This window comes from Castor canadensis, chromosome 9 (genome assembly GCF_047511655.1).
Source record: "Castor canadensis chromosome 9, mCasCan1.hap1v2, whole genome shotgun sequence".
In the NCBI taxonomy this organism is placed as follows: Eukaryota; Metazoa; Chordata; class Mammalia; order Rodentia; family Castoridae; genus Castor; species Castor canadensis.
This window is the reverse complement of record NC_133394.1, coordinates 125,257,163-125,329,251: the sequence shown is the minus strand read 5'-3', so window position 1 is coordinate 125,329,251 and position 72,089 is coordinate 125,257,163. Positions and strand designations below refer to the sequence as shown.

The 72,089-nt window shown below is 34.6% G+C and overlaps 1 long non-coding RNA gene across 1 annotated transcript; it reads right to left on the bottom strand.

Moving 5' to 3' along the window:
* Positions 1-27,365: 27,365 nt before the first annotated feature.
* Positions 27,366-67,713, bottom strand: LOC141410777 (uncharacterized). Its single transcript, XR_012435561.1, has 3 exons — positions 67,545-67,713; positions 64,766-64,918; positions 27,366-27,439 (listed from the first exon to the last, which is right to left on the bottom strand). It is a non-coding gene; the product is annotated as an uncharacterized lncRNA (long non-coding RNA).
* Positions 67,714-72,089: the final 4,376 nt, after the last annotated feature.

The window sequence follows — 72,089 nt, the reverse complement described above, 5'->3', positions numbered from 1 at the left end:
CTGCAATAAATCTTTAACTTTTAATCTTCTGAAAAATGTACAAAGCCAGGGTAGGAAGGATACCATGTTAAAATTTCTGAGATTTGATATGGAGACTTAACGATTGAAAGTGATAAGTGAGATTACATCAAATGTCTAGATGAAGACAAGACTTTTGCATTATCCTTTATTTTGATTAATCTTAACTATCACCAACTAAATTCACTGATAACTCCTTCTATCCTATTCAGAATCATGTTCAGAAATGTAGACAAAGAGAGGAAATCATGATATAATAGCACCTACCATAAAATAATTTTTAAAACATATGTTATTCAATTACTTTCTTTTAGAAAACTATTCTATGAAGACATTTTCCTATAGTCAATCTCTACCATTTAATAAAGGTATAAGATCTATTACTGTATTGAACTTATATCTATCTTAATTATACCCAACTATTTATATTTGGTGGATTTTAAAAATAATTAGATAGGTTCCTCATCAGTGCTGAAAGACAGCATTTTCTTTTAAATACAAAAGAGAAATTTATAATTTTTTTAGTTAAGTTCAAGTATCACATAACTTAAAAATTCACAAAAAACAACTGCTATCTAATATGCTGAGAAATTTTGCACATTTCCCCCCTCTGCATACCTCTAAAAGTATTCAGAATTAATTTATCCAATGAGTCTTCTAGCTAAATCAACTCTATATCATTTGCACTTGATGAGGACTGAAAAAATTTCTGTATTCTTTCTTCAAGATGGTTTCTTTTCTTTAACTTTCAATTATTTCTTTTCAGCAAAAAAGACACACTTTCTCTTATTTTCCTAAAGGCTAATTCTTTCCCCTGTTTTACATAGTCAAGCGTCTCTTGTAATTGCATTGGCAGAGAGTTAATTTTTTTTCTTGGTTAACTTAGTAAAGAGTATGATGGGAAAGCTTACAAATAATCAACTTAAAGTGCATCTTATTATGTTATACCTACAATAGAATCTCATCCAAGAATTTTGGAAATCCTAATATTATAGAGAAGTGAGGTAAAAATGTACATATTTCCACCACCTAGGGAAAAAAAAACTCATCAACACTTGGAATGTTTGCTTCCAGTATAAGTTCAATTTGATTTCTGACTGCAATTGTGTGTATGATTTGCTTAGTTCCCTAAACATGTGGTTGCTCACCAGATGGAGAAACTCCACTAATTACGTACGATTCCTCCAGCATTGAATCTACCAGTTGGTAACCTTATCACAGCTCCTCTGAGCTTCATTCCACTGTTACAATGTGCAGCTTCATATTTCCTCACTGCATTGCTTTCTTTTGCTCATTTTAAACACCCACAGCATCTCTTACTTAATTAAAGAGAGGAAAGTAGAAACAACCAAGTGGACTCATTCTATCTTTTAGTTATTAGTTTTGATACATTTGAAGAGTAAAAGTACATTCAGTAAATTAAGAAGCTTAAGTGATGGTGCACGGTATAGGATAAATTCACTTGTACAAAAATACTACTTAAACACTTACTTGCCCACTCTGTTTTCAGCTCCAAGTCTGGGCAGCATGGCTTTCCTGCAGTCACAAACTGCAGAAGAATAGAAGCAGGACTGAGAGAAGAAGTTGGAGGAAACCTTTTAAGTTCCACTCTTGCTTCCATGGCACACTGAGTTGTTACATGGGTTGCTTTTACACTACAGAAAGCTCCAGTGATGACCTAAGGACAGTTTCAAGAGGTGAGGATTTGATGAAGACAAGAGTAAGCAGAGTAATAGCCTTGGGTACATATTCCTCTGTTTTCCTTCTCCAAACCCTCAAGAAGAGGCATCTTCAGAATATTCTTCCTAAGAATTTCAAGGAAAAGTACTGGCTAGAAATTTGTCTGCTGGAATGATTAAAGTGATCAACAGAGTTTCTGTAGAGCCCAACACTTTCCACTCAGGGCTTATGCATTCTTCCTCTTTCTTAATATTTCCAGGAGGGGGACAGAATTTTAACTGGTTTTCAGCTTTTGTTCAACTCACATTATCAGCAAGGAAGGTGAAACACACAAGGAAACATAGGCCAAAATGCCTATAAACATGAAGAACATAAATATTTTGAATGAAAGACGATACATGTGGATTGTAATTGATAGAAAAGTGATAAAAGAAGAACCAAGAGGAAATATTTTATTTGAGAAACATAATAAAGAAAAACTTAATTGGATTAAAAATAAGAGTGAGATAGTCTTAGAATGAATTAGTGTGATAGAAGACATTGAGAAACTCTCAGAAAAGTAGTAGAAAAGGACAGAGATATAGAAAAGTGTTTTTATTTTTAAAACTAAGAGATATGTGGAAAACATAATTTCCTTCTTCTTTAAGGCTGAAAAATACACATTGTGTATAAACACCACATTTTCTTGATCCATTTATCATTTTGGGGGCATATAAGCTAATTCTATGACTTAGCCCTGAGAATAGTGCTGCTATAAAGATAGAGGTCTGAAGGTATCTATCTTTATATTGACTTACATTCCTTTGGATGTATATTGAAGAGTAGTATAGCAGGGTCATAAAGTAAGTCTATTTTCAGGTTTTTCTTGTATTTTGTTTTTTGATTTGGGCACTGGGGTTTGTTAGGCAGGCACTCTACCATTGAACCACTCTGCAAGCTCTTTTTAGTTTTTCAATGAACCTCCACAGTGATTTTCATAGTAGCTGCACTAATTTACATTCCCACCATTGGCATGTTTCTTTTTCCTGCATCCTTGCCAACATTTGTTCTTTGTCTTCTTGATGCTAACCATTCTGACTGGGGTGACATGGAATCTTGTTTTGATTTGTATTTACTTTATGGGTAAGGATATTGAAAAGTCTCCACTTCAGGGTAACTATGACTAAAGTTACACTGAAGCTTTTTCTAATTGTCACTATACAAAAAGTGTAAGTTAAAATTACCTGTTACTTCCACATAGCTACATCTAGTTGTCAGTTATCAGTCATCATCTTATATGGCCTGTTAGTACTAATATACACTGTTTTACATTTCATATTAATTTCATTTCTATTCCTAAAAACTCATTTTCCTCTTGATATCTAAGAAACCATAGTTTTCCAGTTTTATCTATATCTCTCCCTTTCAGTCTCCTTTACAGATCACACTGCATTTTGATGATTTCTTAATGCTGTTGCATGCCATGTCTAGTGTGCAGATACGTTCTCAGTCTCTACTCACTTCCTCAATGTGCTCATCAACATCATAGTTTTAAATATCATATGTGTATAGATATATGAATATGATATATCAATGGTTCCCAAACCTTTATCAACAATCTGTCTTCAGACTCAAATTGCTAATGACTTTCTTGACAATTCCACTTGGATAGATGTTTAATGAACATTCCAAACCAAATATACCTGAAGCTTAATTTTGGTCTACCTCCACAAAGGTGGTTAAAAGATAAGTCCCAAACATGTAAGAATGGTTGTCAATAAGAAGGAGGAAAGGGAAAATGAGAATACTGGACAAACCAACAAATAAATCAGAGAGGTTACAGGGTCTTGCATGAACCAATAATGATTGTGTTCATATTTACCCAAACACTCTGCAACTGAGAACAACAAAACTATCATAAATGGAAGAAAGACAGGGCCTTTGGCTCATATTAGAAAAAAGGTAATAGAAAGGAAACTAGATAAAAAGGACAATAACTAGAGTGTTAGGAGAGTCCAGTTAAGAATTAAAAAGATGATAACTAGAGAGTTACTTTAAAGAAAAACACTTATTTATAAACTTTTGGACATAGAGGGGAATAATCCAGTAAGAAAGGAAAGTATTAGATATTTATAGTATTAGAAAATATTAGATAGGGACAGAATACATTTAGAAAAACTTCTTCCAGAAATTCAGAAATTCTGTGATGAATAGTTTGGGGCTAAGAAAATAAAACTCCATCTCATAAGTAAAGTGACATTGCGCTAAAGGAGCAACTTCGAGGTTTTTCTCTGATCTTGTCCCAACCAAAGCCTACAGTGACTTCCTGTGTTTCTCTGATTTACTAAGGCTCATTTACATGATACCACCTTTACCTACCATTTCCTGCTCTTTCTGACTGGCATGCTCTACCCATAACCTTTGTCTTACTGGCTCTTTCCATCTTCATGAACCAATCACAGGTTATCTCTTCAAAGAGCTCTACCTGTCTTGTTCTTTCTAATGGTGTCTTCTTTCTAATCCTTTCCCTTCCCCATGTCATTTGCTTTCACATCACTTTATCCTATGTTCTTCTGAGTAATGATCACATTTTGATCTTAGCTTGAAAATATACTTGTTTATTTTCTGTTTCCCACAGTTAATGTTTGCCCTATCATAGCGGAGTTCTTGTGTTTTATCATTCATTACTATATCCTTAGTGTCTGGAACAGGGCTTTGTAAATAGTAGAAATTCATAAACATTTACTGTTGCTAAATGAAAAATGTAAGCATTATACATTTTTGGCAATTTTTAAGGGTCCTGTTGAATGTGGATACACTTAGGAAAAGAAACAAGTTGAATATGGGGTATGGACATGTGGACCTGCTAATAGGTGGGCATATTGTTTTATGCAGATACAACTAAGGACCCTTAGCATGTTGACATTGGTGACAACAACAGCACTTGTTTTGATTCTCTCATCAATATAATAGAGATATTGTGAGGAACAAAAGAGAAGAATGCATTTAAAACACATAATATAAGCCCCCAAACTCAGTAAAATTTAGTTTTATTGCTACAATGATAGCCAGACTTTGCTTAATAGACTGGAGAATTCAAAGACCTGATTTAAATATTATGCAGTGTTTACATGTATCAAAACATTATATGTTACCCCACTCATAGGTATAAGTTTTCTGTTTTTGTGTATCAATGAAAAATATTTTAATTAAAAAGCAAAGTGTTCACTGATAGATAAAAATTAATTCATCTATTGAGTTTCTTTTCATTTCTATTATCTTGTGAATTTTTGCTTAGTGATAATCACTGTCTATAATTCCAAACAACCAGCCAAATATTGTACATAGTGCTCTTCCTAGAGCTTCAAAAATTATATTTAACCTCATATTTAATGAAGGGCACCAGCAAGTCACATTTAAGTTAGTACACAGTGAGATTGCTTTTGTAAAGTTCTCCTTCTTCTCTTCAATCTTATACACTCCACTAGCTATATTCTGACTTTAAATTCTGTTCTCCATAATCTCATGACTAAAAATAAGATTTGTTCATTCTCGCTCATTTCATATATCCCTTTCCTTTAGAGTTTGCTCTTCTCTAGTTTCTATTCTTATATTTTCCTTAGTTTCTTAGTCTATGAAATTGTCATACCCATAATCACTGCCTTTGTGATGAGAACATTGTTAACAGATGGTAAATTTTCAAAATCTGAATCATTTAAAGTCGAAGACAATGAAAATGGTAACCAAAATTGGATTTGTGGAAAATCATGAAGGGGACAAAAGAAACTGGAGTACATTTTATCCATATATGTAAATGTCACATTGAGCCCCCCATGCAACTATTATATGCTAATAAAAATGTTTAAAAAAGACTAGAAAAGAAATGTCATTTTTACCCTTATGAAATAAATTAAACTTTTGTATAACAAACAAGGTTACTAACTACAAGGAGCATTAAGTAAAACATGTAAAAAGGCATAGGAATTCATTTGTCACTCTTAGTTAATGTCTTGTGAACATTTGTTATTTAAGTAATTCATATAATGAAACTTCTGATTATAAAATATTTCTAATAAGCATTTCATCATTTATCCCCGTAGAATTTAAGCAAATTAGCTCAAGTCATTCAGCTCTGCTTCAGGAAAGTGTGAGTAGGAGCTGAAGACCAAGTGTGATACTGAAATAAGAAAGTTAAGCAGAAAACCACTGAGGGAAGGAATGAGACAACATGGTGTGTAAGCACCATCGCTCTGGTCACTGTCAGTGACAAGGTAAAGGACTAAAACCAAAATACTCCAGAGTTTGTAAGAACATTTAATTTTTGAGAAATACACCATTTTTGCTTTTGTGCAACTTTTGAGAATTTACCTTTGAATATTATTCTGTAGTAGCTACTTACAGGTATATTTTTAAAACTAGTTGTAAGATGTACTTGAAATTAGAGGAATTTTCTCATCACCAGCATTACTGTTATGAACAATTAGAATGTCTGTAATGGCGGGCAGTAACTGGAGGCTGGAATTAAGAATGTGGAGACATAAGTGCACTGGCATGCACTTATTCTGTAGTACTGGACTCGTTTTAACATTTTATTTTGAGATTTCAGAATTATACTAGAGTATAGAGAGATCTTATTTGTCTTTCTCTCACATTCCTTTAACATCAACATCTTACATGATATTCATTTATCAAAACTAAAAGACAATAAGTATAACACTACTGAATAAAATTAGAGATCTTCAGATTTCACCAGTTTCTGCCTAGAATCCTACAGTGCCTTTAGTTGTCATGACTCCCTAACTCCCTAATCTCCTCCAATCAATGAGAACTTTCAAATCTTTCTTTCTTTCTTTCTTTCTTTCTTTCTTTCTTTCTTTCTTTCTTTCTTTCTTTCTCTCTTTTCTTTCTTTCTTTCTTTCTTCCTTCCTTCCTTTCTCTCTCTCCAGAAATCAAGATCTGGGCACTGGGGTGCTCATTGGTCCTGGAGTATCACTACTTCTAAGTTCTCAGTGACAGAGCCAGCCAATATGTGAATGCATAGAAACCCAAGCAGATAGATAGAATTACTAAATAAATCATTTCTGCTTAAGCTTTCTTGGCAAAATCTTCCTAATTCTCTCCATTCTGTTACCAATCTTAGCAGTTCTTAGTCTTATCAGCTCAGCTTTGGGATATTTTGCTTAATTTAAGGTAGAAAATATGAAGAGCAAGTATTACCATCCACAGGAGGCTATATGGGGATTATTCTCAAGCATAGGGAACAGCACACAGAACAGGGTTCCCAGATTGGCTCTGAGGACTCGAGGAGTAAAGCATATATAGACAAAAAAGGTGGGCTCATGCAGATACACAGCCAGCTGTTGCACACAATTCCAGTATTTCTGCACTTCCCTTGTCAGTTGTTTGCTCTCAACATCAGGCTTTCCACTTGAAAGGGCAATCTGCTCAAACACATTGGATCCTCCAGTGATTGGCTTAGAAAGGATGGTGGAGATGCTCATTACTTCTCACTACTTGAACTTCATGTGTCAGTGAAATTCAGGAATGTATCACATGCAGGGATTGCAAAAACAGGATGGGGAAGAGTCAGCAGCTTCTGAACCCTTTTTGAAAGTAGATTGTTTTAGACAGAAAACCTTGGTGAAGAAGTCTATCTAATCTGTCTTAGTTCCACCCATTACTAGTCATTCACCCCTTTCTGTAACATTTACTAGCTCACAGCTATTTTCAGTACTCATCTCTGATTTCAGACACTACAGTGATATCCTTAAGGTCTTGCCACTCCAATACCCATAGAATAGCAGCAGCAGAAACATCTGGGAGCCTGATCGAAAAACACATAAGTTAGAACTTGAATTTTAGTAAAATTCTTAAAGTGACTAGAATGTTCATTAGAATATGTAAGATATGTCTTTTAAGAAGAGTGACTTGCTCATTTAGTCTCCATATGTTAAAATTTCCCACAGAATAGACCCATTCAGAGCTATGTTTGAATGATATGCAATGACCAATACCATTCAAATTTCTATAAATGTTTCATTTCTGTTTAAAGTAAATGTCAAACTCTAAAATAAGGGCCAACACTCTATCTAATTAAGAATGTTGATGGGGCAACACAACCAAATGCAAATGTAATTTTCTAAAAACACTAAGTAGTATAAGTAAACAACATAGGAGTCACACATTTTCAAGCTAGGCTTTATGACTGACCCTATCATGAGTGACACGTGAGCTCTGTGATTGGCCTATGTGGTACTCAATAGCCCAGCAGACCTAAAGTGTTTGCAGTGTAGACTGACATGTTCCCTCATTAGAATAACATGGGATCATAATAATTTTTAAATTAATAATTATAGTCAAAGTGTTTACTGAAATACATTGGGAATTTGTTAAGCCTTACATACATTCTTTTATTTAATTTAACTTATATAGCCATATACTATTGTCCTTATTTTATAAACAGATTGACAGAAGTTCAGTATCTTGTTTAAAAGTCTCCAGTTTAGCTCAGATTGCTTGTTTTCAAAGACTTAATTCTTAACTGCTACATCATGCAAGTTAGTGAAGAGGACACACTAAGCATCTATAACTCTCCATGATTATCCCAAAGAAAGAACATGAAGTCTGACATGTAACAAGCTTCCTTCTCATTCCTAGTGCTGATATTTGCCAGCAATGTGAGAAAATAATTGGGATAATTTAACTAGTCTATCTCAAGTTCTGCACCTAGAGCTAATAATTACAGCTACTTGTAGAAATTTTTTTAGAAAATAATTACCTAAGATGTAATAGATGCTGAATTAGGGAAAACTATTCCTGTTATTTTTCTTCCTATTCTAATTAATATAATATCAGGTCACTGTATGTCAAAGACAAAGTGAAGGGCTTTAATGTAAAAAGATATTGAAGAGTTCTAATATTATGAAAGATGAAAACAAAATCTACTCAGATAGAATACTTTCATGGGGAGCTCTGGGGAATTTCTCATTTTATCTGCAATAACATAAGAAAGCAAAAGATGCACTAATAAGCTGCCCTTTATAACCCAAAAGCATTTCAGCAAGCAACACAGCCTTTCAGCTCAATCCCCACCCCGTGTTAGCACTATGATTCACAGTGCCCAATTTTACAGAAGGGCACCCATTTCATAAAAAAGTAATATGGTCCACATTTCCATCGATCAGGTACCTTGACAAAAGTAAATAACTAACTCTTTGATGACTTAATATATTTCCTCTTTTTCCTTCTAAAATGTAAGTTTGAAAAGGCCAGGGATATGTCCTGCTGACTTAGAGGACAATTTAATTGGTGGCTGTTTTGAACCTTGGCTTGTTTAATATATTATACATTAAAAAACTTCTGAATTCAAAGGATGTGTTATGTAGGACTCAGCAAGTGTGCAAGATTGTTTGGTTGTTTGTATAGCTGCCCTTCGGAGATGCTGTTCAGTTATTTATAATGTATTAAAAGAAAAAAGAGCATAAATTAGATAACTTGGTAAAGTTAATTGCCAGCCAAACAGGCAAGCTCAGTTGAAAAGTGATATTTTGTTATAGAATATGAATAGAATGTATATGAATAGAATATGTATCCTTACAAAAAATGGACTAGACCTCAAATGAGAAAGTAGAGGTAAAAGAATAAAAAACCAGGTGGTACCAAACCACACAGCAAGGAAAAACAAAATGATTTCATGTGATCTTTTTTTACTGAGAAATGCAGAATAGTTTTTAACAGGGTTGGGTTTACTCTGAAGTTATACTATCTGAGCTCAGTGCCCAGTCCCTCTACTTATTAGCTGTATAGCCTGTCATAAAAAAATCAGTTCCACCATCTATAAAATTATAAAAGTATAATATATATTACTACCTACATTAATATGTTTAGCTGTTTAAATGACACTTCTTCAATGAAGCCTTCCCAATTCCCTTGATGAAAATAGTGTCTGAACATTACTTTCTACTGTGCCAAAGTTTTCTTATCATCTAGCACTCACCATTCACTGAGAGTATACTCAATGAGCAATATCTGTTTTTGTTATCTCCTCTCCCTTAAGATGAAAGCCAAAAAAGGGAAGGGTTTTTTCCCTACTGCATCCCCAGAACCTTAAAAGGATCTAGAACGTAGTAAGCACTCAGTAAGTGATGGCCATTTGTTAATAAAGATAAATGGATTCATTTGTAAAATATAGGCAAAGCACTTTACCTTCTATTGAAAAATGTCATTCAGCTTAAAAACTGAACTCATCGGTTCAGTTTTGGAATTGATGAAGAATGGGAACAAAGATATGCATTTTTAGCCAACTTACTTCTGTCATGTACTGCCTTCCCTTCTACTTACATGCATGTCATTTTCACGTTAGCAGTAGACACTAACTGGTTTAAACAAACTAGCAAAGGCACCTCCACAGGTTATTCATTGAGATATAAGCAAGCAGAAACTCTGATGGTTCACTCAAGAATAAAGATCAAAGGCTGAAAATTCAAAACAGTATCCCTTCAAATCCCATTAATAGCTTTCACTTACAAGGTACCCACTAGGTTCACTGCACTATTTTGAACTTTTTACATTATTACTTTATTTTCATTCTCCCATGGGCACTATAAGGTATAAAGTTATTTTATGCCTTTTATGGATGAATAAACTGTTGCACTAAGGATGATATATCTCCCAAGGTCACCCATTAGTGACAGATCTGGCATGCAAACCTAGTCAGCAGGACTCTCGGTCCTGTGTTCTTATGTACCCTGCCAGTCGGAACCCTGGATGCTCACGATGCTAGTGCATCTCCAGTTTCAGGAAAGGCAGGTACAAAGGCAGCTCCAGGGATCTCATGCTATTTCTGGGGTCTTAGCATCCATGTGACTCAAGTTAATAACTATCAGATCAAATCCCCAGGAAAAAAGAAATAATTGACTTAGTTGTCTGCTTCAAGATGTATTAGCCGTGGCCCGTGATTCAGAGACATGGAAGATAGACATGGCATTTGAGGGTTAATTCTTAAGGCATGGAGTTGTCCTGAGAGAAAAGATGAATGTTATACATGAAACAGTCGTTCCAATAATTATTCAATATGTGAGGCATGAAATATTAAGGAAGTGGGATACAGATTTGGAAATATAGAAATATTAATAAGCAGATAAGAAGATATGTAGTTTCTGTTTAATATGTGTGATAACCTTGAATGATACATGTCATTGTTTCTATTTTATACATAAGAAAACTGAGAACAAATTAATTCATACCCAAAACTAAAGTGCTAAGTAACAAATTCAGCTTTGACTGTAGCTTTTGGTTCCAAAGACCATAATTATTAGAATCTTTGCATTTGGTTGACTCAAATTTTGGTCAGAAAAAATGAAAAAGGATCATAAATATAGAAGATCTATAAGAAAATTTTAATAATTTGGTTTTTGTTAGTGACAAGTAGGAGAAAATGTAGGTTTGAATTAAAACATTTAAAGTGCTTTCCTCTCACATGTCTAAATACTTCAAACTTCCTATTAAATAGAAAATTATATACTTTTCAAACTGTATACTAGTTTGATTTAGGGTCAGTTGATTTTTCTATAGCCAATCAGTAAGATAGTTAAAAACTAAATGAAGGAAGATAGGAATATGCATCGACAAATGGTTAATGGTATGGAAGGAAACGCCAGACAAAGCAACTAGTTTATAACTGACACCCTCTAGGATCTCTAGACTGATTTCAAATGATTATTTTAATATCGCATTTAATAACAACCAGCCCACTTTATAAATACAAAAATGTGTGAGGCACCAGTTAATGGGATAGATGTTCTGCCATGTGTCACGGAATAATACATTTGTGTGCCTGATAGACTGCATTTGAAAGCTTATTTTAAAGACCAAATCTTAGTCTCCTTATCTCATAAATAACACTTCATACTTCTCATTCATTTGGGAACCAAAGGATGGATGAAGAGGAAAAAGTGCCTAAAGACATGTGATTAGCCTTTGGTGGTTGTTGTCATTCTGTCAGGATATATTAAAATCTCTTTCTGTGGTAACTCTGCCTTTCTCCTTCTCCTCCTCCCATGTTCCCACTCCCATCTCAATCCCAGGCATGAATTTAGAAACCAAGATTTTTGTTGAATTAATAATATTAAATATTTTCTGTATTCCCAGAAATCTTTCACAGGAATTCATGTGGAAAATATCCTTGTTTTTCCTGCTCCTCAGTGAGTAAAATAGCAGAAAAATTATATTCCTTTCTTATTTCATTCAAAACTTTCATTACACATACCCTCTGTGTGACAGAATAGCTGTATTACAGAGTCTTTCTGAAAAGTTTGGCTGGGAATTCCCCACCCAATAATGTCACAATCCAGGTAGGGAAAACTAACATTTTATGGAGACTTTAAAATATCCCCTCTTCTTATTTTCCAGGATGATACTTCATAGCCTGGGATGGGTTTTAGGTGTATCTGACAAACTGTCACACACAAGTCACACATGCCCAGGCACTATTCCTGCACTTCTGTTTATTTAAATCTTGGGTCAGAGCAAACTTATATCTAATTTGGAAAGCTCTGTCCAGTAATTTTCATACCCACCTCTGGTTGGAACCTCCTTTTCTACAAAGCTTGAAAGTTACCCCTGAATAAGACCAGACCATCAGAGAGAGAGGTGTCCTTCTATTATACCTTCTGCAGCTGTGTTTCTTTACTATAATCCTGATCATAAATCATAGCATTAGCCTATGTGCCAAGATTTCACTTTGGGTCAATTGTTTCCTGTCCATTACTGTTCTATTTAGCTTCTACTCTTTTGTTGCCTGTACTTCAATTAGAGACACTTTTTAAGATCAGTTTGAGAGTGTATGTTGCTCCTTTCTGCTGAGCATGCTAAGAGGAGTACATTTTTTTCAGCCAACAGATCATTTAATGAATATTTTCAATGCCAATGATTGCCATTCTTTTAGCTGCTTCCATCTATTGCTCTTCTGCAGATAGCTTGACCTCTATCACTTCACAGTGAGCTCCACATGCCCTGCGAGCATTTTCTCCTTCTACCCCCTTCCTCAAAGTTAAAAGTGAATCCACAACTCCTTCCTCAGTGTTTCTTAAAAGAGTGCCACTTTGGATGAAATTTTTCATTTTGCCAAATCTTCTCTCTCACTGAAGCATGATTAGCCTTCTAGCCATAACCCGCTAAGTGTTACTAGACACCAATTTTTAAAGCCATTTGATGGAGAAGCACCACTCAAATTCAGAACTAATTTTTATGAATCTAAGGGACTTGAACACCCTCTAAAATCCTTTTCACATCTTCCTAGAAGGCATAGAGATACTTACTGGAAACAGATCCTTGATGACTTGTGGGTTCTATTAAGTCCTTCTGATAGTTTAATTTACTGGTAGCGTATCTATATGTTATACACAAGTGACAAACACTTATCAACATGCTTTTTATTCTTAAGGTAAGAGATTTTTAAAGGATTTAACTTTAAGTATATTTATTACATTATAAGATAGAATATAGACTGAAGAAAAATTTCAAATTGGAAAAGTTATAAAATGTAGACATTTGAAGGAAATAAACCAGAAATTCTACATATAACCTATTTTACCAACACCTTTTGCAAAACAGGAAAACAGCCTTTAAGAAATTATTATTTACAATACCTGTGCACTTATGCTGTTAGAATGTGTGTTGAATGCTATATTCACCATGCTTTCCAAGTTGTCTGTCAGTGTCTATGAAAGGTCTACCTGAAGCTGTTCTTCAGGTGGTGTGTTGTAATTTCATCATGAAACTCCTGAAAGAGAAAGTAATTAGTAATTGATGCAGGCCTCTATGCTAGCTGTGTTACAGACAGCAATTCTGAATGGTTGACTGTTTCTTTAATACAAGAAGCATAGTAGCTGGGATGACATCCATTCCATGACAGACACCAACTAGTCTAATCCTAAATCCTGCTGGTATCATCTCGAATTGCTAGGAAAGGAACTATGAAAACTAGAAGGACAGACTTTAATTCTCAAGCTTGAGCAAATTGTTGAACTTACTTGCAATTGGATTTTCTTCACTCTAAAACAGTATTTCTCAACATATTTTTCATTTTCATCCCCACCTCTACCACTAAGGGGAAGTTTTAGACATTTTTTCAAGTTCCATCTCTGACCCTTAATCAGATTCTCCAAACCTGTGGAATAGGTATGCATATTTTTCATTTGTATCCCTGATTCAGAAGCATCATATTCTAAGACAACAATACTTGAACATTCATGCATCTCAAAATCACCCAAAGGCACTGATAGATTGCTGAGTACTTACCGCACCCACAGTTTCTGACTCAGTAGTCTAGACTGATGTCTGAGAATTTGTATTTCTATTAAGTTCCCACATGATGTTGATATTGCTTGTTTGGGATCAACACAGGAGAACTTTTTTCTAAGAACTTGTAACAGCGTGGTCACCTGGAAACTTGTTAAAAATATGTGATTTAGAATATTAATAGAAAAGTAAAATTTTGGACACCATCTCGTATCTACTAAGTCTAAATCCACTTTTTAACAAGATTGCCAAGTGATTCACATGTACATTAAAACTAGAAAAGAGCTGGACTAAGAATTTGTGAATTTTTCCATGATTTAAATGTCCATAGTAAACTATTTAGCCTGTTCAATAAAGGCATAAAATTTAGCAATTCACTACAAAAGCCACAGTTACCTTATTTATTGTAAAGTGCTTAAAACTAAAATTAGCTTTTAGTAAAATATCAAAAAATCTATCAATGTTTTTACTTTTCTTTTACCTCAACATTTCCTGATATATGTGAATATTTAATCTGTTACTTTGATTTATCTTGAAGTCCTTAAAAACTATTTCTTTCACACTTGACTTTGGTGCCCACAGGATTCTTCTTAAATAACTCATTCACTCACATTGTTCCTGATGTGCTTCATAGTGCATTTATATTTTATGTTGATGCTTTTATCCTTTCTCTGTCTACTTCCTGCTGGGGTGTTTAGGGAGATTAGTTCATAAAACAGGTATATACAAGACATTAGCAAGAAACTTCTACATAGAAAATATTTCAAAACACTTAAGCAACAATGAATTTTCTTTCTTCCTCCTCTCCTAAGAATATAATTTTCTGAATTTCTTTTAAAATGGATATATTAAACTGTGTAAAATCTAGTTTTTCTTGTTTCATCTGACGTTCCACTCTTAAGTGACTAGTTATCACTTTTACTTATTGCAGTACTGGCATTGCATTTCAGTAGAATTGAGCTATTGCAAAATAGGTAGAATATATGGTCAGAACTTTTGTCCCGTTTCCAAAAACCTTGTGTAATGCTCCATTTTTTATTTTGTAACTCTTGCTGAGTTGGATTAGGATTGAAAGAATTAAGAACTCAAACAATGCTGGAGAAATTTCTTCCTTCAAACCTCTGCCCTCGATATCTTACCTCACCCTTACTCTGGCCCTGAATTCCTGTGTTAGTCATCTGTTGCTATAGGGCCCATTATTTCAAATATTAATAGCCTAACAAATTCAATGTTTCTTATTGCAAAGTTTCTGTGGATTTGGAATCTCAGTACAGTTTAGCTGAGTCTTCCATCTCACAATGGTTTATAAGATTGGAACTGCGGCATTGCCAGGGATTGTAGTTTCTTAAGGCTTGACCAGGGGACAGTGTGCTTCCCTGCTCACTCACATGTTGCTGATGGGATTCAGTTCCTCCCGAGCTGATGACTGAGGGCTTCCTTTCCTTGCTGGTTGTGACCTAGTGTCCTTAACAGTTCCTGGCTCTGTGTACAGAAAGTTCCTTCAGGAGAGCAAGCAAATAAGATGGACATCAGTCTTTTACATTCAATATGAACAATGACACCATTTTTATTATATTGTATTCATTATAAGTCACAAAGTCCAGACCACTCTGAAGGGATCATTGGGAGTTGTCTTAAGAGACTCCTTACTACATTCTCCCTTCACTTCCTACACAGTCACCTCTGCTGCTGATGCTGCTATTGTTCTTGTTGTTTCCTCTTCTTCCTCATCATCTTTTGATTCAATAATAATTTCCATTATGCTTGGCAAAATGAAACACTTTACCTGTTTACAAATGAATTGATTTAGGGTTTCATAATTGTATTATATAAATGTGGTGTATCTGAAAGCTTGTTAAGCTCTCTAAAATGTTTGAAGAAATAGGAAACAACCCTGACCTCCGAGAGCTGGCCTGGCATTATCAGAGAATCCTTGGTGTTGCTAGGAGATAACTGCAGACTCAGAACTAGCCTGTGATGTCCTTCTATCGCACATAAAATTTTCACCGGGCATCGTCAAATGACACTAATGCAGCAAGGCTAAAAAGACCATTGTACAAACTATGAAATGATCAACCAGTCCTCTATTCTGAATATGAGTGCCTTCTGCTTCTTTTCCAACTACAGCTTTAGCTTTCCCTCACTTTCTTGCTTCCACAAAAAGAATTATTATGATATCCATTCTTAGAATTATATATACCTATTTCCTGACAGAAAACAAGCCAGTGCAAAAACCCATACCGTAAGCTCTCCTCCAAAGCACCTACCCCAAGTCTAAATTCTGCAAAATATTCTTTCTAGTATTCTCACATAGAGACATTCTGTGTTTTTTTCCCCTGGTGTGCTTTCACTCTCATATCAACAAACCAATGAATTCACTTTAACTGCAGGTGATTCTGGTGACCTTTGGTTGATGGGTATAGGCTATTTAAGTCATCATCTTAAAATGATATAAATTACACATCATGAACTATTTCAGAAGAATCTGTTTGTTGTATAATAACCTTTAGTTCCTTGCTTTGATTCAAAACTTGATGTATGACAAAAAAATAAAATATCAGAATTCTTTTTCACTTCCTGTAATTATAAATGAAGCCCTTAATTATAGGCTATCTTGTTCTGAACAGCATCTAAAACAATACTATATCCAGAAGCATGTACTAACTTTGTTCTTTTCTCAATCTTATCCATTCAACTCTCCTTTTACATACACACACGCATACATGCACACTTCTGAGCCTAACACTAAGAGAAAAATAGTAAGATTTGTCTATTTTCTCCAAAAGTCCACTATGTGATGTCCACTGGTAGTTAATTTGGAGTTTAATTTCTGTAAGTTTTGAGACTGTCCCTGTTTTGTACTTATGGAGATATGTTACCTCCTTTGTATTTCTAGGACATCAGTAAGTGTAAAAGTTTCTTTAAAGCCTAAATTGTATTAAATGAAATTTCATACATATAATTATATTTCTATGATCCCTAGTCAGTCATAAGTAAATAAATAAAAGATGTTAGAATACTTACATTGATGTCAGGCAACCATTGTTCATTGAAATATGATTGAATATAAATTACCCTAACTATTGTTAGACATATAGATAATTAAAGAAAAGTACAGCAATGTTATTGTTTAATGACACTTCAATTTCAGTTCCATTAAATTTTGTTTCAAGCTATCATTCAGAAAATATGTAGGTGATTTCCGCCACTTGTCTTAGTGCCAAGAGAGAATTGGATCAATAATTTTCTAGCTAATCAGTTCTTATAAATGTTATTTATAACATTTTATAAAATTTTATTAAATTGATCTATTATTCTAAATGTTAAATTTCTTAAATTGTAATATTGTTGCTGGTAGAGGAAAGGGAATATTTGCCCATTGCATTTTAAGATAAATGCTTTCTAAAATGTTCCAAAGGAAAACATGTTTTCATAGCCCAAGATTTAAAAATGAAAGAGGATCAAAAGATTTCAAAATCATAAATCAAATTAGACTTTGACCTATGATACTAATGAAGAAAAAAATAAGGTGGGTGTGGTATCTTAAAAATGACCCAGAGAGCAGGTCCAAAAGGCTCAAATTTAATGAGAGTATGTAGAAAAAAATAAGCAAGAAGACACATAAATTAGAATGAATATAGGAAAGGCACAGATGTCTCTGAATAGTTTCTAGAAATAGAAATCCCAAAATAACTCAAGGTTTGTGGAAGAAAAGAGTATTCTTTTCTTTTGCTTTGGAGAAATAAGAAAAGGAAAGAATATAGCCATTGCTTGGCATTGAGAATGGGTAACATGACAGATGACAAAAGGATAAGCTTCTCAAATTTTGTTTTTAACATCCTCTCTATTTAAATAAGATGATCTTCAGACAAAAGAGTTTAAAGTGAACACTGGAATAAGAGAAAATATACTGAAAATAAGTCATTGGCAGTGGGAGCTCCTAGTATTTCTAGAGCTTGTGATATGCATCCTTAAAAGTCTTTGGAAATGTATTTTATCACTTCATGTAGAGCCTTACATTAAAAATATTTTCCCTTAACCTATGCTGGTTGTTTTATCACCCAAAGCAAAAATTCCTGTTTTATTGCTATATTTAGGTGTTTAGTTGCACACATTATTTTTCTCTACCAAAGTTTATTAATTTATCAGTTTAAGATATTACCTGGCTTATGACATTAGTTTAGTTTTCAAGTCTGAAAAATCTTTTCCTACTCTACCTTTTATTGGACATGGTATTTACCTAGTCAATCCATTTTAGGCTTCATGTAGATCAGCTTTAATAAGCCAGTATAATGCACATACACCCTCGCTTGAAAAAAAATGGTGGCAATGAAGCATCACATTTGAGTGTTAATATATAATAGTCCTTCAGTAGGCTGAGACAAATTTATTTTTATTACAGTTTTGGTTCTTGGGTATAAACTGAAATTTGGATTTTACACATCCAAATCTATTCCATCAACTCCATTCCATGCAGCAGCAAAAAAAAAACTGCAAAGATAAGCATCACACAGTTTCTTCTTTGAAGTGGCAGTAAGAAGGATAAGGAAGTGAGAACAGGCTGCAAAAAGCAGAGGAATGTTGATTAGCCACAGTGCTGACAGGCTGGGTAGGAAAGAAGACATTACCTGAAGGGAGGAATGAGAGACTACTGCCAGGTTAATGACACAAGTGACATTTTTCCAAAGTCCACTTTTGAGTAAAGCAAAGGCAAGAAGCCAGCTACCAAGGTGTTTTTCCAGAAAAGGCAAACAGTCAATGAAGGGTGTGAGGAGAGAATGAGAGGAAATAGCCTCAGACAGTGGCCAGGCTGCTCAGAACCATGATGAAGACACATAAGGCCACAAGTTCAGTCAGACTGTTCCTGAAGGATGGAAAACTATGTGGTGACACAAATATGAAATTTGGATTTCTAATTTTCTGGATATGAATGTGAGAGAATTCCAGGAAAGCCGTTATTGAAAGTTCCTTGTGTTCACTGTGCTTCGCTTTTTCCATTCCAGAAGCCAGGGCTTTCATCACTGCCTGATGCAAAATATCTCTCATAAAAGGAATGCCTCATATGTGTGGAACTGAATCTCAGATCTAGTTTGTCAAAGGAAGAAATGCTCAAAGAAGAAAAAGAAAGCCATGCTTAATTCTCCAGGCAAGAGGAATTTAGCTAAGTCTTTAGTGCAATCCTTATAGTTGTACTTGTGTGTACTTGTACAACTTAGAATTTTTTTTATGGGTGAGAAAATTAAAGAAAATTGTAATTACTTATTCAGCAAATATATTATGAGCACTTACTGGCTTTTTAGTCTTTCTTTAAAGCAGGAATTTGATACAATGCCAGCGAACTATTTCATAAAATAATAATAATGATAATAAAAGCAGCAGGATTAAAAGTGCTAATCACAGTGGTAGAAGGGACAGAAGTAATAATAGTAATAGTTGGCTACAAATCCAAATAATTTACATAATTTATTATGTGAAGGACATTTATTAATTGCCTTCTATATATTATCCTATTTAATTCTTTATATAATGTTGTAATATAGGATTACTTGTCATCTACATTTGTCTCAGTACAAACACAATTTTCTTCAACTTTTTTGAGCTGTGGCTGATTGAATCCATGGATGTGGAACCTATGGATAAGGAGAGTCTTTTGTAATTTATAGATGAGGAAACAAGATATTTGGACATCAACCACTGAATGTTTAGATGTGTGACATAAACTATGCAGACAGTTTGTTACACATTTTCCCAATGACTATCTCCATCCCAGACCTACTGAATTGCAATCTCTGAAGACCATTTCCAAGATTCAGTATGCTTAGACTCCACAGGTGATTCTCAAACACTCCCCACTTCGGAAGTGGAGAACCATTTTTTCAGTATCTTGACCATACCTAAAATTTGAACCTAGTTTGGTGACAGTCGGTAACCTTTGCCCTTAGCTACCACACTTTTCTGCTTTCCACAGTGTGGACTTCTACACCATCTCACCAGTTTCATAATTTGGGCCTTTTTATCATATGTCTATCCATTTATTATGCTGAAAGTAGCACTAAGGCATAATAACAATTTTAAGGAATTTATTTGAGCAAACAGTGATTATAAATAAAAAACACTAACCTGAACAACAGTTTAGGACTCTGTTGAAAGTAACTCAAGAGACAGGCTTTCCTAGGGTGAATCCAGCAGCATGACAAAGACTTCATCATCAAATTGGTTGTAATTATTTGGTTGTCTATTCCTTTGGAAAGTTCCTGGTTATATAACTAGAATTTAACTAGTACCTTCTAATTACTTTCACTAGAGTTTCTTTTTCTCTGATATAAGCATTTATAAGACATGGTCCAAGTTTTGCTTATGTTTGCATTTCAAGAAGGTGAAGGTTACTTTAAGGTCTAAATGTTTTTAAATGCTCAGCAAAATTTTCAGGCCTAGTTTCTATTTTAATTTGCTTTAGCAATTACAGCTAGTGCTGAGATGAGCAAGAATGTTTATTGAAACAATTTTTCTGATCACTGCTTGATATTAATTTCTATTAAAGAAAAACTCAAACAAATATAATAAATATTATAATTAAGCTATTTGCCATGGCACCAGGTGTGAGCTCAGAAGTTCTCTGAAATCCAAAAGAACAGTGTTGGTCAGTTTTTATGTTTTATCACATTATAAGTCCTCATCTTCAAGGTAACTTTTTTCCATTTTTAGGGATCAAACTGCCTCAGAACTCATAAGTCTGCATTTTTAACATACCATTTAGGGAAGATAGCAATTTTAACATTCAGAGAAAAGTCATGGAAAAGATAAGAGGATGAACTGGAAATTGAATTGGTAGCTTACTCTTGGATTTACTGGTAATGTAAATGGCAAAGGAGAAAAATAATATGATGTACAAAGTCCTATAAATGCATATTACTATCATGAGAGTAAAGTTGTTTATAAAAGAAAAACATTTGCAAAACCATTTATGAATTGATGTTTAAAATATAAATTGTTTTTACAAAAATGTGTAAAAGTAAAAGCAGGAAGCAGTATTAGTGTTATTTCTCTCTACATTTATTTCTTATCTCCCTTTTGAAAATAAGTTGTAAATTACTTTGCATGCTTTCTTAGCACTTGTCATTTTCTATAGAAAAGAAAAATTCAAATCTGCCTTAAATTTTTATTCACTTCTATTCAAGGGAATGTTTTCATTACTCTGTAGAAGAATTTGGTTGTGTATGTCCAAAATATTTCAAATAAAATTTAACAACACAGTTTTGTCATACCGTGCATTATAGATGCTGACAAAAATGTGCTTTATTACTATAATATAACTACCTGCTAAATTGATCTTTTGTTCAGATTTTTAAAACATCTATATCTAAGTAGTTATTAATTTATTCCTTTACTCTCTTTTATATAAATTTCTCTGAGCCTGTTACCCAGAGAAATAGTTAGTTTTTATGAAACCAAAAAGTTTTTATGTCTCATGATATAAATATTAAACCAGAAACATTCAGCTTCAACAAATTGAACAAGTACGTATTGTGAACCTACAATATGCTAATTACTTTTCCAGGCTTTGTAGCCATATAAGTAAATATGGAAGAAACACCAACAAGAATTTCTGTTGTCTTGGATGTAGTAGGAAAAGACACAGAAATCATGGATAGAGTCTAGTTGTCATATGAATGTGTAAGAATCTTATGAATCTTCATAAGATGGAAGTCTAAAGGATATTTTTGTGGGAAAAATTAAGAATTCTAATTTAGAAGGATTGTTTTTTCATATATGTTATTTACAAATAGACTAGCATATATTTTTGTCTTCTAGACATAGGGAAACAGTCAATGCTGGAGAAATTAATTTGAGGATTCCTGGAATAGATTTGAAAACATGGCTTTGGATAGAATTATTTAAGGAGGTAGCATATAAAATGGAAAGGAAAAGGCCAGTAATTCAGCTTTTGTCATTCTGATATTTAGAGGTCCAATGAATAAAGGAACTCAATGAATGAACACAGAGTGGCAAGTCAGGCAGAAGGAAAATCAAGAGATGAAAACACAAAGAAAGTACTGCTTAGGTAAAGCTATTGAATACTTGTGAAAAATAAAGAGAAAATCCAGACCCCATGAAATTATTAAAGTACTCAATTTGAAAGTCATTGGTGATTTCTACCAGGATATTTACAGTCTGTGGAGTTTTAAAATGCAGCTTTAAAAACATAGGAGATCAGAAAGTTGAGAAAGAATAAGAAACTCTAAGACTGATTACTCTGGAAGAAGATAATTACTACTTACAGACACCTATTCTGTGTTTAACATTGCTTCAGTGTTAAGCTTCAATGGTATAATATTTTTTTCAAAGGTAAAATGTTTTTGAGAGTAGATGCTCAGAAAATCTATATCACTTTATGGTTATCTATTATATGTACAATGTATGAAGTCTTAAATTTCTGATTTCAAAATTCTATAAGGAAGATGGTATTTCCTCTCTCTTCCATAAGATCTGTAGGCCTAAAGAGGTAAAATAATAATAATAATTCATAATACACTCATACATAAAAGGGGAAAAGACATGCAAGGATGTTTGCTTCTTCCACTCAGTGCTGGTCTTTCATTCAAAAGAAACACACACACACACACACACACACACACACACAGCAATCATACAGAGATGAGATACGAGATGATCAGGCCAGGCAGGCATCCATAACATTCTCTTCAGGCAAAGTAGTTATATTTCAAGGCACAGTAGAACTAGAAATAGTTATATTTCTAGTGCTTTGATTGGTACTAAAAGGCACTTATTCAGTAAAACCCAAAACTGAATCTGAATGCTGTGATGGAAAGAGCTTTTTGTTATTAGTTAAGAGAAAATCAGTTTGGCTTCATGTGTCTTTTGATTTTTAAAGCTAAAGGACTGACTGAGAGCATCGTTAGGGTCCATGTAGATTTGAAATTCTATGACCTCTTAATCTCCTGCAGTCATCCAACACAGGAAATAGGAAAAGATGATTGATGATGACAGTAGAGAGACCACTATGTTTGCACATAGTCTCCATCATAACGATGCTGCTCTGCATTTATACAATCAGTGCATTTAAAAGAATTGAACTGATCATTATTTTATGAAATGTAAAGATATAACTACATAGTCATTTAAATGCATAGATGTTTATACTCAAGATTTCTAAATGAAATGCTAGCGCAGTCTTTAATTAAAGCAGTCTTATCACAAATTTTTCAGAGCAACATTATCCAGTCCTTTAAAAATGCCAGATAATATTAGAATAATTAATGCACAAAATGCTTAAATTGCACTTTCTGATTTTGTGATGACTTAATGTAGTATAACACTGATTATGTCTTCTTAGGGAATGAGTGTGAAATGAGAGTATGCGTGTATTATATGAGAATCACTTATACAGAATGTTGTAAACATTTTTTAGTGAACATGCTTTTTAAAAGTGAGCTAAAACTTTCAGTTACCTTTCTTTACTTGTTCATAATAAACATGTTGTATTTGCTAAATCAATATATATTTAACTGTAATATTTATTAAGTGTTATTTAAGTAGTTATTTATAGTTAAACTTTGCGTCTCAGGGAAAAGATCATTGTTTTCTTACACTGAAGCATATTTTCAGCATAACTCCTGAAATACAACTTAAATGACACTAATGAATTCTTGCAATATAATGGGCAAGACATTCACAAAACCCCCACAAAATGCAGTGCCTTTAAAAATGTCCATACATTGTTGAACTGTGGATGAAATAAGATAAATGCTCAGAGGCCAGAAAATAGGCAAAGTGAAGAGCATTTTCCAAGGGACTCCACCTTCTCTGTGCCCAGAGGCAAGGTTTGAACAGGTCAAGCATGTACTTAAATGAGGCCTGGAGTCTTCTAGCTAATAAGAAGCTTATCAGTGCTACCTATCACAGATCAGGACTCCTGAAAGTTAGTATCTCAGTGGTAAATTAAGGAAAAAATGATGTTCCACAAGTAAATTAAAAAAACTTAGTGTGAAGAGGTCTTTGTTTGATAATGTGCACAGGGAATTGGAAGAAGCAATCAGAGTTTTTTTTAAAGAAAAGTAAGGATTTTAAACCATTCCACCAAAACTAAGTTGTATCATAATTATCTAAGAAGAGAAGGCAACGAAGTAAAGTAAGTCAGTACATTTTTGAGGAAACAATAACAAGAATCATTATTAACAAAAACCATAAGATCAGAGCTCAAAATACTGCTGATGTTAGAATTATCATCAGAATAATGAATTTACAGAATATAAAGCAAATATGTCAAATAGGCTTCAACAAACAAGAATGGGAATTGATATTATAAAAAAGGAGAAAGAGGACACCAAAATTTATTTGGCAGTTCCTGATACTAGGAAATAAACACAGAAATAAAACATTTTATGAGACACTATTGAAAACAGAATTAGTGAACTGGAATATCAATATGAAGAAATAAATATGTGCCTCAACTCGCAGTGGGTTTATATTCCCCCCAAAACATTATAAATTGAAAATGTTATAAAGTGTAAAGGTATTTAATAAACCTAGCCTACTGAACATCACAGCTTAGCCTAATCTTCCTTAAATGTGTTAAGAATCCTTAAGTTAACCTTCAGTTGGGCAAAATCATTGAACACAAAAACATTTTATAGTAAGCATTGAATAACACATGCACACACAGGTACAGGTATTTTATAGACATGATGGGATGCAAAAACAGAAAGAACACAATATCAAAACAATGCAGGCAACAGAGCACACTGTAGGGTGCTGGTTGCCTGCACTTAGAACCATATATATGGCGGACAATTGGTAGCAGCAACTCACTACAGCTGTCCAGCATTGCAAGAGAATACTGCATCATGTGTCACTAGCCAGGAAAAGGTCAAAAGTAAAATTCAAAGTATGGTCTCTAGTGAAGGTGCCTCACTTCTGCAGCATCATAAAGTTAAAAAACCATATATTGAATCATCTTAGATTAGAGACAGTTTTTAACCCAGAATATAAAACAAAAAGAAAAAACTTAAACATGCACTACTGAAAAACAATAAAACAAACAAAAATTTCCCATCCTCATGGAGTCCCACATAGTGAAGACCAACAGAAAACAAGGTAGGTAATTATACACACAGAGATACAGGTCCATATATGGTAATACTATGGGAAGGCACAGCAGCAGTTTAAAATAATCTGGTACAGCCCTGTTGAAAATTGATATTTTGACTAAAGCTACAGGGGATGTGAGAACATTAGACATGTAGATATTGTGGAAACAACATCCCAGAACAATGATTAAAACAAAAGAGTGAAGGTCTAGCATGTTTGAGAAGTTAGACTTAAAGGCAAGCCTGAAGGAGATTGAGCTAAGAGAGAACAGGCCTTTGGTTTATGTGTAAGGTAAAATGGATAACCACTGGTGAGTTTTGAGCATTAAGTAATATAATCTGAAGAATATTTCTTAACGTTCAATGTGGTCTCCTATTGAGTATAAACAGTATCAAGAATGACAGTGTAGAGACTCAATACATACAAGGTACAATTGCTGACTTTATTATGTCATGGTATTTTTATAGAACTGCCATAGAGTCTATGAAGAACTTACAGAATCATTTGTCAAAGCAGGAGAAAAAGTTTAAGTTCCTCTCTAGATTTCCCTTTTAACCCAAGGCCTTATGTCATTTTTGGGCTTTGTGTAGATAACAAGTCAAGGTTGACAGCTGATGAACTGGTATGGGGTAGGTAAAAGGAAGATACAGAGAATCTGTTTTCTAGGTCCAGAGTAGGTGCAGCAGAAGAGACCTGTCTATGGACTAAGACACAGGTAACCCAATCTGGGTTAGAGAGCCTTCTGGTTTTAAGACCTTGTGACCACCATGGATAGGGGACTAGTGAGAACTAGAGGATATGAACGAGTTGAGGTTGTAATACATACATATATGGAAACAACACAAGGAAACTCCCTGCAAAAACACCATGGTTTTTTTTTTATCTTTTTTTTTTCTACAAAATTGGAGAACAGGAGGACAGAAGAGGCTGGGGTGTAGTGGCACCTGTGGGAGGGGGTAGGTGATAAAGGAAGGGGTAGGCAGATGAATACAGTGCAAATACTGTGTACACATGTATGTAAATGCAAAAATAATACCTGTTGAAACTGTTCCAGGAATCTGGGGAGGGGTGATGAAGGAGAATGGTGGAGGGGATGACTTCAAGTATGATACATTTGGTACAGTGTAAGAACTTTTGTAAATGCCACAGTGTACCCCCACCCAGCACAACAATAAAGGAAACAAAATAAACAAAAAGACCTTAGGGAAAGTCTCTCTATATAGATTTGTCTTTGTTTCTTTTATAAAAATTTTACTTAATATGTCATATGTACAGAAGGGCATATGAAACAAAAGTGAACATCCATCCTGCTATCCCAATATTAAGAAATGATAGTGACTCAAAAGCCTTGTGAGGTACCAATTCTCAACCACATGACCTTTAATTACTTTCTCTCGGAATAGCTTTGATCTTAAATTTTGTGATAATCCTACTTTATTTTTCATTATACTTTATTTTAACCAACTTTGTATAAATAATACTAATAACAATAACAAATATACAAATAAGGATGAATAAATATTTCATTTTTTCTGCATTTATTCATTCAATAAACATTTTTTCTTACAGCACTGGGGTTTGAACTCAGGGCCTCATGCTTGCTAAGCAGGTACTCTATCACTTGAGCCACTCTGCCATCTCCAATAAATATTTTTAATAAATATTTATATATGTATATATATTTCTGTGATTGCTATTTTTACTTCATATTGAATTTGTGAAATTCAGCTGTTAATGCAAGTAACTTTAGTTCATTGATTTTCACTAGTGTATAATATTTCATTATAGAAAAATCCCATAAATAAATTGATATAATACATATTTAATGGACATTTGGATTATTTCAGAATATTTTCTATGATGATTTTTGCATATAGAAAACACAGTGAAGGTGAATTTCTGGATCAATATTACTAGATATTGTCAAATAATTTTCAAAAGTATTTGCACCAATTTACACTCCCAATGTGGAATGTAAAAGTTTCCTTTATTCAGCTTGTATACCATTGCTGAGTATTGTCAGAAGTTTTAATTTTGCCCATGTGGACCTTTTGTCTTTATTTCACATTGTGTTTTAATTTTTATTTCTCTATGTGCTATTAAAATAGAAAGTTTCAAATATGTTTTGGTCAATCCTGTCTTCTTTTATAAAGTGTGTGTCTTCTGCTTTCTCCCTTAGGGTTGTTTTACTTTATCATGTGATTTTGGGAAAATAAATACATATTTAAAACTAAACGAACAATAACATTAACATAAAGTAAATACTCACATGTATACTCACATTATAAATAGTAGTTCTGGGCCAGTTCTATGTGTACATGTGTCTTCTTACACTCCATTATCTTTCTACCCTCTGGAAAACAATTTTTAATTAACAGAGTTTATAAGTTAAAATACTCAAATTTATCAACCACTGTATCTTAATAAATCCTTCCTCTTCCCAAGTGACAAAAGTACTTTCTGTATTATGTTCTGAATGCTTTAAGTTTGACCTTTACTTGTTTGGAGCAGCAATGACAGATTTATATGGTGTACTGTAGTGTAAGGATACAATTGTATTTTTTCACAGAGATAATTATCTTAGCATCATTTGTTGGTTACGCCATTACTTTATTACAACTGTTAAAACTCTTCAAAATGTATTATTGTACTAAGAAGGATATTCTTCTTCATGAATATGTGGGCTACTCTTGACATACTGCACTTCAGTAAACATTATACCATCATATTTTAAAACCCATAAAAATGTTGGAGCATAAATGAAATCGCATTGGATTTATAGATGAATTTTGGAAAACTTGATGTCTCAATCTTGAGTGTTCAAATCTGCAAACATGGTTCTTAATGACATACTTCCCTTTTTGCTAATTTCTCTGGTATCTTTGAAGGTTTCATTCTCTAACTCTTCACTGTTGTTACATAGGAATACAATACATTATATGCTTGTATCGTTACTTTGCTGAACTGTCTTAATAATTCAGTCACTTCTATGGATTTGTTTTCTTTCCTATCAGCTTCCCTGCGCCTTGTCTTCAACATTATCCCTCCAATGTTTCACTAAGTATGATATTTGCTGTACACTACTTGCCTAGATAAGAGTTGTTACTCTTCCCAAACTGCCATGTGATTTTAGTAAGTGAAGGATGACATCTCAAGCTTTTCCTGTCTTTACCTACACAGGCCAATAAGTTTTCAATCATGATGTTCTAATTCATCTACCAATGCTTATATAAATTCACCTTAATAATCATGGACAATCTTTTTAAAAAATAATTACTGAGGTTATCTTAATATTTATTGGAGTTTTTGTGTTTGTCTTCCTGAGGCATGTTGGCCTATAAGTTTTAAATTTTCCTTATTAATGCTGGTCATGTCAGGTTTGTCATCAAGGTTCTGTTAGCTGCATAAATTGAGTCAAATGTAATACCTCTAAACAAAAGAAATCATGTGTGGACATGTTAATAGCTGCATGAAAGAAATGGCTGAATGCAACCTTTTTTTATACACTGTTTCAGTCATATATCCAACAAATTTTATGACTCTGTGTCAGATGTTTTCCTAGATAAGTGATGAACAAAATGGACAAAAATCTCTGTCTTAAGGGAGCTTATAATCTAGTAAATTAAAGCAAAAAGTTAAAAAATAAGTAAAATACATAATGTGGGGGATGCTGATATATGATATAAAGCAGAAAAATATAATAGGGAATACTGGGTAGGACAGAATCACAATTTTAAACTGGCATTAACATATGATATTTCAATGAATGCAACCTTTTCAAAAAACCTGAGAAAAATAAGGGTGGATTCTTATTGGTTTCCAGACCCAAACTGATAAGCTGCAAAAATGAAGATATATGGGGGGAGAATTCATCTTCTCACTTTTCAGCCATACACTTACCCTTCACACAATCCCTGTGGAGTTTAATCCTGACACCTTCCTTACTCTGCTTCTGCAGGAACTTTCCTCCTGTACCCCAGAAACACTCTGAATATGTGTACTTTTTCTGAGGAGCTTAGCAAAGTGTTCCTTACTTAGTTATAAAGTTGCCAAAACACACTTTAAGTTTTTTGGTAACTTTAATAATTAATTTTCTAATAAAAATCTAAGAGCTTTCCTATTATCTGAAGTAAAATTCTGTGTTGTGCCCAAACACTCTGTAGTCTTCATTAGCTGTAGATTTCAGTGCCTTTTTCTTAAGATCTTACAAAAGAAAATAAGATACATTTCACTTCTTCTTTTATTCTTCTGGATACAAACTTCATAAAGTGTTGACATTTTATTCTTCCTCCAAATAGTTTGGAAAAGTCAGCCATTAAAATGAGCTGAGGTCCATACAGCCAAGGTTTTACGTATTATCAGACACTCAAAAGATGTCTCAGCATGAAATTAGCCTGATTGCCTAAAATCGTGTTGCTATTATTTCATATTTATTTTCCCTGACATTTTTGAAGTTGTAGGTGAGAAAGAAAATATAAGGTACAGCATAGGCATCTCGAGATTTGAAAATAATGGTTTAAATGGCATATTTGTTTTTGTAATACTGGGGCTTGAACTCAAGGTCTATACCTTTTTTTTTTTTTCCTCCAGGTATTTTATTTTATTATTTTTTTTTCATTTTTCTTTTATTATTCATATGTGCATACAAGGCTTGGTTCATTTCTCCCCCCTGCCCCCACCCCCTCCCTTACCACCCACTCCGCCCCCTCCCTCTCCTCCCCCCTCAATACCCAGCAGAAACTATTTTGCCCTTATTTCTAATTTTGTTGTAGAGAGAGTATAAGCAATAATAGGAAAGAACAAGGGTTTTTGCTGGTTGAGATAAGGATAGCTATACAGGGCATTGACTCACATTGATTTCCTGTGCGTGGGTGTTACCTTCTAGGTTAATTCTTTTTGATCTAACCTTTTCTCTAGTACCTGTTCCCCTTTTGCTATTGGCCTCAGTTGCTTTAAGGTATCTGCTTTAGTTTCTCTGCGTTAAGGGCAACAAATGCTAGCTAGTTTTTTAGGTGTCTTACCTATCCTCACCCCTACCTTGAACCACTCCATGAGCGCTTTTTTGTGATGTGTTTTTTCAAGATACAGACTATCTATTTGCCCAGTCTGACTTTGAACCACAATCCTCCTAAATAGTGAGGATTACAGGTGTGAACCACTGGTGCCCAGGACAGTATAATTTTTTTAGATTTTCTTTTCTGATTGAGGTTACATAGTCAAGCACAGTTATCATGTCCAATTTTAATACCAAGTCTTTTGCCAGCAATGAACTCTGGAGTCTTCTGCTGGAGTAAAAAATCAGTAACACAACACTTAAAGAGTGATGGCTGAACTGTGTTGGTGATTTTTTCTTTTATTTAATATGTTTGAAAGGTATCTTGAGTGAAAATCTCTGTGCATGCAAAAGCATTTTAAAATTAATAGCATCTGCTTCGGATGTTTGTGACACCACCAAGAGGAAAGGGAAATAATAAAACTAATTTAGTTTGCTATATTAATTCTCCTGTTTAGAAGTAACATCTCTGGGATTCTTTTTATACAAAATAGTTTAAAATGATAAGTAGAATTTGGAGACAATCTACTTAAGCTTACAAACTACCTCTCTCCATTGTCACCTGGGTGAACTTGACCAAGTTACACTTAATTTTCTGAGCCAATTTCTTCTATAAATAAGTTTAATAATCACAACCATGCATTACTATGCTAAGGATGAGAATTAAAATACATATTTGTCACAAGTAGGTATCAATAAAGTGTAACAATTTTATTTTTCAATGGCCCTCTTGCAAAACATTTATAAAAATATTATTTTTACCTTACCAAAGAATACTTCACTTGGATGAAAGTTTATTTTTTAGAGTAAAATTGGAATGATGATACAATAACCTCAGAATTTTGGAAGACTTTAATGAGATAATGTAAGTATAGTATATATAACAAAATCTAATAAACAACATATACTCAATAGGTGGTTACAATTATATTAATATTATTACTACTAATATTATAAACTGCCTTCCTTTTCGACATGAAACTCTTTCATTAAAAATAGCTAAGTTTTGAGTCTAATACTGGAGTACGGAGTTTTATACCCAGGAATTCTTAAAGGTCCTGGTAGTGCTCTGCGGTTAGGACATGGTGACTATGAACAATTTAAGAAAAAGATACAATGTAAGGAAGATCCATGTTAGCTTATGAGTGACTGAAATTCAGTTTGCCTCACATTTCCAAGGATACAACATTTATAAAATCAGAAGTATAAACTTTTGAGGAAATACTGTCCAATGTTGAAAAAAAGGAAATGAGATCAGAGGTGGGGAGGAAAATGAAAGGAATTTCTTTTATCTTTGATGATATATTTCATAGAGAAACAAATAAGAGTAGAGAAAATGAAAAAATTCAGTTTTTAATCCTGAGAAATGAATAATAAAATGTTTTGTCTGTAGTATTTTCTGTAGTTTAAATTTCTCAAGATAGCTTTTAAAGCTGTTAATTTTTTTTGTTGTTTTTTGGTGGCACTGGGGTTTGAACTTAGGACCATGTGCTTGTAAGGCAGGTGCTCTACCACCTGAGCCATGGCCTCAGCCCTTCTATGCTTTTTTAGTTATTTTTTGGATAGGGTCTTACATTTATGCCTGGGCCAGCTTGGATTGTGATAATCCTATTGATGCTTCCAGCATAGCTGGGATGACAGGCATGGACCACTATACCCAGATTTTATCAGCTGGGATAAGGTCTTGCAAACTTCTTGCCTGGGCTAGCCTCAAAATACAATTCTCCTGATCTCTACATCCCGAGTAACTATGACTACAGGTATGAATCACTATGTCCAGCTTTCCTCTTAAGAGAGGAAAATCTAAGCATATGGTTATGTCCAGGTCTTGAGAAGTCACCATGGTGTCACGAGAATGCTCTTCAGACAGAGGCAATGATCAGAATATTGGGAAGGCAGAGTGACAGGCTGAGTCTACAATGAGAAAGCAGATTGTGGTCTCAAAATTTGCCTGCTCCCAGCAGCTGACAAATCCTCAGAGGACTGGCCTTTGGGTATCACTGGCAGCATCATTTCAATGCATCCATCGTTAGGGAACCAGTTCACAGAGGTGACAGCTTGCGGGAAATCATCTCTCCCTATTCTCATGTTATGCACCTCTTCAAATACAAGAGGTCAGCTTCAGGTCCCTTTGATGACAGCTGTATGGCTCCATCAGATATAAGTTGCATTCCTAAATGCTGAAGGGAAAATGAAGCATCCATCTGCCAAGTGTGACACTGACCTTTTCTCTGAGGATTTTTTCTTTTTTTGGACACCACCCGGCTCTACCAATTGCTTCAACATAAGCAAGGTACCTAACAGTTGTATAAGAAAGTATAACATTACATAGTAGACTGTGTACATTGTATGCATTTCTTTCTCCATGGATTCCAATCAGCTTCTTAACTGCTACACAGCTTCCTTTAACTTTAGCAAATGAAATTTATATGCTTTTTCTGTTCCATTTTCTATCATTTAACACAGATTTTTGTCCTATAGCAAAGTTTACTAATGTGACATTTATTTTTCAGTTGAATTAGTTGATTTGTAATAATTGTTTCAAAATAGTGACTCCTAGCTGGCCACAAATCATTTTTTCCTCTTTCTTTTATTGAGGTTTAAAAAGGAAATCTATCCATAAAATTTAAACTTTCTTCATTTTTTCAACTGCTTTGGTGAGACCATTAGCAAAGGCTGCTCTCTATCTTCTTCTTCCCTTATAGACTAAGGAGGGCTGATCATTCTTTTTAGCACAGGCACAGACTTTGTAGATGTGCCTTGCTAAATATATAAAACAAATTATCCAACATATATAGTTTCAGCAACTGCTTCTATTTTCTAGATAAATTCATAGAAGTTGTAAGAAGATAAGCATTGATCAATCAACATAAAATATGGAGGGATGATAGGTACATAGATGATACATACATACATTCATGGATGAAAGGTAGGTAGATAGAACCAAGCAACCAAGCAACCAAGCAACCAAGCTCCCTATTACTTTAAAAAACTTAGGTTACAAATTTGTTCTATGAAAACACCTATTTCATAAAATAAGGACATGTATCAAATACATTTTCTTTTGTAGTCATCTTGTGTCCTCAGCATGAAGCCTTTCCAATGAAAATCAAAATCTTAATTCAGGAAAGCCTTTTTAGGAATATTAACAAGTTAGGACATGACATTCCAACAAAGATAATTAACACCCATGTTCAACTGTGAAATCACTCTTTAGATGTTAGATGTTGAAAAATAACATGATATTGTGTGAGCTGACAGAATTTAATTTCAAAATGATGCTCTGTTTATTCAGGAAGATTTGACTTTATTAAAAACTCCTCATTGGTTTTAATCATTCCCATGGAGTATTCTAAAACAGTTGAAACATTATAACACTCAGACAGATTCTGATCACCTTAGAACATTTTTTCATTTTTCTACTGCTGAATATAACACATGATCCAAAAATTCCTGCCTCTGGGAATATGATGATCTTTGCACTTCTCTCTTCTACCAATGACATAATAGGATTTCTGGCCATATTCACCTCTAACACATTGATTCCTTAGCTGATAGTTTTTCTGGCTGCTCAGAGGCAATGAAAGTACTGACTGCCTTCTAAACAGTCATTTGAAAATATCTAAAATATTCCCCATCAATTTACTAAGTTCATCATCAATTTTATAATGAGTTAATATGGAAGCAAGTATCTTCCCTATTGATATTTTCCTTATAACAACTTCCTGAAGAGATTATGCTCTCATTAATGCAAAAGGAAGGTCAGAAAGTAAAGAAACAAGGCATTAGGAGGCAAGGATATCAAGAAAGAGTCCCACTTGGACTCATATTTTTATAATTGTACAGATATAAGATGAGCAGAGATATAAGGTATCATTTGAAAAATTCAGGAGGTAAAACGACAAATCTTTTTTGTAGGATAAAAAACAGGGGCAGAGGTTAAAGGAAGAAATAAAGGGGAGAGGAAACTATTCATTATTAAGCAAAGTCAGTTCACTTCAAAAACTTGCAAGTTATTCAAGACTGGCTTGCCTGTCGTTTGGAATTTTTTCACTTGGTCTTCACTCATTTGTTTGAACATTACCTAAGAATCTGCTATGCACAAACCCATGTCCTAGGAAATGGGAGAAGTAATTAATAGAGGAGGATATTCATTTCCCTAATGATCTTTTCATTGCAAAATTAAGAAAGAATTCAGTCACTGGTGTAAAATATTTTACTGTTACCTTAGCTACTCTGAAGAGAGTCCAAGCATGAGGCAAAAGATCCTTAAGTCAAGTAATTGACCCTTACTGATAGGGAAGATAGTTAACACATGCATTCTCTAGTGAGATTTTATATTATATTGAAGAACCTCGAAAGAAAAATTGGGGGAAATATGTTGTCTGTCAAATTATATTTTCAACTAATACCCATCCTATTTGTGAGCAGGGCACCTACTATTGTGTTTGATCAGAACATTTATTTTGAAGTTTCTATCTTCTCAAAGCACGAAATAAGTGACTCTATGGAGAAAATGCTACTCTGTCACAAGAGTGTTCTAAGAGAGTTGGAGTCGATTTTGAGTAAGTGAGACTTCTGGAAGATAAAATACCCTGAGTCTAGCATCACCAAGGAATTGTTAGGTCTGTTTCTTCCTATTGATTTGGGGAAATGAAATCCAGCTGTTTATCAGTATGTCTCAGACACAGTTCTTCCCAGAGACAGAGGCCTGGGCTCAATGACCTGTGAAGGTCTTCCCAACTCTGTGATCAGATATCATGAACTGAAAGTTGGTATCCTATTGTGTGCCGAGGAATTAAATATTTATCCTTAAGTTTTCTTCTAACTCTCTTGTTTCTTTTTATATTTAAATCCAGCAGTTGGTTTAAGAAAGCTAAAGATTCTATTCAAAATTTTATGAATCCCTAGGCCCACTGAGTTGTTAATTGGATGGTGTATTACTATAAAGGAAGTGACAAGTGCCTGGCATAATTGTATGACGTTTGTTTTCTCTGCTCTGTGGGAATTCTCAGGGGTTTCATTAGCAGATGGTTACTCAAAGCAACATCCTGGAGTCTGGACTGGTAAATATCATTCTTCTTAATTATTTAGTAACCAGGCTGCACATGTCCAGTCTAAGGCACCAATCTTAAATTCAGATTTTCTTGGACAATAAATTTCCTTATCTAGAGTTAGCTCTATTCTTTTCAATTAAGTAATGCCAAGTAGTGTGCATGACACTAATTTATCAAAAACATTGAGTTTTATTTATATGCCAGTCACCATGAGATTGGATATATAAACTGGATATTTTTTATGCCATCCTATTGCTATTTATATACTTAGCATATATACTAGTTAGCTAAGCTAAGGCATTTCTCCAAAACTGACTTTTAGAGGCTTCTTCTAAGGTTGTCATAAGTAAATAAGAAAAATCAACAAATAAACAATGGCTTTCATAAAAAGCTTGTTGGAGTATTTCAAACACTTGAATTCATCAACCCTGCCCAAATCAAAATTGTCATGCCTTTGTTTACATTTTAATTCTGATTCTTCACAAATAAGTATAAGACACAATGATTTTATAAACAATATTAAGCTGTGCGTTAGTCAGACTTTGGTCACTGTGACAAGTATCTTAGATAACAATGCAAGGGAGGAAAGATTTATTTACTCATCATTTCAAAAGTTTGGTGCCTTGTGGTGGTGAGAACTTAGCAGAATAGCTCACATCACAGTGGACAAGAAGCAGAGAGAGAAAACATCTGGTGTACAAGCTCTCTCCTTTCCCCTTTTATTCTGCCTTTCCTTCCCTGTTACCGTCCCCCACCTCTTCCATATGGAATGATGCTATCAACATTCAGGGAAGGTCTTCCTCCCTTGGTTCTTCCTCTGTGGAAATGCTCTTTCAGACACACCCAGAGGTGTGCTCTTGGGCACTTCTCCATTCGATCAAGCTGACAATCAGAATTAGACGTAACACCCTACATTGGTTGCTGTCGAAAGTTGGTGATAGTTATATGAATTCAATATTCTAGTAGTTTTGTTTTTTTAATTTTTTAAACTTACTACAATAAATAATGGAAAAATATTTAAAATTTATAATACTTGTGCCCTAATCACATTAATGGTAAAATAATAAGAGTTTTTTTTAAGTGGTGAATACTTGTAAATGTTGAATATCCAGTCCAGGACTCAGCTGTCATGTAAGCTTAGGCAACTTTACAATCCCCTGTTCCTGGAGGTTTATCACCTTGACACTGAAGTTGATACAGATTTATTTCCACATGGCATAGCACAAGACAGCTCTGAACTCCTGAACTCAGAGGGTCCAGCTCTCTGAGCCTCCCTTGTGGCACATAACTATACTGCAAGCAATTTTATCCAGGTACAGCCTTTTGCACTGTTCTCAATGCAAAGGAGCAGCCAACTTGATGACACATCAGATGTTGACTTGCTCTCCTCTTCCTCATTCTGCTTGCCTCTCTCTTTGGGATTAACTGCCTAATAAGAGCAGCACATAATATTTAGCCTTGTGTACTTCAGATTCCATTCAGCAAACATTCAATATAGGGGGAGATACAAAGAAAATTTTGTTAAAATATCTCACAATTCATTTTATTCAACTTTATTGAAATAGAATTGATAGATTATATGTATATATAAGTATGGAGCTTGATGTTTTTATATATACACATCGTGAAATGATCACACAAAAATCAAGCTAATCAACACATCCATACTTTACAGAGTTAAGATTTTGTTTCTTTCGCTTATTTGTGGTCAGAACACTTAAAATCTATCTTCTTAGGAAAAAATGTCTATGAGTTTTTACAACATTACTAAGATCAGGAGCAAGGCAAATATTTGTAACTATACAGATAAAATACAACTATCTAAAAAGAATTATGTACCATGACCAAGTGACATTTAAACCATGAGGTCAGGTCAACATTTGAAAATTAATTAATATCATCCACAGCATCAACGCACTAAAGAAGAAAAATTTTATGTTCATCTCAAAAGAGGAAAATTGATAAAAATCCAATTCTTGAACTCATGATAAAACTCTTAGTAAAGTAGGAACGAAGGAGGAACTTCTTTAATAGATCATCTTTAAAAAACTATAGCTAATGATAAAATTCTCTCTTTTTTTCCTTTTTGGTGGTACTGGGTTTGAATTCAGAACTTCATTCTTGCTAGGCAAGCACTCTACAACTGAACCACACTTCCAGCTCTTTTTGGTTTATTTAATTTTCAGGCAGGGTCTTATGTGTTTTTCCCGAGCTGGTTTGGACTATGATTCTTTATTTATAACTCCCGTGTTGCTGGAATGATAGGCTTATACCATAATGCCTGGCTGCCTATAACATCTTTATTCATAATTGTCCAAAGTTGGAATCAACCAAAATGTCCTTCAGCAGGTGACTGGATGATTTATGATACATTCAGACAATTTAGTTATTCATCACTAAAAAATCCCACACACATCTATAATCCAGCAGTTGGGAGTCTGATGCAAGAAGATCACAAGTACAAGACCAGCCTGGGCTACTTAGCAAGACCTTGTCTCAGTGAAACAAAAACAAATAGTGAATCAATGAAGCAAATCAAAAAAGGAATGAGTTGTCAAGCTGTGAATAGATAAAGAAAAACATTACATACATATTAATAAGCAGAATAAGCCATTCTGAAAAGTCTACATGCTGTACAAAAAAGCTGTAATACTATACACACAGGAAGATACCAGTGGTTACCTTGGACTAGTGGGGAGAAATTGATGAATAGGTGAAGCACAGAGGATGCTTAGAACAATAAAACTATTCTTGTTGATATTGTAATGGTGGATAAATATCATTGAACACTTGTTAAAATCCATAGGATGTATAGCACCCAGCGCAAACCCAAATGACTATGGACTATGAATGACAAAGATGTGCTAATGCAGGTTCATCAATTGCACAAAACGTTTTGCTTTAGTGCAAAATGTTGTTGTGAGAGGCTGCGCACATGTGAGTAAAGGGGATATAGGTATCAGTCTGTATGTTCTTCTCAATTTTCTTTGAAATTCAAACTGCTCCAAAATAATTTCTATTTAAAATGAACTTTAAAAATATTTTAAATATGAATCTCATTAAGAAAATCACTTAGAAAATTTTCATACACCAAATATTAAGAGTTACTGAGCTGTTTTCAAATGAAGTTATAAAATAAATTTTATGCCAATTTTATCTTACATCTTTTCAAAGTGTAAGAAGCTAATGATAAAAATCAGTCACTGTTATGATTTGGATATTAACTGACCCCCCAAAAGTTTCATTTGTTGAAGGCTGATGGAGCTACTGAAAGAAGATTGAATTGTTATGGTACTAATCTAGTCAATATATTAATCCATCTATTAGTTAATAGATGAATGGATTGTTGGGAGGTGGGATCTCATTGGATGATGTAGGTCACTGGAGGTGTGTCCTTGAAGGGTACATCTTAGTCTAGACCCTTCCCCTTTCTCTATGCTTACTGGTCTTTATGAGGTGAGCAAGTCATGCATTACCCACCATTATGGTTCTTCCTTAATACCAGCCATAGTAATGGGATCAAGTGACTATGGACTGAAACCTCTAAAACTGAGATAAAATAAATCTGCTTTGCTTTAACTTATTTTTCTAAGGTATTGTGTCACAGTGATGGGAAATCTGATAAACACAGAAAATTGGTACCAAGAGCTGGGAATATTGCTGTGACTGTATCTAACCGTATGGTTCACAGGCTCTTTGAACTGGTTTGTGGGAGGAATTTGAGAAGTTCGGAGAGGTCAGTTAGAAAATTACTGGACTACTGTAAGTGGAGCACAATGGGTGATTCTGGTGGGAGATCAGGCCAGAATGACAAGTAAGTGTGGACAGTAAAGGTTGAAACTCACGAGCTTTCACATGGAAACAAGAACTCCTTGAGGAATTAAACTGGAATCCATTTGTGTTATATTCTGGCAAAGAACTTGTCTACACTTTTCTTGTGCTCTGAGACTTTGTGGGAGGCTGAGTTTAAAGGCAGTGGAGGAAATTTCAAGATAGCCCATCATTTAGCCTGTGGTGTGAGTATTGCCTGCTTTTAGCTAGATTTACAGTGAGAATCAGAACCAAAAAAGCAAAATGGAAGAATTTGTAAAAATTGCCCAGAAAAGGAGTATGTTTAAAGTTGGGCTAAGGAACAAGTGGTTGCTGAAGGAATTAGCACTGTTGAAAACAAGACAAGTGTTTTGCATCAAGGTAACAGGAAAGATGCCTTGAGGATATTTCAGGAATGAGCAAGACCTCATGTATCTCAGGCTTAGTAAATGAGTTTAATAGACTTTGCTTTTAGATGAGAGCCCTGGGGTTCCCTGACTCACACAGAGCCACCTAGAGAATTATTTCCCTATATTCAGCCATCCAGTCATTCAAGACTGCAGATATGGGCATCATCCATGTGATACTGGTATTGCAGGTGTGCAGAATTCAAGAGTTGTAGGGGTCACAGAGGCTTCTACCCAGAATTCAAAGGAAGGCAAGGTTGGCAGGCAATGTGTGGCAGGGACAAAAATTCCTGTAGGAAGTCTCTTAGGGGATCATACATGAAGCTGTGGGAGTGAAGCCAAAGATGGAGTGAAGACACCAGGAAGTTAGAGATACAAGAAACTTACAATGTATTCTAAGGGAAGTCATACGCAGTGGTAAATGCCATGTTGGCTGCTTCTGGAAAAATCATGGGGGTGGGACTGCTCAAGCCCCCTGGAACTCACATCATGTAGCTATATATGCCCAGATGTCAGGCATGGAGCTACAGGATTTAACGTTTGCCCCCAGTGTTTCAGTCTTACTTTGGTCCATATTCTTCCTTTTTAAAAATGGGAATGTTCTCCTTAAGCCACTGTATATTAGAAGCATGTAACTTGTTCATTTTTAGTTTTACAGGAGCTTACGGCTAGTAGTTTGCCTTAAGCTTTGGAAAGACTTCATACTTGAACTTTTAAGCAATGCTGGAACTGCTGAGACTCTGGGGAATCTTGGAGATGGACTACATGTATTTTGCATCATGACAAAGGCCATATCTTTGGAGGGCAAGGGTAAAATATTATGCTTTGGATAAGCATCCCTAGAGAGGCTCATGAGTTGAAGGCTTGATCTTCAGTTGGTGGTGCTATTGAAAGGTAATAGGATCATGAAGGTACCTACCTAATCAGTTCATAGCTGAATGGGCTACTAGGAGGTAAGGCCTAGTTGGATGGAGTAGGTTGCTGGTATTATGGGGAAAGGTACACCTTGCCCCCAGTCCCGTCCTCTTTCTCTGTGCTTTCTGTCTGCCATGAGGTAAGCAGCTCTACTCTAACACACGTTTCCCAATATAATGTTTTGCCTCAGCACCAGTCCACAGAAATGGGGTCAAGCAACCATGATCTGAAATCATGAGAGCCAAAATGAAGATTTTCTGCTTCATTTTGGTTTTTTTTCTTTTTTTGGCCTGCTGACACAAAGCCCGAGTAATATGCTAAGTTTTTCTTTTCTTAAAGAAAATGGGTATAATCCACAAGACTACATACCATTCACACCATTTGTCACTACCTTTAGGAGATAAACGAACTAGAAAAATGACCCCTCTTGAAACTATCCCAGGAAGGGGATAAAGAAGAATGATGGAAGGTATGAATTCAACTATGATATAGCGTAAGAACTTTGATAAAAATCACAACGTGCCCCCACCATAATAATGATATTTTTAAAAAGACATAAGCTAATGGTCAAAGTCTTCTGTTGCCTGGTTATGGTATGCAAGCAAAAATATTTTTACAAATTAATTAACACTGCTACATATTTGGAGACCATTTCCAAAATTTCAGCAGTGCCTCTTAGGAAAAAGAATTCACATTGTGAAAATGGATTCCTCTTTCCATATCTAAGTTTAAATCTGAAGTGTATAGCATATTCCAGTTATGATGTTCAGGGACAATACCTCAAGAAATTCTAACAATCCTTCAACAATCCATCATAAATTAAAATTATTTTAGTTTTTAGTTTTTAGGTTTCATATTTGTTAGAGTTTGATTTGCTTTAAACATATACGCATTATATTGGAAGGGGATAATATAAGCATTTCTTTGTCTTGCAAAATTTTCAAAGTAACATATGAATCTTAAGATAAATTCAGTTAACTTTGGGGAATGAATCATTTCCAAAGACTTACATAGATTTGGGATTTTATTTGAATTAATTACTGTCTCTCTCAAAAGTCTAAGTACCAACAAATAGCACTTCAGGGAAAATTCACCCTACTATGTAAAAGAGCTTCACTGTGAAATTTTATGCATCATGATATATAGTGAAGTAGTAAATTTACATATCACACATCTAGGAATAATTTTAGATTAACAATTTCTGACTAGGCCAAGGGAAATTTTTTTAATTTCTTTTATTCATATGTACATACAATGTTTGGGTCATTTCTCCCCCCTTCCCTCTGCCCCCTCCCTTTCCCCGGCCCCATTCCTCCCCCCCCCCCCCACCCCATCACTACCAGGCAGAAACTCTTTTCCCCCTTATCTCTAATTTTGTTGAAGAGAGAGTATAAACAATAATAGGAAGGACCAAGGGTTTTTGCTGGTTGAGATAAAGATAGCTATACAGGGAGTTTACTTGCATTGCTTTCCTGTGCATATGTGTTACATTCTAAATTAATTCTTCTCGAACTAAACTTTTCTCTAGTTTCTGGTCCCCTTCTCCTATTGGCCTCTGTCACTTTAAAGTTTCTGCATTAGTTCCTTTGCATTGAGGACATCAAATGCTATCTTGTTTTTTTGGGGGGTGTCTTGCCTATCCTCATACCTCCCGGGTGTGCTCTCACCTCATCATGTGATCAAAGTCCAGTCCCCTTGTTGTGTTTGCCCTTGATCTAATGTCCCCATATGAGGGAGAACATACGATTTTTGGTCTTCTGGACCTGGCTAACCTCACTCAGGATGGTGTTCTCCAGTTCTATCCATTTACCAGCAAATGATAACATTTCATTCTTCTTTCTTCTTCATGGCTGCATAAAATTCCATTGTGTATAAATACCACATTTTCTTTTTTTTTTCTTTTATTATTCATATGTGCATACAAGGCTTGGGTCATTTCTCCCCCCTGCCCCCACCCCCTCCCTTACCACCCACTCCGCCCCCTCCCTCTCCCCCCCACCCCCTCAATACCCAGCAGAAGCTATTTTGCCCTTATTTCTAATTTTGTTGTAGAGAGAGTATAAGCAATAATAGGAAGGAACAAGGGTTTTTGCTGGTTGAGATCAGGATAGCTATACAGGGCATTGCCTCACATTGATTTCCTGTGCGTGTGTGTTACCTTCTAGGTTAATTCTTTTTGATCTCACCTTTTCTCTAATTCCTGGTCCCCTTTTCAGACTGGCCTCAATTGCTTTTAAGGTATCTGCTTTAGTTTCTCTGTGTTAAGGGAAACAAATGCTAGCTAATTTTTTAGGTGTCTTACCTATCCTCATCCCTCCCTTATGTGCTCTCGCTTTTACCATGTGCTCATAGTCCAATCCCCTTGTTGTGTTTGCCCTTGATCTAATGTCCACATATGAGGGAGAACATACGATTTTTGGTCTTTTGGGCCAGGCTAACCTCACTCAGAATGATCTTCTCCAATTCCATCCATTTAACAGCAAATGATAACATTTCGTTCTTCTTCATGGCTGCATAAAATTCCATTGTGTATAGATACCACATTTTCTTAATCCATTCGTCAGTGGTGGAGCATCTTGGCTGTTTCCATAACTTGGCTATTGTGAATAGTGCTGCAATAAACATGGGTGTGCAGGTGCCTCTGGAGTAACCTGCGTCACAGTCTTTTGGGTATATCCCCAAGAGTGGTATTGCTGGATCAAATGGTAGATCAATGTCTAGCTTTTTAAGTAACCTCCAAAGTTTTTTCCAGAGTGGTTGTACTAGTTTACGTTCCCACCAACAGTGTAAGAGGGTTCCTTTTTCCCCCGCATCCTCGCCAACACCTGTTGTTGGTGGTGTTGCTGATGATGGCTATTCTAACAGGGGTGAGGTGGAATCTTAGTGTGGTTTTAATTTGCATTTCCTTTATTGCTAGAGATGGTGAGCATTTTTTCATGTGTTTTTTGGCCATTTGAATTTCTTCTTTTGAGAAAGTTCTGTTTAGTTCACTTGCCCATTTCTTTATTGGTTCATTAGTTTTGGGAGACTTTAGTTTTTTAAGTTTCCTATATATTCTGGTTATCAGTCCTTTGTCTGATGTGTAGCTGGCAAATATTTTCTCCCAGTCTGTGGGTGTTCTCTTCAGTTTAGAGACCATTTCTTTTGTTGAGCAGAAGCTTTTTAGTTTTATGAAGTCCCATTTATCTATGCTCTTAGTTGCTGAGGTGCTGGGGTTTCATTGAGAAAGTCCTTGCCTATACCTATTAGTTCCAAAGTATTTCCTACTCTTTCCTGTACCACCTTTAGAGTTTGTGGTCTGATATTAATATCCTTGATCCATTTTGAGTTAATACTGGTATAGGGTGATAAACATGGATCTAGTTTCAGTTTTTGCAGACCGCTAACCAGTTTTCCCAGCAGGTTTTGTTGAAGAGGCTGTCTTTTCTCCATCATATATTTTTAGCACCTTTGTCAAAGATAAGTTGGTTATAGTTGTGTGGCTTCATATCTGGGTCCTCTATTCTGTTCCACTGATCTTCATGTCTGTTTTTATGCCAGTACCATGCTGTTTTTATTGTTATTGCTTTGTAATATAGTTTGAATTCAGGTATTGTGTTACTTCCAGCATTGCTTTTTTTGCTGAATATTTCCTTGGCTATTCACGGTCTCTTGTATTTCCAAATAAATTTAATGATAGATTTTTCAATCTCTTTGATGAATGTCATTGGGATTTTGATGGGAATTGCATTAAACATGTAGATTACTTTTGGGAGTATAGACATTTTTACTATGTTGATTCTACCAATCCATGAGCATGTTAGATCTCTCCACTTTCTATAGTCTTTCTCGATCTCTTTCTTCAGGAGTTTATAGTTTTCCTTGTAGAGGTCTTTCACATCCTTTGTTAAATTTACTCCTAGGTATTTGATTTTTTTTTGAGGCTATTGTAAATGGAATTGTTTTCATATATTCTTTCTCAGTTTGGTCATTATTAGTGTGTAGAAATGCTAATGATTTTTCTATGTTGATTTTATATCCTGCTACCTTGCTATAGCTGTTGATGGTGTTTAGAAGGTTTTGAGTAGAGTTTTTTGGGTCTTTAAGTTATAATATCATATCGTCTACAAATAGGGATATTTTGATGGTTTCTTTACCTATTTGTATTCCTTTTATTCCCTCTTCTTGCCTAATTGCTCTGGCTAGGAATTCCAGTACTATGTTGAATAGGAGTGGGGATAGTGGGCATCCTTGTCTCATTACTGATTTTACAGGGAATGGTTTCAGTTTTTCACCATTAAGTATAATGCTGGCTGTAGGTTTGTCATGTATAGCTTTTATAATGTTGAGGTACTTTCCTTCTATTCCTAGTTTTCTTAGAGCTTTTATCATGAAATGGTGTTAGATCTTATCAAAGGCTTTCTCTGCATCTATTGAGATGATCAAGTGGTTTTTGCTTTGCTTCTGTTAATGTGGTGTGTTACATTTATTGATTTTCATATGTTGAACCACCCCTGCATCCCTGGGATGAAGGCTACTTGGTCGTGGTGAACAATCTTTTTGATGTGTTGTTGAATTTGGTTTGCCATTATTTTATTGAGGATTTTTGCATCAGTGTTCATTAAGGAGATTAGGCCAAGGGAAATTTAGCAAGAACGTACTCCTAGCAAATAGAAGAACACAGAGAGATTAGGGCAAAAGAACATGACATTAAACCGAGCTGTCTTTGGGGAGCTCTTGAGCTCATCTGTCATGCCTGAGGAAGCACTCACATAAAATAGATATAGTGTCAAGGTGAATATGTCATAAAGAAAGCTTAGGACACTTGTTTTAATACAAAATCAGCCAAGGGAAGTATTCACTTGACAGCTCACCCCATGAGACTAATTCACAAGGCACACAGTGAATGCTACATGAAAACTAACTGTGCCCTCATAAGTAAGCCCTGGCTAAGAAACAAAAGAGAACAGTGTATGGGTATAATAAGTTAGACCAAGAACAAAGTGAAGAGTCATAATGCTAAAGATTAGTGTTTATGATGTACAATTGTATATATATATATATGTTTATGCATACATATGCATGTATTCTTGGCGTATATATTAAATATATATACTATACATTGTTAAATATATAACCATATTTATATATTAAACTGTTTTGCTGAAAATTAAAAAGGCTCAGAGATCTTTGATCTGTATTTCTGAATTCCAAAAACATACTTTTTCAACAAGAGATGGATAAAAAAAAAACCCCACATAATTCACTAAAGAAAAAAAAAAGAAAATAGACGTGTAATATTTGAAGGCTGGGTACAATGGCTCATGTCTATAATCCCAACTGGAGGATCATGGTTTGAGGCCTGCCTAAGCAAAAAAGTAATGAGACCCCCATCTCAATTGATAATCCAGTAGTGGTGGTTCACATCTGTGATTCCAACTATGTAGGAGGATCATTATATGAGGCCAGCTCTGGGCAAAAGGTGAGACCTTATCTTGAAAATAAGTAAAGCAAAAAAAATGTAGAGTAGTTGCCTAGCAATCACAAGGCTCTGAGATCAAAACCTTATACTCTTAACCCAGAAGTCATACTTAGAAACTGCCTGGAAAATCTTAAATGGAATTATGTAGAAAGTTGTTAACTTCCAAATGATTTAAATACTTAAAGTTTATATAAATGATTTATAAAGGAGGGAGAGAAGCCAAATGCAAATATTTCAATTTGTTAGACTTCTGTTCCAGATATATTTAAAAATGCCTGTTAGTAGTTATTAAAAACATAATTTTGAGTGAACAAAATAATTTTCAGAGCATGTATACTATAATATAATTATCTGTATATATTTTATGTTTTTATTGTGGTGGGTGGGGGTACATTGTGACATTTACAAAAGTTCTTACAGCATATCAAATAAATCATACTTGAATTCACCTCCCTATTTTAAATCCATGCAAAATGATATGTCATGTATATAAACTAAATTGATATCAGCAGAAAAGTCTAGTTAGACAGAGGGAATAAGGTTGTGACTGGGATGAGAGACAGACTTCTTGATTTATAATCCTTTGATTCTTTTAAGACAGACAATACAAATGTAATGGAATATTAACAATGGTTATTTTGGGGGATTAGTTTCTTGAATTTTGTTTGGTTTCAAATGTCTTTTTAGAAAACCAGAATATTATCTTGGGGAAATATAAGCACTGATGATAGTAGATAAATGATGGGACCTGTTTTGCCTTTCTGTTCTCTGTTTTTGTAAAAAAACAAATGACATTTTGTTTGTTTAAGATAGCTACACAGGGCATTTCATTGTGACATTTCCATGTTTATTTGTGTTATAACCTGAATTGGTTCATCCCCTCACCTTACTCTTCTTTTTATGGTAATTTCAACAGGTTTTAAAATTCTGTATTCATTCTTGTACAGAGATTTCATCAACCATATTCACCTTCTTAATGTCCTTCTTTTATCCTCCCTGTCTCATATGTGACCTTCCCTTAGTGGGACCTGCTTTTCATAATATTGCTTGTATTTGTATTAAAAATGATCAAAATTTCCCATTCTTTCTCTACACTATAGGAAAATGAGTACACAAGTAACTGAATAATTTTGGGCAAGTGAATGACATTCCCGTGACCTTCCACCATTCACTGGTTTTTCTCCTTTTTTACACATTAATAAATTTTTATGGTTTTTTTCCTATTTAATCTGTCTTTTCAAGTTTACTCCCAGGAAACCTTCAGAGGACAGAGAAGGAATTTCTCTTTCCCCCTGTACTCCTATGTTAATTGAGGATATGATTTTTAAATTGCCCATCTAATAAGTTTAAGAAAACTAAGTCAAATTTCAAGAGAAGAGACCAGGGGTGAGTTTATGCATTTTCAATGGATTATAATGTAGTCTTTGGGGAAATTGTGTTATTTTAATCCTTCACCATAATCACTTTCTTTCAGTTATACTTGCTATTTCTTTTCTAATTCATTTGATGAAGCTCTTCTGCATGTGACCTTTAGTATCTAAGTATCTATGTAAGGGAGATATACTTCTGAATTAAGCTGATTGCAATTATATGTAATACACTGAAAAATAAGTAAAGTGTATCATTTGAACAATGTAATATATAGAAAACCAAATAAAATTTCCAATTATGATTAACAAAATCTGATTCCTATTTTATGATTTCTGTAGATTAAAAACAGCATACATTTTGTTATTTTTCTTTCCTTTTTTCCACCATTTAGCTGGTACTTTCAGAACAGATGATGTTTAACCCTTGCAGCAGCAGAAGAATAGAGAGTTCAGACAGAGCGGGACAAGGGTAAGTTTAAGACACGTGGCTCAGGTGTATTACACTTTGATATACAGCTTTGCCCTTGAAGTGGAAATTGTACTAATAAGAAATAGGAGCCAAGAAACCTATAGATAAAGCCAAGAATCTTGTCTCAAAGCATTTACTTACATATTTCATCCTACTGAATTCCTTTATTTGTACATAAGAAATCAATAGTGAAACTTAACACTTTCCTATTTTAACTGTGTACGTGCTGCCCCAGATTTTCTTTTCTTTTCCTGTTAGGCAGGATTGCTGTATTCATTGACTGTGTTTACCCTGGAATCTATCTCACCTCCTACTGTCTCAGCATAGTCTATAGTGACACATAAGAACACCAAATGAATAAACATGTCATTTTCTCAATCAGTCCTCTCCTGAGGGAGCCCTGAGCTTGGCAACAAATGGGATATTTACTAGATCTATGGATTCCAGCCTGTACTTCATCAAGGTGAGAAGAACTTTCACCTCTTTGCAGTCTATCCAACAAAACCAAGGCAGGAATTCTTCTACTTAAGCAATTTTGGAGACTCTCACATCAAAAGCATAATGTTCTATATTCGGAACATCTTTCTATTTTATGGTCAATTTCAACACTGTTTTGATTCTACTGTTTATGATATATACACTTGAGCTGCAGGATGTCATGGATTCTTTATTCCTTTTTTTAAAAAATAAAACCTGTTCCAAACAATTGCTTCCAAATTTATTTACTATATTGGTATACTGTCAGTCTTGACCCCCTCGAATGTGTCATGAGAAACAAACTCTATGTTGTTTACTGTTGAATCCTTGATACCTTGTATCAAGGCTCAGTACAACTATATATCTTGAGATTGTGTGCTATCAGAATCTGTACTTAGCTGGAGGAAGATGATCAATTTCTGGCCAAATATGTAAACAGAAGTCATCTGCAACATTCACTTCTCTCCAGCTGCCTTTTACCGAACTATAGGATAGAACCTGGACATCATGGATGAACCAGCACTAATGAGATGGATGACAAATACACAATAATAGAGGACCACCATCTCTCTTTGTATTTGGGATCTTTTTTAACAAAGCTTATCTATACCCTAACTTATACAGAACCTAAACTACAATAGCTTTATTTGGCATGGAGTAGAATCATTTTAGAGTTTATGAGGAAACTGAAGTAATAAAACTAGGTGATTGATGAGCTCTGTCGTGAAAGGGAGATGAGGCAATAGAAACAACCCTGAGGATTTCAGCTTAGGGAATGGGAACAAGGATGATGTCATTAATCAAGTGAGAGATGATTTTATCAGGCAGGAGGGGGGTGGAATGATGAGTCATGTTATGAATATGTTAAATATTCCCCAACCCTGTGACATCAGGGTAAATATTTCCAGTAAATTTTCCATTTGCTGCTTCAATTGCAGCAGCTACAAGTGGTCTGTGAATTACACATTTGCCTTTCAAGAGTTCATAGTTCTGTGCCTATAAATAAATGTGCAGTTCATAGGAAAAACAGAAAGATCTCATGCAATCAGAAATAAAAATCAAGTATATATCTCACGTTATATATAAAATAGGCAATTAATATGTCTACTCTATTTGCAAATAAGAATCCACATTTTTCTTAGAACAGACACTCCTATTAGTTTCTAACATACTTTCAAATTTAAAATGTACATTTTAGGAGCTGTGAACATTCCTGAAAGTCACTTACTTTCCTTATAACTAATGTTCCCTTAGATATAAAATTTCTTAAAAATCAGTATCTTCTCTTTTTAATAATATTTTACAAAGAAACACTGCAACATATTTTAAATGTCAGACCACAAAAAAGAATTTTTATTTTTAGTTAATTAGTTAATTAATTAGTAGTTTTGTTGGGACTGAGGTTTGAACTCAGGGTTTTGCATGTGCAAAACAGGCACTCTACCACTTGAACCATGCTTCCAGTCTATACACTTTTTTCAAAATACTTTTCTTTAAGTTAGTGTTTAAAAAATAGTGAAATACTTCTTGTTCCACAAGCTTTATCCATAAATGCATAGAACCATGTACACACATGGGCACAAGCACAAAAAATATTCCCTGAATTAAAATCAACAATCATCAGGAACCTCATACTGAAAGAAAAACCTTTAGAGTGTCTATTTTTTTAACATTTTAAGTTTTTAAGTTTAGTTTTGTATTAGCATACATTAATAATATGAGGTATTTTCATTGTGACAGTTCCATACATGTATACAGTGTACCTTGAACAAATTACCCCCTCCATTATATTTCTACTCCCACTTCCTCTTTTCCCCCTATTTTTAAACAATTTTTGATGGGGTTCATTGGAGTATCTTTAATATGGCTCTTGGATGTATTATAATTCAGCATCTTGTAGGTAAGTTAATTATGACCACCAGATAAGGGATTTAAAGCTCAGTTATTTGAAGCTTGCTGTACTCACTACTGTTCTCCAAGAGAAAAAGAGGTAGAGAGAGAAAAGATGGAAGAGGAAAGTAGATTTAACCAGGTCATCAGGGCAATAATAGCTGATAAACGGAACCTCTGTTTTGGCATAGAACTAGGCGATCCACAACTAAATCGTACCATATTCTCTGTGAAGGGAAGTAGCTCTTCACTCCTCCAGTGGAGCACAGGAGATACTTAAAGCCTTGTGGGAGCCCTTTCAGAAGTCATTTTTATTTTACTTTGATCAAGGCAATTGTAAAAGAGAATATACAGCATTATTCTCTTGTTGCTCATGCTTGGTTTTTTAATAAAAAATAAATTGAGTTATGGGTGAAAAGCTTCACTTTTTAAAGGTGATTTGTCAAAGAAATTCAAGAGAATGATACTCACACATGAGATTATTCTCAAGACCTAGAGTCTGTCCTTGAAAATTGACACCATAAAGCACAAACGAATTTGGTGACACCTGACATATTGTAAGCATTACTCACATGGGAAATTTTCTTCTCTATCATTTTATTCCTTCCATAAATTGCTTTGCTCACTCAAACGTGGAAATCTTTTCTTTCTTTATTTCTAGATCATATCCTATTTGACTTCCTATCCTATGTTATATGCTCCTGGAAAAACTGGTTTGAGATTTGAAATACCCCCAAATCCATTTTTAAATAAGACATGTCCTCGTGACAACTTTAAATGTTTTCAGAACTAGATTTTTGAAAAGAGATTTTTCTCAATTTCATTAATTATATAAAAGAATAGGCAAGTGTTTTTATATGTACCCTTTATGCTACAGGAAATCAAATGGATAAAGTTGTAAATGGATCATTAGTTTAAAATGAAATATGCAGAGAATTATGACAAGTAAACAATTTCTTATTTCTTGTCAGGGTTATTTCAAAATTTAGCATTTACTAGTCATTTACTATCCACTGGGGGTTTTATGGCCACCATATTGACAAATATGAGTGGCATGTTCAGCCTGAGACCAAACATAGATACAAGCAGTATTCTGTATCAAGGCTTAGTTACTTAAAGATTACAGAAAGGATTCAACACAGTCAAGATATTTGGTGTTATTTTCTATTGTCAAATGGCATATAATCATTTGGGTCCTTGCACAAAAGAGCCACAGGCCATTGGATATGTAAGTGTGGGTTAAGCAAGATCTCAGAACTGTTCATAGTTTGATGGTTCTTTTGATTCAAAAATACATAAAAAAGATGGGGCATTTCTCTAAGCAGGTTCATCTGAACATTGGAGACAAACTAACATGGACTAGATCTCCTTATCTAACTTGAGGTTACCAAGTAGAGTCCATAAACTCTGATATGGACCTGGCTGTCATTCGTTAATGTTAGCTTTCTCAGGCTAACAAAGCCTCTTACAAGAAATTACCTGAGCTAGAGGCTACGTCATTATTATACAGATGAATTGTGAGGTGACTCTTAAAGCTGTGTTAGTTAGGCTGTTTGACCAGCTTGAAGGGTCAGTCCAATTAAGAATCCACTGTGCATAAATGGATATTATATGGACAGTTTGGTACAATGACTGAAGCATGGATTTAGAAGTCAGGCAATTTTAGGAGTCAGGCAATTTTAGATTCACATCTTATTTAGCTGTATCACTTCAGCTATATTTCTTAATTTTCTGAGGCTCAATTTTTTCATTTGCTAATGGTTATAATAGTATTTGTTAAATGACATATTTAATCTAGGTAATAAATGCTGCCAGGAATATAATACATATGTCAATCCCTTCATCCAATGGTTCATCTACATTAAGGTGAAGTGATAATCTCTGTCCTCAAAGTACTTAGTGTCTAATTTTGAAGAGATTTATCCTAATAGTGTCATTAACTTTGATTGATATAAATACCAGGAAGTTTCTATATGCTGAGCACTGACCTAAATGTGATGCATGGAATCTTTCATCCAATCTTCACAATTTAACACAAAAGGTTTTGTTGTCTCACCATTTTACAAATAAGATTTCTACTTGTTTAGTTCTGCTACAGTAACAAAAAAACCCTATGTATTTTTAGGGCCTTCAGTAAAAAACAACAAACCATTTCTTGTTCAAACTAGCTACTGAAATTTTATTTCATGCTTTTCTGTAGAATGATAAAAATGCTGAAGATCAGAACCTATTTGGGATATGCCATTTTCATGAAAAAAAGAATAAGAGCAATGGGGAATTGGAGTACGCATTTGTTCTTGAAGCTTCTACTTGAACTCTCATGCTACTAGCAAAGCAAATCTTCAGGTGAATCTTAAAAATAAGAGAGGGAATATCTTCCAATTTCTGGGAAAATATAGCTAAGTCACACATTTGCAGGCAGAATGGTTGACAATCTATCATGAAACTAAATATTGTGTCTAAAGATAAAATATTGTATCCAAAGTTTGTATCCAAATCTTTACCCTAATAAGTGGAAAAGCCTGATATTGGAACATCAACTCAGAATATATACTCTTAACCAGTAATTATATACATAATATGACTGGTGAAAAGTTATTCCTAGAGACAGAAATTGAAAACAATCAAAAAAAGCAACTTGATCAGGGCTTTACTAGTTAGTATGAATACTTGCATAAAAGTAAAGGGATAGGAATAGGCAATTTCATTTGTAATTGAAAATTGTGAAAAAGAGTAATGGAACAAATTGGAAGGATTGGACAGCCATCCTGAGTGATCATTCTCTGTTTGTTAAACTGGTTAAGTATTGAGGAAGGCTTCATAGTAGAGGGTTTTGTTAGAATCAGTATGCATCTGTCTATCAAAAGATGTGCTTAAATGACAATGGTTGAAGAAGGAACACTGAGGTAATAGTAAGTGACAAATGGAAAAAAACAGAATTTATGTAGCAGAAGAATGCCTTAGAGTTATTGACATATTTTGATTTTAACCATTGACTTTATTTACATAAGTGTTACATCTATTAATGTTCCTTAAAATATGACATATCCCTAATGTATTAAGAGAAAACTTAATTATCTACTTGATAAGTTGTTTCCCCTATAATTTCAAAAGTGTTATGGAAAAATTTCAATTCTTCAAATCTGATGTACAGTAGAAAAATTTATATGAGTTCTATTTTATTTGATACATAATTTTAAATCTTTTATTGGGGCTAGGGAAAAAGGTCACCATTGGTCTTTGCATTTTAGAAATACTGTAATTAGGGTTAGAACAGGATGGAGATTTATCCCCTTGACTTTAATAAAGCAACATCCCCTTGACTTTAATAAAGATACTGTAGCAACCTACTCACTTTGCTCCTCCTCAGTAAAGAATTTTCAATTATATTTTCATGCACTTTGATTTAGGCAACTATTCGTATGTAAAGGATAAAACTCAAAATGTCTTTTTACAGAACTATACCATAGCTATATTTACCTCTGATGTCTGCACTATCATCTTAATAAATATAGTAACAATTCCAAACTTCAGTTAGCAATTGTATTATTTGGATAGAAGTTTCTGCTATGGTTTTGTGTCCCACACAAACCCTATATCCACCTCTCTCCCTGGCTACTTATAACAATCCTACATATACATCAAATTGAGAGGAAATAGAATAATATAGTGAAGGCTCAAGCTTTTTGCTTCTATAGTCATGCCAACATGGGTCTCAGCAGCTCTTTAATTTACTAGCTCAGGAACTACATGATCAGTGTCTCACTTGTAAAATGGGATCTAAGAGTAACCATTTCATAGAATTTTGCAGCTTTAAGTAAAATAATGCATTTTGCCATGGCAACATTTTCTAATAAAAGCTTCCTTAACTATATGCTCTTAAATATTTTATTCCTACCGAGTAAACTCACAAGTTGGCTTCTTTCTTAAAATAATAAAGATTATAAATAAAATGTAAACCTTTTCCCTAACCCCTTTATTCAAAGACCATGGACTAAGTACCATGGTGTCTGAGGTTCAGTTGCTGGGGAAGAGGGGCCTAAGCACAAGAACCCTGCAGTCCTCAGGCTTTCAGTCTAGGAGAGGAACTTAAAGTTACAAAACTGTCTCCAGTACCGTCAAACTTACATTTGTGGGTAATAACTAAATTTCTTTACTTATTTCTTAACTTGAAAATCTCCATTTTTCCTCAAAGAGAATATACCTCACAGCTCAATCCTTAATGATATGCTTTCATACTAAATCCCAAAGTATTCATGAACTTTTTTAGAAGTCTCGAGATGACCTCAAAGAATTTCAAATCCATAGGTACCAAGAATACACCAAAATTTATGCATAAATAAAGTGGAAATCCAGACAGTTTAGCCCACTGATCTTGCTATAATCATTATTTGTCAGTACGTCTAAGATTTTACTTCTGTTAAGCTTAAAATATGCATCATTCTATCCATTTTATCTACTCACTTATTATTTTGCTCTTGCATGAACTGATCGCATAGTTTTTAAATCTGTTTTTTATGCCAGACACTGAAAATAAAATAACATTAAGGTAAAATAAAATAATAGGTTCCCCAACCTTGACAAATTCCACTAAGGAAAAAACAAATAGAATAAAGATGATAGATAATAGATGATGATGGTGATAGATAGATAGATAGATAGAGATGGACAGATAGATGACAGATTATGATACGAATTTGGAAGAAAGCTTCTATGCTAAAGATAACTTGTGGAAGGGGCAGTTAATACATAGGATAACTAGAGAAAGTCTTTCTGAAGAGAAGACATTTTTTATTTAAGACCCAGAGATAGTAAAGAGCTATTTGTGTAAAGAGCCTTCCAAGCGGCCAGATCAAGAGCCACAGGGGCTCTGAGATGGGAGATGACTTTGCATGTTCTTGAAACTTAAACACAGCCAGCATTACTGGTTAGGATTAGCTAAGGGAGATTATCATAAAATGAGTTGAAAGGAAGTAGGGGAAGATAATGTAAGTCCATATGGACCATGGTAAAGAGTGTGGATAGCGTATTTTTGAATCATATTATTTTTTGTACTGGGGGGTACATTGTGACATTTATGAGAGTTCTTATAATATATCATAGTTGAATTCACCCCCTCCATAAGTCTCCATTATCCTCCCTCTTCCCATTACTGGAATAGTTTCAACAGGTTTCATTTTTCCATTTTCATACATGAGTACATAATATTTCCATCACATTCTAAAGAGTTTAGGAGAGCTACTGAGTCATTCTAACTAGTAAAGTCATAAAATTGCTTTTACAGTTATATACATAACTGCTATCATTTATATGGTACTTATCAAGTGCCATGAATTCTTTTACGTATGCTTTAACTCATTTAATTCTCACAGCCCTTTGAAGTAGATGCTACTAGTAGGTGCTTTCCATTTTATAGGTAAGGAAATTGAGTTATTGTTACAATTAACATCTTACCCAAGATTGTATGGCTAGTAACCATAAGCAGTTTACCTCCAGAGCATGGAGTCTGTATTTTGCTATGTTATAACACCTTGGGTGTCTTTATACAAATTCAAAATCAAGAATGGTGAACAAAAATCTTCTGTCCTGGTACAGAGAACAATATTGTTTCTTGATCTTCTCTACAGCAAGCTATTTTAGTGACACTACTAAAATCATACAATTTTATAACTTAAGAGGACACTGAATGTTTTTATTTACTGTTCATAACAAGACTTTTATAAGTCACTCTTTTCAGGTTGCACAATAGTTAATTATTGGGGTTTTAATTGGAGAAGATATGTATTAAGTAATTAGGCAATGAATACATTACCATATTTCATCATTCTTATAGAGATAAATTTTAGGCTGTGTGAAGTAATGAGGACCCTATAAAACCCTCTTTATAACAGATACTTTAATTTTTTTATAATAAACCAGTTTCTAAGCTAGCAAAAATAGACTCAGAGTTCTTGCAAGTACTGTGCTATGTGAACCTAAAACTAAATAGCAATTCTGAAACTAGTTAAAAGGGAAGAATAAATATCAGAGAAAAGACAAACAAAAATAAATTTTACGCAGTTGTTTTCTAATATCTACACAACTAAAATAGGGAAAATGGTTGCCATAGTAACTAAGACACTATGCAATGTAAGAAGACAAATCTAATAAGGTTAACTGTCAGGATACTGAGAAGCATTTCAATACATAAAAGACAAAAACTTCTAAGCATAAAAATACAGTAATAGATGAAACATTAGTTAAACAAATCATGAATTGAGTCCCAAACATTAATCAAGCAATTGCATTGTGCCAGGTTGCATTGAGATATCAGTAAAATCTCTATCTTTCTGCAGCTTACATTCTAGACTAGACACCAGTCAAATCCAAGAAATCAAACAAAATATTAACAAAGGACTGCCAACATAAGTAAACCTGTGTTTATAAGTCTAAAAATAAATACCAATTTCCAGTAAACAAGATAAATCAGATCTACTAAAGCATTTTAGGTATAAAGAGGTTTATGTCTACTAATTTTATAGCAGCTAAACATGGGTTAAAGGTAAACAACTTATGCACAACTTACTTCAATAAGTATGTAAGACATGAAAGATGCATCCATCTTCCATGATTGAAAACCCATCCCATTACCATCTAATGTCTTATAGCCATTTTCTCAATTTTTTATGTCTTGAATTTTAAATATCCCCCAAAGGCCCATATGCTGAAGGCTTGATCACCAGACTGTGGGGCACCAAAAGGTAGTGAAACCTTTAGGAGATGAGACCTGATGGAGGAAGTTTGGTCACTTCAGTATCCTTGAAGGAGCTATTTGGACCCTGGGCTGGCTCTTTCTCTCTCTCTCTTTACTTACTGGCCACCATGAGGTGAATAAGGTCATTCTCCCTGCAATTCTGCAAAGATTCTCTGCTTTAGGACAAACCCAAAGCAATGGGACCAAGCAACAATGGATAGACACTCTAACTATGAGCCCAGATAAATCTGTCCTCCTTTTAAATTAATTTCACTAGTATTTTGTAACATTTGTAACACAGACACTCAAAAAAATAGACTCAAGAAAGTAGGGTATTTTATAAGGGCATCTACAGAAAGTAAAGGTTCCTGTCCTCAAGTCTATTTTCCATGCTTTGTGTGTTGCTCTGTAACACAGCACAACTGAATCCTTTAGGATGTATTTTCTTTGTTTCTGTATGGGGGGCATCCTCTGTGTCTAGCCAATAGGAGGAAATAGCAGAAGACTGGACAGTTTGTGGGAGGGAAGACACCAGCGTGTATATTCCCTGTTCTCTCTTTGCTTACAATGTCTTCTTAGCTAGTAGGACACTTTCCCATCACTAGCTCCTTCTAGATAGCACTGCCATAATTCTAGATTTCATCAGGTGACCCCAATCCCTTGGCTCCAGTAACATTGTCTCCTTATCTTAATTCTCTGTTCTAGAAATGATAGCCTCCTCCAGATCTGTCTCTGTGATGCCTCAATAATCCTGTTCTGCTTCCAAGCTTTTCCATAGCCTGAATCCAGTGTTCTGTATTAAATTCCACTGAACTATCTACAAAAAAGATGCAGAAGAAACACTTGGTATTTCAAGTTCTTAGTTTGAATACTGATTCTGTAGATTGAACTATGTAAACATGGTAAAGATACTTTAACATTTACATACTTCGATTTCTTATTACTTCACCTATTCTACAATTCAATACAATACAAAATGAAACTTACATTACGTACCTGAGGGGATTATTGTGCAGATAAGATAAAATCATACACACACAGTTCTTAGCATTGTGTCTCCTCATAGCAAGCCTCAGCAAAAGGTATTTCACTCTCATAATGAATTCTTTTTACCTCCTGCCAGCAACACACACTTAAACTTCCAGTGAGTCTTAATAGGTACTGGGTCTAGGCTAAGACCCAGTATTTGAATTTGTATTTGAATGTTACTCAATCATCACAATAGTCCTACAAGTTAGTTGCCATTATCAATATGCCATGCTTTCAGAAAAAGATAATGAGGCTCAAAATGTTAACTAAAAACTAAAGTCATGAGTCAGAATTCAAATTTACATCTATAAAACTTCAAAGTCTGTGGTCTTTACTATGCTAACAATCCTCATCACTATAAGGATAAATCACATATGATCCCCAGATAACCTGAAGCTAGAACAACCATGCACCTTTCTCCTTCCTACACCCTCTTGGTATTCCCAACTCTTCTCTATTCTTGGTCCAAACTATTGTATTGGATCATCTATGGCTTTGTGAACTAAGCTATCACAAACACGGAATAATTTTCAAGTGGTGGGTGATACAACATGTAAAATGGTAATGGTAATATTTATAACCAATTTGGATGTTATGAAGAGTCTGTAGCTTATGTAATATTTATAAAAATAGCTAAACATAGATCATGGTATTTTAACAGTATATGAAGATATATACAAAGTTTAAGAGAGAAAGGCAAGACATGAGTTTATATATGAGAGTTATACAATTATAGACATCCTTCAAGTATCAATAAGGCATACCAATAATGTCTTGATTGCATATATATATATAATATATATATGCATTGAAAACAAGAGACAAATGTTTGATACATATGTATGTATAATTATACATGACATCTTGTGTATTAGTTACATTAAAGATCATGGGAATAGATTACTGAGGATAATTATGCAACTTAATTCCAGATAGACACAAAACACTTTACACTATTTTTTCAGATTTCTATTTTTAAAAGTCTTGGGACATGGATGGTGTTGAGACATATTTTCATTCTGTATAAAAATAATAAACAGAAACTTTAGAATTAAGATATTCAGAGCATACTATCACAAAGAAAAGACATCTATTTCAAAATATATCACCCATCAATTTTTAGACATCAAATCTCTAATAGCCATCATATTGAAACTCAGCATGGAAAAATGACTTCCTCATTCACATTTTCAGCAATCTTTTTACTATACATATCATGAAAATATGAGCATTTTTAAATGTTTCCTCACTTGTATTTAAATAAGAACAAAATTATTTATTTTATAGTTGTTTTCATTATAACAGGAAACTACTATAAAGGATCTCATTAGGAATTTGCTCAGAAAAGGCTTTAAGAAAATAGTGTAGGTAGCATTGATCTAAGAGTAAACATATTATACTGCAAGAGGGAGACTTACCAGGCAAATTGAAATAGAAGGTGAAAATCACTGAACCAGGAAGACTAAAACAAACTGAAGAAACCAGTAACATAAGGAGAGGAAAATTGCAGAATACCTTAGCACAGAAATGAAGTTCATTAAGATGCCCCACTACTGGTGAGTGGATTAAGAAAATGTGGAATTATATACACTGGAATTTTACTCAGCCACAGAGAAGAAGGAAATTTTGTCATTTGCAGACAAATGGATGGAACCGGAGAACATCATCTTAATTGAAGATAGCCAGGTTCACAAAACCAAAGGCCATGTGTTTTCTCTCAGATGTGGAATATAGACTCATTATAAATACAAACAATATTAGGAAAACAGGTCATTCTAAGGGTTGGTCACATACAAGAGAGAAAGGGTAAAAGAAGGAAGTTAAGAAGGTGAATATGGTTAATGTACTTCCTACACAAGAATGAATATAGAATTTTCAAACCTGTCGCAATCACCATAAGAAGGAGACTAAGGTAGAAAGAGGAAAAATAGAGGGGATGAACTAATTTGGGTTACAATACATGCATACATACATGTATGTTAACTAAAAACTAAAGTCATGAGTCAGCATTCAAACTTGCATCTATAAAACTTCAAAGTCTGTGGTCTTTACTATGCTAACAATCCCCATCACTATAAGGATAGATCACATATGATCCCCAGATAACCTGAAGCTAGAACAACCATGTACCCTTCTCAACCATGTACCCTTCTCCTTCCTACACCCCCCCTGGTATTCCCAACTCTTCTCTACTCTCGTACCAAATTATTGTATAGGATCTTGTATAGCTTTGTGAACTAAGCTATCACAAACATAGAATAATTTTCAAGTAGTGGGTTACACAACATGTAAAACGGTAATGGGAATATTTACGACCAATTTGGATGTTATGAAGAGTCCCTTTCCATATATATATATATATATATATATATATATATATATATATATATGTGTATATAAATGTCATGATGAAACACCTTGGATAGCTACCTTAAATAAACAAAAATGGCTTCTTTTCAAAAGTGGAGAACAAGAAAACAAAACAGGTCCTGTCTGAGGAACTGGTACAAGTAGGTAGGAGGAGAATATAAGGAAAAGGTGTAGGAGGGTGAACAAGGCTGAAATACTATGTACTCATGAATGTAAATGGAAAATTAAGAACTTTTGAAACTGCTCCAGGAAGTGGGAGAGAGGGAAGCATAAAGAAGAATGATGGAAGGGGTGAATTCAACTATGATATAGTGTAAGAACTTTTGTAAAAGACACAATGTACACCCCAGTACAATAATAATAATAATAATAATAATAAAGACTAGTAGGTTCCCAGCCTCTGCTTACCATGTAGAAAGTGTAAAAAAGACATTAATCCTAACCTTGAAATAGGGAGACTCTGGTCAATGTGAAAGTTCACACTTTTGAACTTATAAGAGAGATGAACTTTTTATATAGCCAACTAACCTAAAATCTAAGTAAAGACAGATGTTTCCAAGGATATAGGGATGTGATTGATCACTTACAAAAACAGGAAACATATAGACAAATAAAAAATTTCAGCTATTTTTAATGAATTGCTAAAAACCAGGTGTTGTCTTGCATAAAAATGCAGAAAGACTAAGAGCCACAGTCACAAGGAAAACTGCTAATTACTTATAAGATCTGTTCTATGGGTCTCACTGAGTGCCTAGGAAAGGTTAGAACAGGTCAAGACACCAGATAGAACCTCCTTCCTGGTACATGGCATGTGAGGGAACCAGAAGCTATTATGAAAAAGTCATCTGCATCCATTTCCTCTATCTCCTCTAAGTAAAAAGCCTCTGTGGGAAGTATAGCAAAAACTGTTGCCCTCATGACACAGGGGAAAAGGCATTACAACTACAGTGCTTCGGGGGAAAAAATGAACTAGGGATATAGAATATTTATTCAACTGAATTTGAATAGGCCTAGATTGAAAGTTTAAGGAGTGTAAGGCTTAAATTTAAGGTTCAATGTTAAGTGTGCCTTAAAATCTGGTAAGTCAGAAGGGCCTCAAAAGGCCTAAATGATGATCCAGCAATACCACTCCTGGGAATATACCCAAAAGACTGTAACACAGGTTACTCCAGAGGCACCTGCACACCCATGTTTATTGCAGCACTATTCACAATAGCCAAGTTATGGAAACAGCCAAGATGCCCCACTACTGATGAATGGATCAAGAAAATGTGGTATCTATACACAATGGAATTTTATGCAGCCATGAAGAAGAACAAAATGTTATCATTGGCTGGCAAATGGATGGAATTGGAGAACATCATTCTGAGTGAGGTTAGCCTGGCCCAAAAGACCAAAAATTGTATGTTTTCCCTCATATGTGGACATTAAATCAAGGGCAAACACAACAAGGGGACTGGACTTTGAGCACATGATAAAAGCAAGAGCACATAAGGGAGGTATGAGGATAGGTAAGACACCTGAAAAATTAGCTAGCATTTGTTTCCCTTAACACAGAGAAACTAAAGCAGATACCTTAAAAGCAACTGAGGCCACTAGGAAAAGGGGACCAGGAACTAGAGAAAAGGTGAGATCAAAAAGAATTAACCTAGAAGGTAACACACACGCACAGAAATCAATGTGAGTCAATGCCCTGTATAGCTATCCTTATCTCAACCAGCAAAACCCCTTGTTCCTTCCTATTATTGCTTATACTCTCTCTACAACAAAATTAGAGATAAGGGCAAAATAGTTTCTGCTGGGTATTGAGGGGGCAGGGGAGGAGAGGGAGGGGGCGGAGTGGGTGGTAAGGGAGGGGGTGGGGACAAGGGGGGAGAAATGACCCAAGCATTGTATGCACATATGAATAATAAAACAATAAAAAAGGCCTAAATGAAATTTTCCATTCCTCTTTTGGAAGTCAAATAACTGTCTTTATCAAGGAGACTAGGCATACTGCCTAACTGTTCCTGAATAGTGGGGTTTAGTAACCTGCCAGCAGGTTGAATTATGCAAACAAGCCAAGCACATACTCCTGTGAGAACCAGAGATTATCTTCCATGTTTTAATCACAAATCCTACCTAACAGACCATGTTGTTCACTTTGTTTCTGAATGTAATACCCAAGTGCCTGTATGACAATGATGTCCTCCCTTGAACTGTGATTATATGTGACTTGTTAACTGCTGTTAATGTCATCTGTCCAGTATAAGGTGTCATGTGTTCACACATTCACATAACCTTAGAGTGATGTTATGGTTTGGACCTTAGATGTACCTCAAAGGCCACTTGCTAAAAGTTTGGAATCCAGCCTGTGGTGCTATTGCAAGGTGCTGGAACCATTAGAAGGTAGGGCATAGTGGAAGGAAGTTAGGATATTAGGGGCATTCCCTTGAATAGGATATTGGAATGCTAGCCCCTTCCTTTTCCCCTTGCTTCCTGGCTGCCATAAGGTGAGCAGCCTCCTCTACCACATGCTCCCTGCCATGTTGTACTGCCTCAGTACAGGCTCAAGGTAATAGAGTCAGCTAACCATGGTCTAAGAACTCTGAAGAAATCTTACCTCCTTATGAATTGATTACCTCAAGTATTCTGTATCAGAATAGACCACTAGTGGGATACCTCTCACACCAAAAGAATGAAGAAAAGATCACATATGATTTGACTCAGGAGCCCATGCAACTGTTGTACCTTTGTGTGTGCATTGGCTCCTTACTTTATCCCAGTAGTTAGCAACACTGTTTTCATTACAATGTCACTCTTCAGAGAAATAGGAAAGTCCATATAGACTTCTAAAATTCATATAGAAGCATAAAAGACCCCAACTAGCCAAAGCAATCCTCAGCAAAATGAGCAAAAGTGGAGGTTTCCAACACCTGACTTCAAATTCTGTTGGAAGTTTCCAACACCTACTTCTTTATACTACAGAACCATAGTAATAAAATAGCATGGTATTGGCACAAAAATAGACATATAGACCAATGGGATGGAACAAAAGTCCCAGAAATAAACCCATACAAATACAGCATTTTGAGTTTTGACAAAATGCCAAAAATACACATTGGGAAAAGACAGTCTCTTTGATAAATAGTATTGGGAAAACAATATTCACATGTAGAAGACTGAAACTACATCTTGTAAAAAAATCAATTCATAATGAGTCAAAGATCTTAATACAAGATCTTTGAAACTACTAGGGAAAACACTTGAAGATATAAGCAATAGCTTTCTGAATAGAACTCCAACTGCTCAGGAAATAAGAGCAAAAATTAACAAATAGGATTGTATCAAACTTAACACCTTCCTCACAGCAGAGGAAATAATTACCAGAATCGAGAGACAACTGACAGAAAGGAAGAAAATTCTTGCGAGCTATTCACCACAGATTAATACTCAGAATGTACAGAGTCCAAAAATTAAATGCCAAAAGAACAAATAATCCAGAAAATGAACTAGTTTTTAAAAAAGAAATACAAATGGCCAATAAATTCATTAAGAAATGTTCACTATCCTTACCCATAAAGAAATTTCAAACCAAAACTATACTAAGATTCCATCTTATCCAGTCAGATGGCTATCATCAAGAAAATAAACAACAAAATATGGCATTCTCACTGCTAGTGAGAATGTAAATTAGTGCAGGCACTATGGAAATAAATATATAGAATCCTCAAAAAAGCTAAAAATAGAGCAACTATATGATCCTGCTATACCATTCCTGGACATATATGCAAAGGAATGCAAGTCAAGGATACAACAGAGACACCTGCATATTCATGTTTATAGCAACACTATTGACAATAGTCAAGCTCTGAAATTAGCTGAGGTGCCCATCAACCAATGAATGCTAAAGAGAATGTGGCATATATATATACAATGGAGTACTATTCATCCATAAAGATGCAATTGATTGTTTTTATGTAAATGAATGAAACTAGAAATCATCATGTCAAGCAAAATGATCCAGTCTCAGAAAGATAAATAATCACATTTTCATTCATATATGGAATCTAGACCATGAAAAAAGACATAAGTTTAAAAGGGGGGGCTGCTGGAAGGGAAAAAAAACCACTGTGTGGGGGGGTGAGGCTAAAGGAGAGGGTGACAGGGTGAATATAATTGAAGTACTTTATATGTTCATTTGAAAAAATGGAACAATGAAACCCATTAATATGTTGCAAAGGAGGGAAGGAAGATAAGAAAGAGTAATAGAGGGAATGAATTTGATCAAAGCATATTACATTCATGTATGGATGTATCACAATGAAATCTCTTTATACAATTAAAATATGTTAGTGAAATAACGATAAAAATAAAATCAAAAAAGAACACTGCTTTGATGATATCCAAATATATTTTTTCAACCTCCCCTCAGTGCCTCCTAAGGTTTATTTTCTACCTTTCTGACTATATATTCAATTATTCTTTCAATTTCTGCTATAGTATTTCTAAATAGGAAGTAACAGAATTCTGGGCCAGATAATTTGAGTCCTGTGTACTAGAACTGTGTGTACAATCAACCAAGAATAATGTAAGTATCTCTAATCAATACTGAAGGCCTGTAACAATCTAGTCCCAAAACCATGATTGTAGACTTACATGAAATTGGTTTTGTCCTTCATTCTGAGTTCTTTTTCTTCTTCCTCCAAAGTTAACCATTTGGTAACTCTTCCTCTGCTTGTGCTTGGTTTCATGATAGAATGGCAATCTCCATTTCCACTTTTGATTTCTTTAAGATTTTTCTCACTGTCACTGAAGAAACCATTGGAAGAAACTTGGTTAAAGGTGAATATTTTCCTGGCCAATATACATTTCTTAGACTTTGTCCCAGTCCATTATACAATCAATGGAATAAATTATAAATATGCTTCCTATCGCTTCTGTGCGTGTGATTTGTCACTGAAGGAATGAATGTAGGAGTTAGTGGAGAAGAGCTTTTAACAACACTGAGAGACAGTACTGGTGCTTCTGTTTTTTAATTTTTGTTCTGACTGTGGGATGTGCTTTCATATCTTGATTATTGTGCTAATCCTTCCTGTGAAATTACCTTTGCATTCTTTGACCATGTTCATACTCCTTTTGTCTGCCAAGTTATAATCCCATTTTTAGGGAAAGTTTTGGGGGTTGGAAAACTACTCAGGTATATAGAAAAATGGTGTTATAACTAAAGGAACATTTATTAAGTACATTATTTGCTTAAAATCATATCTTTTGCTAAAGAGGGGGAAAAAAGGAGTTTCTTGTCTCCAAATTGTGTTTCTTACAGTCTGCTGCTAGCTGACTTTCTTGCTGTTCAGTCTATAATTTTCCAATAACAAAAATCTTGTGGCGATCAAAAGGTTGAAAGAGAAAAACGAAGCTCTCTGTGAATGGTTCCAACAGTGTAGCACTTAATGAAGTTGATAAGGGTTGTAGTGTCTGCAGCAGAGATAGAGTAATTGTAGAATTCAGTTAACTGGACAGAGGTTCAGCTGTTCTAGCTCTCATTAAAGCAGCATCATTCAGCTGACCCAGAACTCGTCAGGATGGTGTCTCTAACAAGGTACACTCTAGTGCATAGCTATTATCAGATTTGGATTTTACATTATTACCACTGTTTCATTTTCTTCTGTACCCATCTTCCTTTTCTCACTGTTAAGTTTTTCAAACATCATGTATCTAGTTCTTTCCTTTCAATTTCCTCTATTTGAACTTTTGTCTTTCTGGCTAGACACTTTTATATATGTGTTTTAATTCATGAACATGTAAGAGAAGGAATAGATGGAGCAGTACAGTATTCACCAGCCACCATGGCAAGAACTTTGCAGCTAATATATGTTATCTGGTAAAGAGAGGTCCCATTGTACTTACTCAAGTTTAAATTCAAACTGGAAATGGAAGTGTTGATTTAGTGATATCATTCACTAGAGTGTTGACCTTCTCTTATTGATCCATCATCAATAAAGTGGAGTTAATTTCATTACTCTTTAATGGAATGAACATTTTCCCTGTATTTCTGAAGGACAGTAGGCTCTTACTTGTATCTGGGAATTTGCACATTGGTTTTAATCTCTCCTTTCTCCCTCTTTCCTACTAATGAATAAGCATGAAAACTGTGAAGCCATTTTCAACATACTTCTCCCAGTCTAACCAGGTTATCTGTCTGTGCTGTAACTTTACCAGCATACTCTACTTCTCTAGCACAGTTGGTGTTGGTGTTCAATTTACTGTCTTCTCAGGTAAGTTCCATGTGTCAAGGAAACTTCTTCAGTTTTCTGTAGTCCTACCATCATTTTTAGCATTGCTTCTAAAATATTCTTCAAGATTGCTCATATAAGCATTCCAAGGATGATTGCTGAATGATGGGGTTACCCAAAAGACCCTTTAAGCCACACTGCCTCTTATTTTTCGCTGTGTAGGAGACACAGAAAGCATAAAAGGTTTTTTTTTTACGTCTGAAGAACTGACAACTGCAAGTTTTAAGGCATATAGAAAGGAAATAACATGAGGTTGAAGAGCATGTGTCTCCAATTATGGCCCTTCCCTGACTCCAGAATCTTCCACCATGAATAATCCCTCCTGTGTTTTCTCTTTCACAGAGATAGACTTGGAAGTAGGATGCCAGCTGCCATATAGAAGCACTTATCTTCAGGTTTCTGTTTATTCCTTTAAATGTACAATGTTTCCAAGAGAAGTGTGTACATACATGCCTGAGGCATTTTGTCATTATTGACATTTGGATTACAATCCTCAAAGTGTTGAGCTTCACTTTCACATACAAAGGAACTATTTGCCTGTTTTCCTTCACTATTGTTTATCTTTTCCACGTTCATAATGCTGTCCCAATAACATTTTGTTCTGGCCATGACCTACAGAAGCTTGAACATACAGAAGCATATTTTCCCTAAAATATAAAGCAGTGATTAGGAAACTTTCTAACCATACAGCAAGAGTGCAGAAAGTCTTTAAGTCTTTCTCTTACAATCTTTGTATCAGTGAGAAGAACACTTGCCAGAAGCTGTTCTAAGAAGCCATTTCCACTAGATGCAGTAAAAATATAAATACAGACTGGTTTTATTTGAAAATTGACTAATGCTTTTTGCATAATTACAGCTAGATGAAACTGAGGGTTTAGAAATTTGAAATTCCAATGAAATAATCTGATCTGAAATACATGTAAATCCTACAATAAGTGAATAAATTACACATTTGCAAAATGATAAATGGAAGATATTGAATTCAGCTAAGCAATATCAACCAATAAATTTTGTACTCATTGGGAAGGAGGAAAATTACACTTGATTACCACTCAGCAAATCCTAGGGGAAAATGTTTTTTTTAAAGGTTATGGAAATTGTACTGCATGTTAAGTTATTGTAGATGGCAATGCATTTCTTACCTGAGTACTTGGTGATTCTGACTTCTTGTTCTTGTCAAACTAAATTCCATCTCAAAGTTGTATTGTACTAAATTCCCCTTCCAAAAAAATTTATGACAGATTTGTCACTTCTGATGACAGTTGTCTTCTGCAAAAATGAGGCTTTCTACCAGCCTTTGACATGTGACCTGTTAAAATTTATACAAAATTTAGATCTTTGATGCTGTGGACTTCTTTAGAAATAGACTTTTATTCTTTGGAGAAATTTACTGAAATTAATCACTGAAGTACACAGATGTCTGAGGGGGAATACTAGGGCAAGAACCATATTTGTATTCATAGGTGTTATAATAATGCAAGCAATACATTTTTCTTACTTAAATTTTTTAGTCAAGTTAAAGCATTTTGAAAATGGAACTGGTTTTCCAAGAACCACTTTCCTGATCAACTCCCTTTCTGCTCAGGAATTAATACTTCATGCTTTCTTCTGTTCTAAACTGAATTCATGTATATTTTTTATCCCATGTGAATATTTTTTAATCCTTCAAAAAGGAAAGTTAGTGGGCTTGGTGGTACACACCTGTAATCCCAGTTATTTGAGAGACATAGGTGAGAGTGTCTCTGTCTGAGACTGACCCTGAACAAAGAATAATTAAAGCAAAAAAAGGGCTGTGGGTATGATTCAAGTGACAAAACTCTTACTTAGCAAGCATGAGGTACTGAGTTCAAACCACCATACTGCCAAAAAATATTTTTATCTTTTCATTAGCATTCCTCCAAAGACATTTTTTAAACAAATTTAAATTTATTTTTGTAAGACTTTTATTATACTCTTTTATAAAAATGAATATTGAGGTTAAATAATTAAGAAATATATGATGAAAATCAAGATCTCTGAGTTTACTATGCTAATTTTTGAGACTAGATATTTGAGGATTAAAAACACCTATCTACATTTTCCTATTTTTTTAAGTTTTATTGAGATGTAATTGATAGACAAAGTTGCGCATATTAAGTGCATACATTTTGAAGAATTGGGCATCTGTATATACTCTGTGACAAAAACATGACATGAGACCTGTTTTCTCTACATATTTTAAAGTACACATTGTGACTTGTAGCTCTAGAACTTATTCATCTTGCATAGATGAAGTTTTATGCCTAATGTATAAATGTTCCTCATTTCCCGTTCTTCTGAGACCCTGGCGCTGCCACTCCAGTCTCTGCTTCTGTGAGTTAGACTGTATTCACATGAGTGAACTCATGCAGAGTTTTTCCTTCTGCGACTGGCCCAATTCACTTGTCATAATGTCCTTAAGTTTCACTAATGCTGTCCTGAAGGGATGAATTCCCAGTTTACCTTTACAATAATAAGTTTTCTGGTGGTACATTGGCTTTCAAAAAATTAACAAACAAAAACAAATGAATAAAGTTTTCTGGTTTATAATACATGACAATTTCTGCAGCATAAATATTCCCTGTATAGCCAATCTCAAGCTACCAAATGATTTTAAAATGGACTTATAAAATTTGTGCATATTTATCAATCAGCTCTTGATAATTCATCAGTTTCAACACATTATTGGATGTTGGTACTGATATCACCATAATATCAAAGAAAAACAGGAACCAAGAGAGATTACTTTATATTTTTTAAACTAATTTAAAAATGCTCACACACAGAAAAAGCTCATGTTATTTTTTCCATACAATATGTACTTTTCATACCATAATTTTAACTACCTATTTATAGAAAAGAAATTTTCATAAATTGCATTATTGTTGGTAACTTGCCTACTCAGAAAAGTTTTTGAGGTGCATTCAGATTAAAATGCACTTTTATTCTATTCTAATTTTTTAAGCATTAGCATGTTTTAATTGTACAGGGGGTTTCCTTGTGTGATCTCCATATATGCTTACAATGTACCTTGGCTGGGTCCATTCCTATCACTCTCCTTCATCCTCTTCCCCATACTTAAAATGATTTCAACTGGTTTCATTGTACTATTTTCATACAAGTATATGAAGTGCATCCACCATATTCACCTGCTCCATTCACCTTCCCCCTACCACTAGTCCCCACCCCTAACAGGATGTTTTATATTCCTATCCTTCATTTTTTAAGTGTTCCGTTGCTCAAAGGAGGTTTTACCATGGTATTTCACCTGTGAATATATTGCACTTTTATCAGATTAAGCCCCTCTATTATTCACCTTTGCATTTCCCCACCAAACCTTTTGATTCAATGCAGCTTTCACTGCATTTCATTATGTAAAATATCCTTTTCAAAAATTAAAGACATTTATATATAAAACTAAGCAATCATTTTAAATGAAGCAAGATAGTTAACAGCAAAGAGTATTGACATTTATATGTTTAGACAATTATATCCTGGAATTTTCTGTTAGAACTGCTTTGGGTGAGAGAGAAGAGCCATCCTTTAACCATGATTTTGTAAAGTACGGAAAACAAATGGATTCCAGAAAGATTTTCAAAGTTGGATCATCTTACCTTCACTCAGAATACAGTGGAGGCAATTGAATTAAGAATAAGATGGAGTAAAGTAATAAAATATCAAAGTAAAACCTAGTGAGGTAACTCATTTCTTAAACTGGCTTCCAATACGACACACCTTAAAACTATTTTTGTCCAAAATTAATTCACAACTCAACTTTTGGACAGACCTGATACATTACTGTTATATATTGCCCAACAGTGATGGGAATAAACTTGAGTACAAGATATATAAAGGCAAGAGTTACATTATATTCAGAAAGTTGAACAACAGGAATGGATGGTCGTTCCGAAGATCAGAACATGCTAACCCAGAACTGAGTAACAGAATTATGAATAAGGGAAGATTTATGAGTCTTATTCCATACCCAAAAATCAATGCTCCATTATTCATTCATTTATTTATTCATTTGTTCAACAAATAATCAAGTACTACCTACTATAGCCTAGGCACCATGTTGGACCATAGATCATTGAGTTTACAGTCAATGACATCCTTGACAGAAGAAGGTATTTTCTATTTGAAAGATGGACTCAGATTTAAAAATGGGATATTTTCCTGACTTGATTACAATTTAAATATGTAGTCTGAATTAGTGTTTACTAATTAAATTTAGATGGTGATGTCACTCAGTTACTCTTTTCTCTTTTCTTGGCATCCCAGTCATTGCCAGCTATACCAAAGAAGATCAAAAAGTACTTTTGTCTGTCCAGTCAGAAACTTAGGGTCTTCCACCTTCACAAAGCAGAAGGGAAATTATGTCACCTCTGTGGCTATGGTGCCATATCTTAAGCATGTCAAAACAATCACCTATTTCCCAGGAACCAGAATGCATGGCACCAAAGCCAGAATTAACTGTGACTGCCTTTTCTTGGTAAGCACATTCCCTTTTGTAATTATTCTAGGTCTCTTGGTGTGCTACTGAATCTCTCACTGTTTAGGGGTTCCAGCTGTGCCAGTTTTGATTAATAACACATCCAGATCATATTATGATAATCTGCTGTGATCAGGATTACTTTGTAAGTGCATAGAAGTTTAAGATGATAGAAAAGTCATCAGCTAATTGTATGCCACCTAAACAAAATAGATTTCAACTAGCAAAAATGCTATGTCTTTCTTATTATTGCTTATGTCTACTCTTCAACAAAATTGGAGAAAAGGGCAGAACAGGTTCTACCTGGAAGTGAAGGGGGTGGGGGGAGAAATGGCCCGAACAACGTATGCACATATGAATAAATGAATAAAGAAAAAAAGTAAAAAGATCAGCCAGATCTGGTGGCCCACACCTACAATCCTAGCACTGGGAAGGTAGCAGGAAAATGGTGAGCTTCAGGCCAGCCTACACTATGTAATGAGACCCTGTCTCAAAAAACCAAAAGCCCAAAACAATAAATAAATAAATAAAATGGGAAAAAATATCAAAGAAAACTAAGTTAATGCAATCTATAGGCAGTGAACCTGTAATTAGGTTCACTGTTTTATGAAATCAGTGTTAAAGGGAAAATGCTCTTAATGGTGATTCTGGTGACACACTAACCAATTATATCATGGCAAGCCTTCCATAAACTCAAACTGCTATTATGGAGAGTTATTGGTCAAAAAGCAGAAACTGTATACTTGTAATGGTTTGGATCATAAATGTCTCCTAAAGGCTCATTTGTTGAAAGCTTGGTCCCCAGGTAACTAATCAGAGAGGGAGAAAACTTTAGAGGGAAGGCCTAATGGGAGGAGATAAGCTATTGGAAATGTGCCTTTGAGGAGGATATTTGGACCCTGTTCTCTCTCTCTCTCTCTCTGAAGCTGTTATGAGGTTAGCAGCTTTGCTCAATCATGTGTTCCCCGCCATGATGTTTGCTTCACTACATCACCACAAACCTATAGCGATGGGGCCGAACTACCAGGGACTGAAAGTTTTTCATCCTTTCATGTTGCTTATTTTGGGTATTTTTTCAAAACAATGCAGTACTGGGTAATACAATACTTCCATTGTGCTGTGTCCTCTGCAAAAGAGCATTTATAATTATTTGACACTAATTTTCTTTAGAGAATTA